The sequence below is a fragment of the Primulina huaijiensis genome, chromosome 15 (assembly GCF_012295235.1).
Source record: "Primulina huaijiensis isolate GDHJ02 chromosome 15, ASM1229523v2, whole genome shotgun sequence".
In the NCBI taxonomy this organism is placed as follows: Eukaryota; Viridiplantae; Streptophyta; class Magnoliopsida; order Lamiales; family Gesneriaceae; genus Primulina; species Primulina huaijiensis.
Window position 1 is genome coordinate 20,061,927 of NC_133320.1, and position 72,089 is coordinate 20,134,015.

General features: G+C 31.7%; 6 protein-coding genes and 1 pseudogene across 16 annotated transcripts; 6 read left to right on the forward strand and 1 right to left on the reverse strand.

The window, feature by feature from the left end:
• Positions 1-7,122: 7,122 nt before the first annotated feature.
• On the forward strand, positions 7,123-12,992 carry LOC140958985 (probable boron transporter 2). Its single transcript, XM_073416648.1, has 12 exons — positions 7,123-8,491; positions 8,916-8,998; positions 9,087-9,279; positions 9,350-9,488; positions 10,076-10,241; positions 10,416-10,582; positions 10,682-10,855; positions 10,968-11,063; positions 11,336-11,473; positions 11,577-11,896; positions 11,998-12,268; positions 12,507-12,992. Exons 1-12 carry the CDS (start codon positions 8,388-8,390, stop codon positions 12,819-12,821), a joined length of 2,166 nt encoding a protein of 721 aa, XP_073272749.1. The 5' UTR covers positions 7,123-8,387; the 3' UTR covers positions 12,822-12,992.
• Positions 12,993-22,451: 9,459 nt separating this feature from the next.
• Positions 22,452-26,609, forward strand: LOC140960302 (GDSL esterase/lipase At5g62930). The gene is made up of 6 exons (XM_073418525.1): positions 22,452-22,716; positions 22,809-22,886; positions 24,373-24,513; positions 25,082-25,158; positions 25,672-25,836; positions 26,292-26,609. The coding sequence occupies exons 1-6, from the start codon at positions 22,618-22,620 to the stop codon at positions 26,464-26,466; spliced, it is 735 nt and encodes a 244-aa protein (XP_073274626.1). The 5' UTR covers positions 22,452-22,617; the 3' UTR covers positions 26,467-26,609.
• A 1,304-nt stretch (positions 26,610-27,913) lies between these two features.
• LOC140959390 (transcription factor MYB98-like) lies at positions 27,914-30,431 on the forward strand. Its single transcript, XM_073417238.1, is given in 5 exon segments — positions 27,914-28,197; positions 28,280-28,543; positions 28,657-28,783; positions 29,344-29,424; positions 29,426-30,431. Coding segments are annotated over 5 exon segments (1,248 nt in total). The 3' UTR covers positions 29,918-30,431.
• On the reverse strand, positions 30,328-34,618 carry LOC140959822 (triose phosphate/phosphate translocator, non-green plastid, chloroplastic-like). The gene is made up of 9 exons (XM_073417842.1): positions 34,096-34,618; positions 33,089-33,211; positions 32,833-32,985; positions 32,324-32,409; positions 32,130-32,214; positions 31,887-32,006; positions 31,664-31,732; positions 30,765-30,894; positions 30,328-30,676 (listed from the first exon to the last, which is right to left on the reverse strand). Exons 1-9 carry the CDS (start codon positions 34,453-34,455, stop codon positions 30,600-30,602), a joined length of 1,203 nt encoding a protein of 400 aa, XP_073273943.1. The 5' UTR covers positions 34,456-34,618; the 3' UTR covers positions 30,328-30,599.
• Positions 34,619-46,207: 11,589 nt separating this feature from the next.
• On the forward strand, positions 46,208-51,501 carry LOC140959770 (uncharacterized). Of its 6 annotated transcripts, XR_012172062.1 has the most exons (11): positions 46,208-46,316; positions 47,316-47,449; positions 49,212-49,566; positions 49,831-49,864; positions 49,945-50,160; positions 50,258-50,347; positions 50,455-50,520; positions 50,610-50,701; positions 50,845-50,892; positions 51,034-51,348; positions 51,386-51,501. XR_012172062.1 is itself a non-coding variant. In XM_073417780.1 (10 exons), the coding sequence occupies exons 2-10, from the start codon at positions 47,362-47,364 to the stop codon at positions 51,149-51,151; spliced, it is 1,107 nt and encodes a 368-aa protein (XP_073273881.1). In that variant the 5' UTR covers positions 46,208-46,316; positions 47,316-47,361; the 3' UTR covers positions 51,152-51,468. The 6 variants fall into 6 exon arrangements, 5 of the variants coding, with proteins under 5 accessions (XP_073273881.1, XP_073273878.1, XP_073273879.1 ...); XM_073417780.1 differs by having other exon boundaries at positions 51,034-51,468; XM_073417777.1 differs by lacking the exon at positions 47,316-47,449 and having other exon boundaries at positions 51,034-51,466.
• Positions 51,502-52,666: 1,165 nt separating this feature from the next.
• LOC140958661 (M phase phosphoprotein 10-like) lies at positions 52,667-57,279 on the forward strand. 6 transcript variants are annotated; one of them, XR_012171819.1, is made up of 14 exons: positions 52,667-53,453; positions 53,616-53,680; positions 54,079-54,205; positions 54,316-54,426; positions 54,496-54,633; positions 55,224-55,292; positions 55,393-55,434; positions 55,592-55,660; positions 55,865-55,936; positions 56,021-56,074; positions 56,159-56,300; positions 56,420-56,482; positions 56,587-56,717; positions 57,169-57,279. XR_012171819.1 is itself a non-coding variant. In XM_073416187.1 (13 exons), the coding sequence occupies exons 1-13, from the start codon at positions 52,728-52,730 to the stop codon at positions 56,601-56,603; spliced, it is 1,695 nt and encodes a 564-aa protein (XP_073272288.1). In that variant the 5' UTR covers positions 52,667-52,727; the 3' UTR covers positions 56,604-57,027. The 6 variants fall into 6 exon arrangements, 4 of the variants coding, with proteins under 4 accessions (XP_073272288.1, XP_073272290.1, XP_073272291.1 ...); XM_073416187.1 differs by lacking the exon at positions 57,169-57,279 and having other exon boundaries at positions 56,587-57,027; XM_073416188.1 differs by lacking the exon at positions 57,169-57,279 and having other exon boundaries at positions 52,668-53,453; positions 54,079-54,175; positions 56,587-57,027.
• A 371-nt stretch (positions 57,280-57,650) lies between these two features.
• On the forward strand, positions 57,651-59,965 carry LOC140958663 (uncharacterized; annotated as a pseudogene).
• Positions 59,966-72,089: the final 12,124 nt, after the last annotated feature.

Here is a 72,089-nt window from a genome sequence, read left to right on the forward strand (position 1 = left end):
TGTGAGACGGGTCAACCCTACCGATATATTCACAATAAAAAGTAATATTCTTAGCATAAAAAGTAATACTTTTTAATGAATGATCCAAATAAGATATCTGTCTCACAAAATACGATCTGTGAGATTGTCTCACACAAGTTTTTGTTGAGAAGTAGAAATAAAGATGGGTAGACTAAGGGCCAAAATGAAGCCGACCCTATCTTTTTATACATTAATATACGAGCTAGGTGTCGTCAACCTGCACATATGCTTATATAAATACTGTTCTTTTCTTTTCGTTCAGAATATTTTTGAATCGTGCACGGGACGCGATGACTAAGTTAACTAAACCAGTTCTGTACGGTTTGTTCAAATCGTTTAATTTTTATTATCACTTTGATTTCTTAAATATGTGAAAAGTCTAATCTTATTTATTATTAAAAAAAGTATAGTGTACAGTTCATTACATGACATAAAATTAATTTTATTATTATTAAAAGTTTAAAATACGATTTTTCTGCTGTAAAAGTTAATCTAACTTCAGTTGCTGACCCAAATATATAATAATACATTGTTTATAAATGATAATTACTCACCACATGTAACTATAAATAAAATAATTAGTAAATGTAATTAATTTCTTAATGCATCATTAACCATATGGAAATGCTGAAAGGCGACTAATTAATATACATTGATTGACAATAATAATAATAATAATAATATAAATAGTACACTAGACAAGCAATTCATGTAGATGCAATGAATCTTAATAAATTTTAATTATGCTAAAATTTTGTATAATGTTTAATTATATAGAAATAGTTTTAACATCTAATATTATGTTTTGGTTTTACTTTTTTTCCCCATAAAAATAAGAGTGTCGGGGATGTGAATCTTTTGAGAAAATTATTATAATAGTATGTTTTGTGTGAATGAGAATCTCATGTTGAAACTATTTTTTGAAATTTTATTTATTTTGATAAAATATTTATGGATGAATAATTATATCGTAGAAATATTTTATTTCTGAGTATTCGGTCTATATATTTAATTATTTGTCCCAATTAAAATAAATTAAATTTTTTGTGAAAATTTTTGAGGTAAATTAATATCTTGTGTATTAAATTTGGTAAAATTTAAATTACATGTTATTAAAATTCAAAATAAATTGTGTTTTAATTTATGTGAAAATAGCCGGTCCAAAGAAAAACTATTTTTTGGCCGAATTACAAACACAATAAATGATTTTAATGTGCATCTATATCTATGCGGAAAATAATCGACCCAAAAAAAAATTTATTTTATTGTAGATTTTAGGTGCAATATATCTTCTTCAAATTCATTTATATCTATGTGAAAAATAGTTGACCAAAAAAAAAGCTTTTTTAGCCAGATTACATACACAATAAGTGATTAAAAGTGTGTTTATGTCCATGCATAAAATAATAGGCTCAAATGAAATTATTTTTTGTCAGATTATAACCACATAATTATATGGTCTTAAAGTGTGTTAAAGTTATGTGAAAAATAATCGACACAAAAGAATATTATTTTCTTGCCAAATTGAAGATACATAATGTGATATTAGATTGTGTAAAATTAATGCGAAAATTGATCGGTCCAAAAGAATGTCATTTTCTAGCCAAATTTTAACACAATATATAGCATTAAATATATCATAATTTTGGATTTATTCATGCATGTAATTGTCGGTCTAAAGAAAGGCATATTGTTGGCCTGATTTATTATCAATGTTTAATAACCATGATATTTAAGTCTATCACTTACAAATTATTATTTATGCTCAAATATTAAATATCAATGTTGTGTTAGGTACTTTTTATAGGCCCACCACCTGTATGCGTATATTTTTTTTATGATTTTTTGTTCTATGTATGCACATACTATAATTTATTGTTAGTTTTTGTTCTATTTTGTCATAACATCTTTTATATCTGCTCATTTGAACAATATTCCAGTACTTAATAGTTCAAAATTAAAGAAATGACAAGAGCATGTTATGATAGTGTTCGGCTGCATGAAGTTGGACTATGCACTAAGGAAAGATCACCCCATACTTTTACCAGTGCAAGCATTACTGATCAAAAAGGTTCTTTGAGAAAGTGAGAGCGATCAAATCACATGAGTATGATGATTATGAAATATTCTATTCCAGATACTATATGGGGTGCAATTCCTGAAGAAAAAGATGCCAAAAAGTTTTGTACTCAAATAGCATATCGTTTCACGGCAAACCAAAAGGTCGAAACAATTAGTATTCTGACTTAAATTATATCAATGCGGTACGAAGAGAAAGAAAACATAAAGGAGTACATGATGAAAATATCAAATCTTGTGACTCGAATAAAAACATTCAAGTTGGAGTTTTCAAAAGCATACTCGTGCATTTAGTCTTAATATCTTTGTCTGCGGAATTTAATAAATTCAAAGTAAGTTATAATACACATAAGAACAAATGGACTTTGAATGAGCTTATTGCACATTGCACTCAGGAGGAGGTGAGATTGAAACAAGATGTGATTGAAAGTACTCAATTGAAATCTAACTATCAAGGTAATTGAATCAATAAGAAAATGAAATGGATCAATAAAAAAGGAAACTCTGGGACTTCACAACATATGGAGCAACATAAACAAGATAAAATAATCACTTGTTTCTTTTGCAAAAAGACTTATGGGCATGTGAAGAATTATTGTTCCAAATACGCCAATTGACGTGCAAAGAAATGGTTGGCTAAGGAGCAGTTGCCACTGATGGTGAAATATACATCATATGAAAAATGACAATAAGACTAATTGTGTTTTGAAAACTTAATTTAAGAACTATTTTTTATTTCCTAGTATTTGAATTTGGAAAACAATTTTGTTGCACCGCATTTTAGACGAAATTTGATTTTAGTTTAATGTTTAGACAAATCAAGTTTTTCCTTTATCTATGTGGTAATGAAACTTTTTAGTTTTTTAAAATTCAAATATGATTGGTATTGGTCCTTCGATTGATATGCTTTATAAATTGAACACCATTATTTTAAATAACATCAATGATATGCATGCATGTAATTAAAAATTAAATACAAATTAATTTCATATGTTGACTTTAGTGGGAGTGAGTAAATTGAAAAGTCAATATTGAGAAGAATATATTGATGTTTATTTCTACATATCTAGTAGTATAAATTTGATCATGCAGTAATTTCGTTCAGACTTATAGAGAACACCATTTGGATATTGTGTACATCATTCGAATGTTGCGCAGATATTTAAGAAATCCGATATTGGATCATATTATACGGTATATAAAGTGAACTAAGGAATTTATGCTCACATATCGGAGCTCTAAAATTAGGAAATAGTTGGATATTTGGACCCCGAATATAATTGCAGAGTTTTATCACCGACAATGATCATTGACCTAAGAAATCATTGATGATCATTTGTGATAATAAAGCCGTTATATTATATTTAAAGAAAAATCGAAGCTTATCAAAGTCAAAATATATTGACATGAAGTTTCTAGTTGTAAGGAAATAGTTCAGAGTGGTTGTGTGTCAATTGAGCATTTTATTACAAACTTTATAATTGTGGATGCATTTGTTACGGGTCGGCCACCCAAGATGTTTATGGGTATGTGACACACATTGGAGTTGTTCATATAGATGATATGCACGGACAATGAGAGTTTGTATTCGGCTTGAGCATTGACTCATTTGAAATTATTTAGGTTTATGTGTAGATTAAAGTTTATTTGAATTACTCTGAAATAAAGTAATGACTTTCATATGGTTTAGCATCAGGTTGAAAGTTTATTATCGTGCTCTTTGAGTCATTAGAAGACCAGTTGGAAATAAAGGTTTTATTCTTGGAACACATTTATGTATTTCCATGCTATATATTCATACTCGATCTATGTTATTCATTATGCCGATACTGTGATAATTGATGGGTCTAGCGATTTGAAATGTAGTGATGATCACTTTGGTTCAATATTGGTATAATTGATTGACGATATTATTAAAGAATATTTTGGTTTAAATAGAAAAAACTCAATTCAGTTTTGCATTTATAATATCTGGATAACTTATATGGCCCAAGTGAGAGATTGTTAGAATTATTTTGTGAGCTCGAATAATTTAGTTAGTTGTACATAGACGAACTATTTAATAAATGACTCAATAAGGTAATTTAATTAATTATGAGTTTTCAAAGTATTAAATAAATTGGTATGTTCAGCCTTATGTGTAGAAACTCGTCTCAATTAAATCTTCTACGATGAGTCGAAGTATGCTAAGATTATAAAAGGTTATGGTTTTCGAGGCACATAGAATAACACATAATATATATAATACACATATTCTAGATCTCTCTCATTCTCCCATCTTAGACAAAGATAAGGTGCTCGATTATCTCTTGTCCTGAAAGATCTATAACTATAACGCTAGATCAATCAACGAATTCTAATACGTGTTACTGTTATTTATATTTTTCTGATAATTTGATATGAATTTGTGGGCTGATGTGATATATGAATTCAATCATATAATTTATAAATTTATTTTTATTAAATCTACAAGATCTCACACTTAATTAATAATCATTGAAGATACCAAAAGGAAACTTACATGCGACTCGTCCACTTGATCAATCGGATAATCTAGGAACTACATTTTTTAACTACGATGTTAAGAAGCTCAACGTAATCACTATTTAATTAGATTTACTTTCATATCAATTTTTATTTTCATTTTTTACTTTTTAAAATAATTTAGAAACAAAAATATATATATAAAAAAGTCATTAATGACTTGTAGTAAAAAAAATATATTTTCACATCGCATCCTAACTTTGTAAAACGTATCATATTTATGCATTTGTATTCATATTGGGGCAAAACTATGATTTGAATTAAATAAAATTAAAACTATTTGAATTTATATTTATTTCATAAAAATAAAATATAATATATATAGACTTTCGTTTTCCAAGCAAATTAGGAATATCACGAGAAAATTCAATCAAATAACAAATTGTTTTATCTTTTATTTAGGCGGTGTTTGAACGATAATATAAAAGGAAATTTTTTTTTTAGTTTTGCAAATGTCTTTTTGCATTTTTGGTTCTATATATTGTCGAATTTCGATATCTTTGTTTGTTTTGGGCAATTGTTTGGTTGCGCAAATGCTAACAATTTTAATTTTGATGATAATAACACTTATTATTGTGTTTTTAGCATATTTATTCAAACGTGTAGTTGCTAGCACAAGTTGGAAGCTGAAACTCAAATTTAGCTAAGTTGGAAATCAAGTGAGCTAAAGTTTTTTGATGATATCTCATAGTTCGGGGTTGCAAATATCCAGTAACCAAAATGGATGAACAGAAAACTCAAATTTTTACAATTCATATTTCCGTTCATTTGGGCAAATTCGAATGTTATCGAGACAAGCTGATAGTCACAAGATCAAGTTGAATGTTACCAAAACACAAATTAACTTGACATGAGCAGTTATGGTATTTTAGTCGTATCTCTAAGTTCGTTAATTGAAATAGAACGAATCAACATGCATTACAAATATAAGACGACGATTTACAAATCCTATTCACACGTAAAAGTCTGAATCAGAGCTTAAGAAGGAGAAAAACCATGATGAGCTTGCTGGTTCTGAACAGAATGAAATCAACAAAGCTGAAATCATCAGAATTGAATTCAACATACCCCAAATCAACAGATCTCATATCAACATACCCAAATCAGTAGACCAAATCGACAGCGATGAATCCAGCAGAGGTGAAAATCAACAGAGGTCGATAAAAAATGGTCAGCAACACGAATGTGGTTGTTTCAATGTCAGAAACCGTGCAAAACTCTTTCAAACAGTTATATTATTGTATTCTAATGTTAATATAATTATCGGAAGCTATAAATACAACATCTTGGATGTCAAACAAGATCTTTTGATGATAATTCAAAGCATGGACAAAGTATAAGAATAGAACAAGTTAGAATGAGAGCAAGCTCAAAAAGAAAATATGTAAGGATACATTTGAGAGATAAATACACTGTAAATGATTAAATCTTCACACACAAATCACTCACACAAAAGAGAGTCGAACTTCCATAAATAATTGAGTGATATTCTTTATACAAAGACGTAAAAAATCGTGTTTGTAGTCTTAGAATAAAAAATGTTAAATATTATACAGATTGTGAGGTTGTGGCCTATAATCGAGAGTGTGATAGGAGTTTCAATTATTCAATTGATAAGTCCCAAGTTGAAATGAGTTTATATAAGGTGTTGCAAAAATCAAAATCTTCTAGTGGATCCTTTCTCAGTGAAAGAATGAGTGACGTGAGAGTTGTTAATCTCCGAACATTCATAAACAAATTTGCGAATATTTAATTTATTGCATTTAATTATTATTGTTGTTTTTATATCCATTTTTGAAATATTTTATATGTATTTCAAATATCAAATTTTTGCATACAAAATGTTTGATAAATACTACAATCACACTATTTTTATATATTCAACTCGCATATATTTAAATATTTTTACAAAATATTTAAATCAGTTTTAGAAATATTATTTTGAGCGTCTTCCGCTTGATTTGAAAATCAAACTCGAATTAATTATATATATTCAATATTTTAGCTATTGTAGCTCAATGCTTGTCCCCAACCAATCCTAAGTCTTTTTTCGACATGACACTGATATGTATAGTGTCACACCAACTCTCGATAAAAAGTAAAACTGTCAAAAATAAAACGAAATAACATAGATAATCAAAATTACAAAGTGAAAACATGACATGTCTAAAATAGGAAAAATTGGTTGAAGTAACTAATATATTAAATAGAATATATATTAGTACAAGAACAAAATGACTACTAGTTATGTAAACACTAGACTATATTATTATTTTATTATTGGGACCCAGAAAAATGAAATGAGAAGGAACAAATTAAATATTATTTATTATAAATAAAAAATATATAATATTTGGGTTCCCCTTCCTGTCCGCTGCAGCTCTCTTCTGCTGCACCCTGCATGTATATTCTCTCGCTTTAGACCATGAAATACAGCTAGAACAAAGTAGCGTATTAATACACTCACACGCCATTTTCCCTTATAAAATACTACTTTTTCCATCTTCAATTATTTTCTGTTTGTTTGCTTGCTTTGGGCATCACAAAGAGTTATTTATTCCTACTCACCGCTCCACTACCTTTGCTCACTCACACCAATTATCCCTCCTCTCTCGCGGAGTTGTTTCTCTCGAAATTTTTAATAATATTTATATAAAAACAGAAGGAAAATTTATAATAATACCTGCTGCATTTCTCTCTCTTTGCCTTGATTTGCTCATTCCTAGCTTCGTTTATTCGTGTGGGTACATTGTGCGACTTTCGCTTCCTCGAAACCTCTCAAATCCCATTAAATTTAAGGTGTTCACAGCTGTGTTGTTTGATCTGTCAGTTTTATAAAAAGGGTTTTTGTTTCTGAGTAATGTAATTCTGAGGAGATACCATTTTTCAGATCTTACTCCCTCTGTTAATGCCCATTTGCTCAAAACTGGTTTAAAGAGTTTGATTCCTCTTTATGAATGATGGGCTCTCGCTAATTTTTCGGGTTTTTCTTGTTGTGCCGTTCTTCTTGGACTTGTGCTCAAGTGTTGATTCAGTCTTTTAGTAAATGGGGTCTCGCTAATTATTCCCGGAGTTCACTTTTGTCCCTTTTCAGTTTGCATAATTTGAGACTTTTGCTGTAAGAATTTGGAGGTTAGGTATAATTGTTTCTACCATGTAACTGATCTTTAAGTATTCAATATTCCCTTTTTTCATCTCATTCTGTGAGAACTTGGCAGAGAGTATTAGATGAGTAGAAAGCCGCTCCTTTAATGTAAAAAAAAAAGGTGCTGAATCCATGGATCTGAGCTTTTCCGAAGTCAACCGTTAGTTTAAGTTTCTAAAATAATGCAAGGAATCTGTTCATTTCGTTAATCTGAATTTTTGATCAGCTTTTAGTTCTTTCCTTTAGTAATGTAATTAGGCCAATATCCTTTCTCCGAAGGTTAATTCATCGCTAACCCAATTCTTTTGTTCTTTCTAGTTTCCATATAGATAAAAAAAATGTAAAGTTTCTGATTTTTACATACAGTTATGAATTTGGACCTCTTGAAAGGTCCAAAGCATCCATAGTTACTTTATAGTCATTTTTTTGAATGATCAAATAGGTATTGTATTTATACCAACACATCTTTGTATTCTTGGATGATATTGACCTCTCGAGTCCCTTCAAATTTGTGTTTTAACGTCACTTTTAAATACTCCTTTTTGTCATATAAAAAAGAGAAAAGAATTGCTCTTGTAAGAGTAAATTTGGAATCATCATGGAGGAAACGTTTGTTCCATTACGAGGAATAAAAAATGATCTTAAAGGAAGGCTTCTCTGCTATAAACAAGATTGGATTGGTGGATTGCGTGCCGGGATCAGGTACCTGTAATTAACTATAGCTCAAATATAAATCCATTTTAATGACGCTAGTTATTATCTTTAGAGATGTATAAGTAGTTCATTATATGCACTGTACTTTTTCTTGGAGTACTGATTCTTGAAGGTTTTCCGATTTGAATATTCTTTTATTCTTGCTATCAATTTGGCGGTAATATATTGCTGTGGTTAATTTAAGTATTATCTACTGAAGTGAAGGATGAAGCCGGTTGTTATCCTTTTAAGTGAAAATTATGAAATTATATAAGTAGTTTTTCTAAAAATTCAAGTTTGGACCCGTGGAGATCGGACCTTTTCTCGTCTAGGCTTGCTCTATGGAATTCCTATGTCCATCCGTGACTGAATTCTTCTTTATACAACTTGAATGTGGGTGCATGTAAGTTACTAACATATTATGGTTTTGAAGGATTTTGGCGCCAACAACATATATATTCTTTGCATCAGCAATTCCAGTTATATCTTTTGGGGAGCAACTAGAAAGAAACACCGGTAGGCTTGATTTTCGCTTCATATCATTGCTTTGCCATTCTGTAGTATAAGGTTGTTGTGATCCTTGACAACACCCCGACTTCTGCAGATGGAACCTTGACTGCAGTGCAAACACTTGCATCAACATCACTTTGTGGTGTGATTCACTCAATTTTTGGAGGACAACCACTGCTTATACTGGGCGTAGCTGAGCCAACAGTTTTGATGTACACTTTCATGTTCAATTTCGCCAAAGATCGCAAAGATTTGGGGCAGAAGCTTTTTTTAGCTTGGACGGGATGGTATTAAGTTTAAACTCTTGAATCTCAAGTATTTGTCTTTGGCTATGAAGCTAAACCTTCTCGTGTTTAGGGTCTGCGTGTGGACAGCACTTTTGCTTTTCTTGCTGGCCATCTTGGGGGCATGCTCACTGATCAATCGATTTACTCGAGTGGCTGGTGAATTATTTGGCCTTTTAATTGCAATGCTTTTCATGCAGCAGGCGATTCGTGTGAGTATTAGTGAAAGTTTCTCATCTTCCTTTTTTTGTTTACATTTTGTTTTTGAAGCGAAGCCTATTACAAATGAATATTTATTTGGTTGAACATATTCACGTTGTTCTGCAAATAAACTAATAGTTACGTTGCAACAGGTATTCTACAAGAAAGTTTCTAAATTATTAACTTCCTCAAAGGATGTTAAAATCAGAATCCCATTTTAAGTCAACCTAATGATCTGAACAATGTAGTTTACCTTTGATTTGACCAAATAGATCAGAAAATAATAATTGATGATCAATTCATTTAAAAATATTGGTCTTTTTGTGACAATTTGCTGATTTTCTCTTTTAGGCTGACTTTTGATTTATGGATTTCAGATATACATATTTAAAATCTGGCATCATTAAGTTGTGAGCTTTAGATGGTCTTTCCAACACATTTGTAGGCCCCATATCAGAGTATTCATAATTTCTCTAAAAAATAATCATTCTAAATCAATTCACTGAAAATCACTTATCAAAACCAAATCCAATGATCCTAGCTGTAGATGTCTTAACTTTTGGAAAGTTCTTAGCAGCCTTCTCGAATTCTCTTTTAGGGAGCCGTGGAAGAATTTGGAATTCCTCAAAGAGAAAATGCAAACGAAACTGCACTGTCACAATCCTGGCGCTTCGGAAATGGAATGTTTGCACTGGTACTGTCATTTGGCCTTCTTCTTACTGCGCTGAGGAGCCGTAAAGCTAGGTCCTGGCGGTATGGAGCAGGTTTGTTTAGACACTATAAATGAAATTACGAAAGAAAAAATCATTATTTTCGTTAAAAATTATTCAAGTTTTTGGTTGTGTCTTTTTTTGTGCCCATATCATAGGTAAGCACGCTATTTAGTTATTTGTTTTTCATATATTCCTAGTTTGCTAACTAGTTCAAATATTATGAAGGATGGCTGCGAGGATTTATTGCAGACTATGGTGTCCCGCTGATGGTGCTTGTGTGGACTGGTGTATCATATATACCAGTTAATGATGTTCCAAGAGGAATACCACGTCGACTTGTTAGCCCAAATCCATGGTCTGCAGGTGCCTACTCAAATTGGACAGTCATAAAGGTGCTTCAAATTAGATTTCCCATATTTTGAAAGATGAGTTTTTACACTTTGTGTGGTTTTTAATTTGAAGCATTAAAAATATTTTTGGATTGTTGACAGGATATGATGAATGTTCCTATACTTTATATTATTGGAGCATTTATTCCAGCCACAATGATCGCTGTACTTTACTACTTCGATCATAGTGTTGCATCTCAGCTTTCCCAACAAAAAGAGTTCAATCTAAAGAAGCCTTCCTCTTATCACTATGATCTTCTTCTTTTGGGTTTTTTGGTGAGTAATTTTTTCGTCCTTAACGAGTTAACACAGCTTTAATAGCAACTTCACATACTGGACTTGAGTGTACTTCATAGTACAGCCTTTTATTCTCAACGTTCTTGGTCAGGTCATATTGTGTGGTCTTATTGGCATTCCTCCCTCCAATGGCGTTATTCCACAATCCCCAATGCATACCAAAAGTTTGGCCACTCTGAAGCATCAGGTAATATATTTAACAATCGCTTTAGCGGGAGCTGCTGTCAGTATATATTTAGTACAATATGGAAGGGAAAAATGAAAAAACTTGATCTGGGGTGCAAGTGAAATTTTTAGATTTCCTACAACTGATATAGGATTCTTTGTGATATTTACAAAATATTGGTTGATTGAACAGCTTTATTATCATTTTTCTTGCCATAAAAGTTGTGGTGCTAGTAGACTTGATATCCTTAAATGTCGAATAATCGAACTTGTCTCAATTTCTTACTGAACCAGCTTTTGCGGAACAAGCTGTCTTCAACAGCTAAAGAAAGCATTAAAAAAAATGCAAATTTGTCTCAGCTGTATCAGAGCATGAAAGAAGCTTACAATGAAATGCAAACACCTCTTGTTTTTCAAACTCCACCTGCTCTGGTATGTTTTGAATAAATACTTATATCATACGTCTTTTGAGTGGCTAAAACCATCTACATATATGTAAACTTAGCACGTGTCTCTAATTCAACTCTTAAAGCAGGGACTGAGAGAGTTGAAAGATTCAACAATCCAACAAGCTTCTACAAGTGGTTACATGGATGCCCCTGTAGATGAGTCGGTTTTCGACGTGGATAAGGATATTGATGATCTTTTACCCATGGAAGTTAAAGAACAACGCCTAAGCAATCTACTTCAATCATTGTTATCTGGAGCATGTGTTGCTGCCATGCCCCTTTTAAAAAAGATTCCAACTTCAGTCCTTTGGGGTTACTTCGCCTTCATGGCTATCGAAAGTTTGCCTGGAAATCAATTTTGGGAGAGAATATTACTGCTCTTTACTGCTCCTAGTCGACGATACAAGTATAGTTTTCCTCTATAATTATTTTGTATTGTTTATTTGTATGTACCTTTCCATTCCCAGAGTAACTGAGCATTTTCTGCATATTTTTTCAACATGGCAGAGTTTTGGAAGAGTATCATGCAACCTTCGTGGAGACAGTACCATTTAAAACAATAGCCATTTTCACCTTGTTTCAGACGGTGTACTTGCTTCTTTGCTTTGGATTAACTTGGATCCCAATTGCTGGTGTCCTTTTCCCCCTGTTGATTATGCTTCTTGTCCCCGTACGACAGTATGCACTTCCCAAGTTTTTCAAAGGAGCTCATTTAACGGATTTAGATGCTGCAGAGTATGAAGAAGCCCCTGCCATAACTTATAATTTATCCTTTGAAGTAAGTTTCTATGCATATTTCTCTACACATATGTACTAAATATCCTGGGGCGGATCCAAGATTTATAGGAGAGAGTAAATTGGCAGCTTGGTGGGAGATATTTAAATTTTTTAAGAAATTACACACAAAGTTTGAGTCACAATCCCTTCCCGTCATCTTACTTTCCTTCTGGATATGCCCTTGTATATATTGATGGATTGTATGTTTGTGTTTTTAACGTTACGATGCGAATGTACAGGATCAAGGCACACATGGACGATCCCCAAATATTGATAGTGCTGAGGTATTAGATGAAATTATCACAAGAAGTCGTGGTGAGATACGGCATGCTCATAGCCCGAAAATAACGAGTTCCACTCTATCACCCCATGAGGAGATGAGATCCGTTTACAGCCCACGTTTATCTCAGATGGCTTCGCCTCGGCTGACTGAAGTAAGAACCGAAAGAAGTACAAGATCAAGTGGAAAAGGATTCGAAATAAAGCAGACTCCAAGTCCACGTCCATCCCCACTCGGTAAAAGCAGTCACAGTTCATCTTCGTCTACGACCTGAAAAAAATTCTCTTGATAGATCCATCATTATAATCCCAGAATGGTTCTCGAGAGGTCTTGTGTAGAGTACTATGTTTTTAAGGTATTTTATTGGGTCTAACTTTTCAGAACTGTTTATTTTTTATATTTCAGTGTCACTACTCTATTGAAACTTTTGATCTTTATATGCTTATTGAAAGTGTTTATTAAACCACATCATTCTGTCTGCAGCTCTCTCTTTTTTTTTCAATAAAAAAAAACCATATTTATATTAGCAGTTGATCATGTCTGAAGATACAAAAGAACACAGAAATAAAGGGAAACACAATCACTATATACAAAATCATGTCTCCGTGAAAAGGCCCTCGAAGCAACAGCGGCCGATCGCAAGCAATGCTGAATAGATAAACCATGTCATTCTTCAGTTCTTGTAATTGCACAATGGCGGACCTTTTCTATAGAGAAGAGTGAACTCTTGCCTAGCAAAGTTTTATGCCAAGAAATTTTTAAATATATTGGTAAATCTTCACTTTAAAATATTTTTTATTCCGAAATTTGTTCGTTTTTATTATCTAAAAGCAAAGTTACAAAACTACTAGCGACAGTTTTATGTTTCGAAGTTAATTTCTTTACAAAAAGCAGTTTGGAAAATAAGATTTAAATATTATAAACGTGAATCTTACATGCACACACAATTTTATATTTCATCCACACTGTATTATTTAATTTGTTTCAACTTTAATATTTATTACCTAAATCCCAATAGTTTCTTTTGAGCTCGCTCACAGAAAAATTTTAAGAAGATACGGGGGGTCGACAACCTTTTTTCTACTACGTACACCTTGTTCCATCACTGTCCATCTGATCACCCCATGCATATATTCGGGGTAGATGTCTGTAAGCCAATTGTTGGTTCAGAAATTTATTGACTCAATTGTAATAAACAATCTTTATATTAATATAATTTATAGTTTAGTGTTTCTTTTTATTTTATATACTCATACAATCAACATAGATAAAGACTTTGATCATACTTTAATACAAATGAATCGTATTTCGATCTTGATACTTATTTGCAAATAATGTTTATTCTAAATTCGTTTCTATTCTATTCAACCATCTAAAAACAAGGATAAACGCGAATTGAGCTTGAGACTAGCATCTGTGATGTTGTGTACCACGTTTTTTGGTAAGAGCATAAAGATGTCCAATCATACAAATGGGTAATCATATGATGATTATACCGAACAACACTTCCTCGAACTTTCCAAGTGGTTATCCTTCATCGAGAGAAAAAGTCCATGGTTATGATTGTATATCATTAGTCCTTACAATCTGTGACAACACTGAGGCTTTACATAATAGGATTGTGCTTTGACTCGTTTACCGACTCCACGAAGATTACGAGGTGGTGAGGTTGGGTGCAACTGCGACATGTGTAGGAGCCAGTGCATTGCAGTCGGGAATTCACCGCTCACCTATGAGTGTGGATATCCTATGTGATCTAACGAAATAATAATGCATGAAATCTCTGGCCAGAGTGTAAGATGTACATTAGGGACAAGAGTTCTCCAATCGTGCATGCAATGACACTATGTATATTTGAATAATAGGTCACATAGCTATCGAATCTAATATGCAATCCTCGATGAACTAATGGTTAGATTCAATCAAGATATATGAGATGAAGGGACCGTATTGTACGTTAATAATAATCGATTGGTTCTTGCAAGCACTATCAGTAATACAAAGGGAATCATGAGGCGATGTTACTAGACGCTCTTACTATGATTTCATATGTTTAATCAAAAAAAGGATTTCTGACATTCTCATGATTAAATTTTGATACATAAAATAGGGCAAATTAGGATAAGCTCGAATAAAGGACAATGTCATGAATCACAAAGAGTTGTGAACTCACGACTAGCTGCATCCCTGAAACATTGAGGGTCACACAAGTATTGGATCTTTTGTTCCTGTTGAGACGTAAATTCAAAGAGTCGAATTTATATAATATGATATAGTAAATTCAATGAGTTGAATTTATGATAATTAAAATTTGGAGACAATAAATTCAAGAAGGTGAATTTATGGAAAATTGAAAGTTCAAAATATTAAACTCAAAGATTGAATTTATAAAAGAATAAATTAAATATAATAGGAGTATGTATAATAGGCTTTTCGGAGTACAAGTCCAACATGCTAATTAATTAAGTTCTTAATTGACTTTGAAATATTAATTAATTATACTAGTTGGACTAGTCAAATTAATTAATTAAGCTTATTAGTGTTTTATTTAACCAAAGAGCATTAAACCTATAAATAAGGTAACTAGGTTAAGGACTCATGCTTTTAAGCCACAATTTTCAAAAACCCTAGCCTCAAGACTAGCATGGACTTTATTTAAGATTGAAGAAAGAAGTTTTCAAGAAGATTTTTAGTAGGAAATACTATAAGAGCTATCTCCGCTAATCTCAGAATAGTTGATGTCAAGTGATTTATTTACTCAACTTATATTCATAAATGTCCTATGAATGATTATTATTGTTCAAGCCATACGAGTGTCCAAAAACGTTATTTAAATGTAAATTGAAATTTTAAAACTTCTGTTGAGCTTTAGACACGAAAAAAAACCGGTTTGAGATATACATACATATATTTATATACATATATTGTTATTACATTTTCCTAGCCATTGATGTGGAGATAAATTGCATTTGAAGTTGATGTGAGCGTCCGTTTCAGCTAGACGAAACAAAGAGAAAGTCAGTACTACCTTTTCCTTTCACCGAGAGAATCTTATCTTATATGTTCTCATGCACTTTTGCTTTGCTTTGCTTTGCTTTGGTTACTATAATATACTTGCTCCCCCGTCACTTCAGGAGCGTGAAGTCGTTGATTTTGATGGATTTAGCAAACCAAGATAAAAGATTAAAATCTCATTTTTTTCGAAAATTATATATCTAAGTTGTGCTTGGATCGATAAATTTGAGATAATAAACTTCAAATTACTTGACTTAATCGGACGAACAAAATTAAAGTAACAATTCACTTATCGTGTCACCGTTTATCTTAAATTCTAAACTAAACCATCTATATACCTATTATTCGGTCCAACTATTTTCTTTTTAAAGTATTAATAGAGAGCACACATTCCTGGTCTCTCTATATGAATCTGAAACATATTTTTAATGAAGTTTTTAATATTTTTCAGAAAAAAAAACAAAAAAAGTTGTGTAATTTATAATTTCATGACTTCAATCAAAAATATATTAAATATAACTAATTGAATTTAAATTTTAATTCTTAAAAAATATAATATAAACTGTGTAGAGTGAATTAGTCAAGCCAAGATAGATTGGGGATGCAGATATTATAGGGCATAGTTTGATATATATGATAGGATAAACATGTTATATATAATATAAGGATAAATTAAAGATAAATAAGATGTATTATATTATATTTAATGTTTGGTATGATTTTAATAAGAGTGATTAAATTTATATATTAGATTGTAATGACAAAATTAACCTTATCATAATAAATTTTATAATTTCAAAGTTGTTGGTTGAGTTCATATTTCTTATCTGTTCATGCGCGGCAGTACTTGCATGATTTATTTATTTTTACCTAATTTTATATATTATATAATATGATAATTGAGCCCTTGATTTTGTGAGTCAAATCAAATATCAATTTTTAAGGTTAATCGAGTTATACTAATAATTTTATTGAGATTAATAAAAATCATTTATATAATTATATCGAGTTCATTTATATAATTATCATATTATATAATATATAAAAATAAATAAAAATATTTATTTGATGGGGCGGTGAAATGAGATAATGATACGGTTTATGATTTTTATATATTGAGGGCAATTAAGTCATTTGTAGTGTTTTTTATCATTAAATTAAAATATCATATCTCATAAAAGGGATATTTTATCGTTGTATAAAATTATTTATCACGTGCCCATGATATTATCATGAGCTTTCTAAAAAGGTACCAAACATGAGACAATGAGGATAATTTATCAATCCATCTCTCATCCAATGTACCAAATTATACCTAGATATATTGAGTGTCATATTGTTAGGTTTAAATGTGCTTTGGTTGAGAGATTTTGTGATAATTAAGCAGCCTTAAGAGAAGCTCTTGTGATATGTTGTTTCAAGATGTTGATGTTGTTTTATGATCTAATTGGTTGTGTAAATGGTAAAAAGACGACAAATCTTAATTGGTGAAACTAATATTTGGTTATTGCAACCAGAAAATATATAAGAGTAATATATGTAAGATGATTTTAGACAACATCAACAATAAGACACGTCATTTTTCGAACTCATAATGGTTGATATATGTTCTGTTGGTGTACTATTTTCTCGTACTCAAAGCGCAACGAAAGTTTTAAATTTTTTTTTACGTTCAAAATGTTTTTGGATATTGTATTGTTTTAAAACCTTTCATAGGCGTTTAGATTTGATTTATACTTGCGTATTCAAGGCATGCTCCAACTATTCTGGTATTTAGGCAGTAATAGCTCTTTTTGTAAATCTCTACGAACTTTCTTCAATCTTCTAATCAAGTTCACGATCAGAAACTTTGGCGTGTGTATTCAATCTTGTAAATTTAATTATTTTTATTGACTTTTGTAGAGTTTAAAGGTCTAGAGGTATTGAACATTGACTTTTATAAACTCTATAAAAGTTTAGATGTATTCAAATTAGATTTTTCTAGAGTCTTAAAAAGTCTAGTGGTATTCAAACTTGACTTTTTAAAAATCTATAGATATCCAATATTTCCATAGATTTACAATTATTCTAATATAATTCTTTATGTACAAACCTTAAAACTCTAGGTACAACTATAGAAACTCAAAAATTGTCTTCTACTCACTCTATAGAGATTTTTGGTAGACTTTTAATCGAATAAAATATCTTTCTTACCATATATCTCTCTTTCTTATTCAAAGACGATGCTTTTCTCCTCTCTAAAGACAAGACGAGGATTTCTCGAATTTCAGAGGTATGATTCCTTTCTTGAATCATTATTGATTTGATAAAAAAATACATACATACATAAATCTTTATCTATGCATATATATATTTATTTATATATCCATACACACACACATAGACATATATAAAATTAAATAATCATTATTTAATTATTTAATTACCTATTAATCAATTAATTCAAAACTTCTTTAGAATATTTAATGAGAATATTGTATATAGTAATCACTACTACTAATTTATTATTTAGATAATATATTCTAAATTTATTAAATAAATAATTATAAACTCATTATAACTCTGATCGAATATCAGACAATGTCGATGTGTCGATGATACAATTTTTGTTCATATAATGAAAAATGAAAATTTCGAAGGCCGAAATATTTCACTGAACCCTTTCACTATTCAATAAAACAGACAGTTCCACTCTCATCAATTAATTAACAGTTACGTTAAATTCCACGATTTTCAATAGATGAATCCACTTATAAACTCTTTGAATTCGACTTTCTCAACGAGAATACAAAATTCAATACTTGTGTTGTGTGACCTCAATGATTCAAATATACAACTAGCTTTGGATTCACAACTTCATGTGATTCATAACAACATTTGTTCTTATTTAGACTAACCCTAAATAGCTTCATTCTTTTCATCAATTTTTTGATCAAGAACGTTAGAACTCAAGTTTGATTGAACCCATCGAATCGTGGTAATAACGTCTAGTAGCATCTCCTCATGATCTCATTGGTATCACTGATAATGCCCGTCTAGTAGCATCTCCTCATGATCTCATTGGTATCACTGATAATGCCCGTCTAGTAGCATCTCCTCATGATCTCATTGGTATCACTGATAATGCCTGCCAGAGCATTAAGTAATTATTAGCATACAGTACGATCTTTTCAACTCATATATCTCGTTCGAATTTGCAACAATTGATATATCAAGAGTTGCAAATGAATTCGATAACGTTGTTACATATTTTTTTTGTAAAAATACTGACATCGTATAAGTAACTAAGGAAAGATTTTTTCTTAAAGCCCATGTTTTTCTCTGACCAGAGACTTCTTACACTCTTAATACATCTAATCATATTAGATATCTTCACCCATAAGCGAGCGATGAGTCCCCGACTACAATGCATTGACTCCTACATATTTTGAAACTACACCCAACCTCGCCACCTCATGACTCTCAATGGAGTCGATAAACAGATCAAAATGCATGCTAGCACGCAGAACCTCCACGTTGTACTGGGTCAAAATACTATTGGTGAACAATCATAACCGCAGACAATTTCGCTCGATAAGTGATAACTACTAAAAAGTCCGATGGAGGGTTGTTCAGTGCATCATCAAATGATCACTGATCTGTATGAATAAAAATCTCCATCCTCTTACAATGAAACATGACGTTTACATCACAAATACTAGTCTCAAGCTCGAATTACTTTTATCCTAATTTTAGATGGCTGAATCGGCTATGAACCAGTTTAGAATATACAATACGCTTCCTAATGAGTTTTATGATCTTATGTTGAGACACAAATATCATGATATCTATTATATATTCAAGACATTTATCTATACAGCTTGCATGAATATACAGATAATAAAAGTCATAATTCGATAAAATCATAAAATATTATTAAAAAAAATATTTTACATAAAATTTAATAAAACAATAAGTTTATTGATTCGTTTTGACACTTCATCTAAAATTTTCCGATACTACTGGCTTTAGTGCCTTTACGTATGAATGAGGTCTGAGACATTGAAAGGATGGGCGACAAGGGCAGGCATCAAATCAAATTTTAGGACACAAATTGGTGGATTCCATACACGAACACCATTGTTGTCTCTTAAAATATAAGGACCTCTGACCTAACATCTATTATTGCAAGTCCGATCCTTCGTACAAGTGTTCCCAACGTTATCTTCTCCTTTTTCTTTAATCATACCTTTTATCTTCGCATCTCTTTACAAACAAAATTTTATTACCACCTTTCATGCACTTGGTTTTCCAAAAAGTACTGGTAAAAAAATTTAGGGACAAAAATTTCGAATGGTCGACCTAAGAATTTCGATTTGAAAAAGTGAAAATTTAATATGGAGAAAATTTTAAATGATTATGAATATATATATATATATAACACTATAATTTTAAATAATTCTATAACAAGTGGCTATAATTTCTTTCTTTTTATTTACAAATGGGAGAAGGCTCGAACGTGAGCCGGTATAAGACAAGTTGCTTTTGTTTTTTTTTTTTTTTGGACAGTAGTGGCTAATTTCGATACATGCAAAACTGTCCAAAAGCTAGAATCCTAACGAGTTTTGTTTTATTAATTAAATGGTGATATACTCGAGTACATATTACATTGTAGGAAAGGCGTTTTCTTCACGTCACATTTCTACTATATAATCTAATTAATAATGGTGTTTCCATGTTTCACCTTTAAAGTTTAAAAGAAAATCTGTTTTTTACTTATATAAACCCTAATAAATAATATCTAGGTACTTGAAGTTAAAGTGTCGGTGTCATCATTTTCAGTGTCAATGCCAGCACTTGATGAAAAGAACTGAAAATGGATTTTTTTTTACAAGTTAACAGATTAAGACCGTGAATTGGTCGTAACTTGATAAAAAATAAACGAAAATAGCAGTATGTGTATCCTAACTTTAGAATCCTATAAATAGTAATTGAGCAACTAATACATGAACTTCTTTTTAGATTTTCTTAGGTTGCCTTGTAAAAATAGTAAAAGTTAATCTAGTTAATTTTAAATTTGAATCTCTTCCAATAAAAGATATGTTAGATGAGCTAAGCGATGGTGAATCACGTGTGATCCATCCTTTCAAACTTATAATATGAATCATTAATTAGTTGGTGGAGATGTGCATGTTTACCAGAATCATGAAATAACCCAAATATTATTTGAGCAAAACAATAATATAAAAAAGGGGTGTTGTATTGTAGGGATTAATTTAATCAAATGTCACATGGCACACATGTACTCGAACTAAGATATATTTCAATATTAGGGTTGGTTTACTCAACGACAAAAACTTGTGTGAGACGATCTCACGGGTCGTATTTTGTGAGACAGATCTCTTATTTGGGTCATTCATGAAAAAATATTATTTTTTATGTTAAGGGTATTATTTTTTATTGTAAATATCGGTAGGATTGACCCGTCTCACAGANCTCAACATGAGTTGTTAAAAGATTATCTGTCATTACAGTTTTGACTTAGTAGCTTTAGATCATAGTATTTGGTTCGTGAGATAAGATAACAGATAATCTATAATAAGGAGATCAAAGATCTCACATACACGCATTGTGTATGTAACGTAATAAATGAACGATATATGTTGTTTCTGATATTTATAAAATTTTAAGGCATAAAAACCAAATCAAGTCAATTCGATTTTCAGACTACACCACTGTCAAAAAATTTTCCCATGTGTCTGGATTAGAAAATTTGTATGTAACATGAATTAAAAAATAAATTTGAGTACGAAATCTTGTTTGTAAAATGAGAAATTGGGCAACATTCAAAAAGAAAAAAGAAAGAAGAAAATTTGAGAAATGGGCATATTGGAGAAGAATAGATAGAGATTTTGATGGTGCAATTTGAAAAAGTGGAAAGATAATTTTTTTTAAAAAAAGAAAAACCATTAATTTTTTAAAAAGATCTTACAATTTTATATTGGGCTTACATTTTGACAGAATCTTTTTTTCCTCGTTTAAGTCCTAAATTGGCAATCGGCCCATAGTATTGCATTGTAAATGGGCTAAATGAAGATTGAAAGTCCCATGTAACACACTTATATTCATAGATCTCACGGATTTTGTTTTGTGTGACAAATATTTTTACATGATAATTAATAAAAATATTAATAATATAACAGTACTGCTCTTAATATAGAGTATATAAAATCTAATATGTGTAATTAGTTATTGTATCGTACGAGGCAAATCTCGTCTCAATCTCAGTTTGACCGAGTTCGTTTCAGTCGAGTTTGAGTTGTTCGAGTAATTTTTTGACGAGTTCAAGCTTTGACGATTCAGACTAAGTACAAATTTAAACAGAATTTTCTTAAATATATATACACACACTATTTTTTTTAATTTAAAGTATTTTTTGATAAATAATACTAAGTTCGAATAAAGCTCGAGCTAAAAAAAAATCTTAAAAAAAAAAAACTCATTGTTGTATATTATAAGTCATCAACTATTTGCAATAACATGTTAAAGAAAGATTCGATATTAATGTTTTACATTTATTTTCTTGATAAATTTTGGATTAATTTAAATATTCCACAATGTAGTTTTTTCGGTTGTTCTAACAATCTAGTTAATCAGCTACGCAAATTATTCTTATGAAATATAAAATTTAAAAGGTTTTTCTAACATCCAATCATTTGCTACAACATGAAGTACTAAATATTGTTTTTTTTTTATATATATAAAAAGCAGAACCAAATGACCAAAAGAATCAATAAATGTATGTAACTATGAGTAAGGATCAAAACGGGTTAGTAAAATGAGTGAGTTCGTTTTTTGGTGTGTTCGAAATAAATCATAGGACGGACCAACACGACAAGATTAACCAATTTTATATGTAAATTGATGGTTTGAAACAGATTATCAGCTCACAAATCCACCGTTAGTTTATATGCTGAGGAGCGAGTCTCGGCCCAATTTGACGTGAGTGCAAAATAAGATTTTTATGTTGTTAGCAACTGAAGAGAGGGCACTGACTATTGGCGGAGACAAACAGAATGAGGCCACAGGTAGTGTTGTTTGGAGACTCGCTGACACAGCGATCTTTTGAATCAGGGGGTTGGGGTGCAGCTCTTGCTAACATTTATTCAAGAAAGGTGATTTCTTTCTCTGAATCTTCAATGATTTTCATTTGGGCGATCTATTTGTGTATATTTTTATTTGGGTATGCAAATAAATCTATTTGCAGGTTGATGTAGTTCTTCGTGGGTATGGTGGATATAACACTAGGTGGGCTCTGTTCTTGTTGCATCACCTTTTCCCTTTGGTAATCGACATTCTTGACGTTTAACTAATGTTCATCTCGTGTTTGTTTTTCTTGCTTGTGTTGATGCCGGTTCTTGTTTGAATGAGTGTTCTTTGCTGGCATTTGTTTCTTACCGTTGTTTATATTGTGATTTGTTCCGTTCGAAGGAATTTGGTTCAAGTGTTCTTCTCCAATAAAGTTTGATTGTACCTTTTCTTTTAGTACTATTTGCGGGATCCTATAAGTAATAAGTTGATGTGGATTGATTGCACTTTCTCTTTGCCCCATAATATAATGCATTGGAATGTGCAAAGATTAAGATGACTCTCGAACAAGAAATTATCTTATTTAATCTCACACCGATTTCATGATCAGCTGCGCACTTGTAAATTTGAGCGTTCCCATCCTGACGAACTATCCTTTTGATTTCTACTTTCCTCTTGAACTTCTATCCTGATCTTCTCGATTTTGTTGATTTCGATATAGCAAAACTATTGAGACATTGTCAACAATACACTGAATTCTGATAGGTGAATTGAAGCCATCCAAACTAGGCCCATTTGCTGAACTAATTTTTGTGTTTTGAATTCGTTTTTAGTACTTATAAGTTATATCCGGACATTCAAAATCATTAGGACGTCATCGTCCAAGGTAAGATTTCCTTCTATGAGGAGTTCCATTTGCGACGACATGATAAAGGGAATACTTAAATTATGGTCAAATTAGGTTATCAGTCACTGGCTTTCTTATTATGTTAGGCTATACATTCAAGATGTGTTCCATACCTTTTAGTATTAAGTGCATGTAACATGCACTTTAATCCAGCTTCTCAAAGGTGATTGAATGCAGTCTAGAATGAGCGCCGCGGATGTTGGCTTCTCAAGAGGTCGGAAACATTACAAATGTCTCACATCGAATATGAAAACTAATAAAGAGTAGCTTATAAACTCATAAGATAATACCACCCATCAGGCAAGCCTTTTGGGATGGTACGCTTCTTGAGTTTATAAACTAACATATTATTTAATTTCTACTGATTAGAAGAAAACTGTTTTGATGATTAGTAGTTAACTAATTTTATACTTTTGCTTAAGTAGGCCTTCCATTATGATATTATTTTCATATCACACTCTGTTAACGCTACCATAAATAAGCAAAATGCAATAACAAACTATTAACTTATCTCAACTGTCTTCAACCGATTCATCTGGGAAACAAGAAGTGTGATCTTGTGCTCTTTAGTTTTTGAGAGTTTTCATTGAGAACCTTGCCTGTGGGCTGTGGCTATATCTGCAAGTGGTGCTGGCCCATTGAATTGGATTTTTTCATTTTTGTTTGCTCAGATTAGATTATGAGACACCCCAGAGGAAATAAGTAACTTCGTCGGTTCCCTCATGATCATGTCAAATGTGTGATGCTGTTGATATGCTAAAACTCAGTTGGGGGCCCATTTTTTTTATCTTCTAATTTTTAATGAATTTTTCTGATGCTTTAACATCTTATGCAGGGATCTGCAACACCTCCTATGGCTGTTACCATATTTTTCGGGGCTAATGATGCTGCCCTATTAGAAGGCACTGGTGAAAAGCAGCATGTGCCCATGGAAGAGTACAAGGAAAATCTTAGAAAAATGGTTCAACACATTAAGGTTTTATTCTCAACTTTCATCTGTGCTCAATATTCTTTACTTATGCAGAGAGAACATCCTAATTGGAACCTTTGCAGGTGATTGCGAGCAAAATAATACCATAGATGTCCTATTATTCATCCAAAGGGAGCACAAGTTTCTCCAAATATTTTTTAAGATAATTATCATTGTTGAGAAATATCTTTGAATAAGTTTTATTCAATTGAAAGGACTTGTCTTGTATAACTTTTCCCTTGCTTAATTAGCAAAGTAAAATTTTTTTGACACTTCACATTTCTTTCATCATTTTTTTCAATAATTTTCTTGAAACTGATTAATATTTTACTCTGTAAAATATGTTGTCTATTCTGGTAATTCAGAGAAAAGCTAAATCCTTGGTGATCTTTAATTTGTATAGTAAACTGTTTACAGGGATAACTGATCATGTAGAAATTCACATTATATGCTTTTAACCTGGTGTACATAATTAAAGATTGATGATAAAAGAATTCAAGCTATAAGTTTTAGTTGTCCAAACACATACTATATCAGCCCTACCATCACGATTCGGTTTTAATGATAACTGCAGATTTGGTCTCCCAGGACACTTGTTGTGCTCGTATCTCCACCTCCCATTTATTTAGAAGGGCGTAGAGAGTTTGCAAGGTATCAAATATTTTTATTTAGCATCTTCCCACAGTCCTTTTCAGCTGCGTGAAAATTGTGAATGGTAAGATTTGCAGGTATCCCTTGAGCGGATTATTTTTCTTGATGTTTGTTACAGAGGCTAGAAAGTGGAATCTATGAATTATGGTACTTATAACGCAACATTCACTGTTTATTAATCCAACCTCATAAATTCAAATTTCCAAGAACGAGTTTTAACTTCTCACTGGCTTGGGCCCAGCGGTCCAGGATGGATCACTTCGTTTTTGTTGAAGTAGTCTGATTTTACTTTGCCTTTAAGTTTTGTTTCATGAAATTGTGTAAATAGAATCTCGAGGCATGATTTGGACCTTAAACTTCCTCTTTATCATAAGAGCTATAGTCCTTGCATTGTGTTTCTTCTGTTATTTACTACATTAGCCACGTGCTTGGAACACCTCAAATTCAGATGACTTGCTCGGGCTTTTAGGGGGAAATGGCCATTTTCTTTATTATGTTCTATAACTTGAGCAGGTCTCTGTACGGTGACAAGGCATCAAACATGCCTGATAGGACGAATGAAGTGACAGGAGCATATGCTGAACAATGTGTTGGTTTAGCCGAAGAACTTGGTATCCCTTCGATTAATTTATGGTCCAAGATGCAGGAAACCGAGGGTTGGCAGAAAAAATTCTTAAGGTTTGTTCATCTAAGTCCTGTATAACATGAGTTTGATACTAGGACACATACTAGTAAAATCGAGCCCAAACGTTACTCGCTTAAATTGAGCTCTTGTAGTGCTGGATTCCTGCGCGACTACCTGTCTAATTACTTGAGGACTTGAATTTGTTATATTCGAACTCCAGTCCCGGGAATATTTGGGTGATTGATCTCAAAAGGCTTGAAACTTTTTGAATAGCTTGAATTGGCTCAACTGTTACTTGATGCTTCTTGAATCTTTTCTGAATTAATCAATGTGTTAAATAATTTATAACGTAATATAATCATGTACCATTTGAGCATCTCGGCGATCACTTGATTTTTAATTACATGTGCTCGATTTGGACCAAGATGCTCATGTCTTGGCTTGGTGCACTTACAATGATGATCTCAGATCAAAACATTGTGGAAGTAACACCCCTGTTTTTTTACAGTGACGGCTTACACCTTACGCCTGAAGGAAACACTATTGTTTTCCAGGAAGTTAATAAAGTTTTCGACGAGGCTGGATTCTCGGCCCTGTCGTATGATTTCCCCCCTCATGCAGAGATTGACGGAGAGAATCCTGAAAAAACTTTCCTGACCAACGCTATGGGGTGCAATATGTAGTTCATTTGTTAAAGCCTTAAAGCCAACTTCTTTTCAGCAAATGCCTTGGATTTGTCTTGTCCTGTGATTTATTCATGCTGAGATTATACATTTGGTATATAATTAACTTTTTTTTTATTTTTGATTTATAATTTTCTTTGTTATTATTGTTTTTTTTTCTTCCAAATTTACTTTCAGATAGAGTTTGGATATGGATATTGTAGCTTGAAAAACACTAAATAAGTCTAGTTTTTTTTAAAAACATTTTTATTAAAAAAAACAGTAATGGTTTTAACATTTGTATAAATATTGGAAATTGTTTTTTGTTTTTATTTTAAATAGAAGTAAAAGCAAAAATCCAAAAAAAAAATAAAATTCTAGCTTTTATAAAAATGCATTTAGTCTATTGACTTATCTGATCAAACTGACTCCACAAATATACAACATAGATGATCTAAAGTTAAAAAAACTGAAATATCATATAGAAATTTCCTGATTAAAGGGGCTAGATTTTAAATTTATTTTGAAATTTTAAAATTCTATAATTTCCAACTTTTTTTGGGTCGGTCTCCATGACAATTATTTGTGTAAAAAAATGTTATTTTATAAGTGTTTTTTCTCTTATTCCAATATAATCAGATCATGATAGTTTTTATATATATATATATATTTTTATGTAATTTGACATACATATTTATAATCAAATAGCTAACATTTGACCATATAATATAGAGATAAATATTTCAATTATAGCATATAACACTCTTGCAAAAATTATGGTAATATGACAAAATTAATAAATCTTAAACCAATTTCGGAATTAATACAATTTGAATATCAATTAAGAAATTCTGAATTTAATGTCATTAGCAAGCAAAGATAATTTCTACGGTTACCACCTTTAATTCGTCAGCATTTCTTTGCTTCTAATTAATGTTCGGGGGAATCACTAATCACCACATTCAAAATTCAACAATTTTTAGTATCTAATTTTTAACATGTATTTACATGTTTCAAGAATATTGTCCAATCATACATTTGGGCGATGTTCCCCTTCGAATATAATTTTTTTTTATTGAAAAAGAATTATACGTATAAGAGAAGTTAAATAATAAAGTTATTAGGTACACAAAAACTAGAAAGACCTTGTATTTATACCACTAATTAATTGATTTAATTATAAGTTTTAAAGAACATTTTCTTAATGAACAATTTCCTTACAAATTATATTGATTNTTTTGTGTTCATATGTCGGTTAAAATTAGGTGAGCAATATGTTGAAATAAATCAAAATATATAAATTTATTTGACTAAAGTCAACCCCAACCGTAAGATCAACCAACAAATCAATGGTCAAGATGAATTTATGACAACATTAAATGCCACTTTATTCCTAAATAAATACATAAATTCGATGGAATTCCGACAAAGATTTGGCATTCTTCTTCATCCCTTCAAGTGCTCGTCAATGGAGTCCGTATCAACGTTTGGAAATGACCATGATGCCCCTTTACCAATTTGTTCATCGAACAATATTATTGACTTGAAACTTGAAATGTCAGGCCAAGATTTTTGCATGGAGAATTTCCCGTCCTCAGCATCAAAGAGTTACCTCCAAGATTTCAACCATCTCGATCATTTTTCTGTGAATTTGTCGCCGTTTGAACCAGATATTGGGATCCGCATGGATGATGGTTGCAATAATTTTGATCCCTTTGATCCCTTTTTCCACGATTCTTCTTCTGATTTCGAGTTATACAAGAATGATCACGAAAACTGTAGAACTAGTACCGTTGCAGCGACCGGATTGTTCCTGAATTTTTTGAATAAGAAGTTATACACCAACGGAGGTCGAAACATCCATAATCTGTCAAGATCATAAGCCATTGTCCTTTGTTTTTCATGATGATCAGAATTCACGTATTTCAGCTGGCAATGCAACTGTAAGTGACAAAAAACATGCTATTAAAAGAAGCAAAAAAGTGCAAACTCGGGATAGTGACATCAATGAGAGTGAACCAGCATCGGCTAAAAACTCGGGTAGAGGCCGGAAGAAGGCCAAATCAGCCAAGGGGCAATGGACCATTGAAGAAGACGTGTAAGAAATGAAGAAACGAATAAGCAAAATCGATCCCAGAAACTTACAGAAACATGATATATACTATATAATTCTTTTGTAAGGTCTGACTTTTTTGTTACGTGATTGTGCAGAATTTTGATACAATTGGTGGAGAAATATGGAGTTAGGAAATGGTCACAAATAGCGCAAATGCTGAAGGGGAGAATAGGGAAGCAATGCAGAGAGAGGTGGCATAACCACTTGAGGCCTGATATCAAAGTTGGATTCAATTATTCCTCATTCTTTTAAATTTACTTTTTTTTAAAAAAAAAAAAGAATTCTATATATATTAATCAGGCTATGATATATAATCTAAAATTCAAAAAATTCAATTCTACATTCCAGAGTTTACATCATCATATCATTTGAAACGAAAGAAAGATCTATTATATCATCAATGTATAAATTAAAACAGTCGTTTCTCTTTTAATGAAAAATAAGAATAATATTTATGTTGTTACACTTTTTCTTTTTTATGTATTTTAGAGAATCAAAATTGGCTCCCCAATTTCTTAATAAGTGATAAGAATTCATGAATATTGAGATTCATCTATATGCTTTTTGCGCTTGTTTTCTCGTAAATTTTGCTCTTGTAGTCTTTAGGCAAAGGTATGCATGCAGTCTCTATGTATATGTGGTGTACAAAGCTTTTTTTTTTTAATTTTATTTTAAGATTTTACGCAAATAAATGGATTTGTATTATCGCTTTACTCTAAATATAAAATCAAATTATACATTAATAGAATAATTAATATATTTTTGCGATTGCTTACATCCAGAAGGACATATGGACAGAGGAGGAAGACAGAATTTTAATTGAGGCCCATGCAGATATAGGTAATAAATGGGCAGAAATCACCAAAAAAACTACCCGGGAGGACTGAGAATTCGATCAAGAATCATTGGAATGCAACTAAAAGAAGACAGTTTTCGAGACGAAAATGCAGAACAAAACGGCCAAATCCAAGTTCCCTCCTCCAAAACTATATCAAAAGCCTTAATTTCGTGAAAGGGAGTAGTAGCAGATCAAGAAACACTGCACAAACTGATCATAAGGAAGGCCTGAATGTTTCTTCATCACGGAAGTTGGAAACAGAGTTATGCCCAGTTGATCAGATGGTGCGCGGATATGATTTTGACGAGATCCCAGAGTTCAGTTTTGATGATGATCATGACTTAATTGATGACAGAGGTATAGAATCGTTCATCGGTGATATAACGAGCGGTCATCTCTCAGAAATTGATGATGATCTGTGTTTTGAGGTGGAGTTGCTATTTGATCTGCACAGTGGAGTGGAGGAGGAGGTTGGTTTTTTTGACAAGGATGTAGAGTTGATGGATTTTATCTCTTGAAAGCCAAAATTTCCTAGGAAAAACAATCTTGCGAGAATCCACAATAATTCAGCGTATAGCATTTGAGAACCTGAAATTGAATTGACCAAGTTAGATTATAGAACTTGGTTTTAATGGGACTACGTTCGTTTTTCCTATTTCCAAAATTTGAATTAGCGAATCCTTTGGCGTACCTCGGTTTTTGCACGTATTTATATGGGTTTTATTTCCTTATGTATATAAAATCGCATGGGAGTTGAAGACAGACTCAAACCAGGTTAGAAAAAGTACATTATAGAAGGGAGTTGAGCCCGACCTTCATATCAAACAGTTCAGATTGTCACCGAATCTTATTACCGTCAACTTACGAAACTCACCTGGAATCTGAAGAAAAAATCATGCAGGATTCAACAGTATCAATAATCTGAAAATCATTTGTATGCAAATATATTTTCGGATGTGGGTAAGAAGTAGCGAACTTTTTCGACCATTATTGTCTAGTAATTTAAGTTATATCAACAATCACAACTATCATCATGGATTTCCAGTAAAGAATCAAGTCAGACACATAAATGGGGAAAAAACATAAACCGAATAGAGGAAAATGCAATGTACTAACACACGAGTAAGAGATCACACTAATTGCATCTAAATCTAAACCCCCAACATTACCAGGACATCAAAATTTGGTAACATGAGGCCTTCAGGCAGTTTTTGCCTTTGGCTTAATTCCCTTCACTCTCGAGTATAGGAACACTCCAGCAAGTGCTATTCCGGTACCTGCACCCAAAAAATATGAAGGGTTGAGATTTATTTTGGATTCATCATCTTCTAGGATTACAAAGAATTATGAAAAATCAAGCTGTACCAATGGAATTAAGAGGTGAAACAGCTGTGTGGAAGAAGAGAACAGAGCTCACAATCACCACCACACGCTTGACACAGTTCCCCACAGAGTGGGTTACTGGAGATACACGTTGCAATATCATGTAAGAAACCTGCACAACCAAATCTTATCAGCATTTTCCTCTTATCAACCAATCATTTATCTTTAAATTTAGTATAATGACATCATAAATTAGGAGTAAAGGAGATCTTAAGCTCTAGAAATGAAAAACATGCAGAATTATGACATCTTTTCGAGATAACGTATTTATCCACCATGTGAATTTTGAAAATATTACTTTGACTGTTAACAAAAGATGGTAACTCGCCCCATATTCTCATATTCTAGTATGCAAATCAATCCATTCAAACTAATCCGCATACTTTATTCTATTACTTTCAGCTCATAAAAAAACAGAATGATCCATGCACGCAATCGTAATTGTGATGAAAAAAATATTGTATGGGCCATAACCAAGAAGAAAAAAAATCACTGGACAAGCAAAGAATTTAACTGCACGTTTAGTTTGTGTTCCATATGTTCAGTAGAAATATTTTTTGATGTCGCAACTCTCAGGCTGAACTTGTTAACACTTTGAACTATGGCTATAATTTCTTAATTAAATACTGAGCAGATTTGTTCGCAATATCCGTACCAAAATTTTTATGGTTCCTTCAATTCAAAGTTGCAATTTTTTATGTGAAGCGAGTTTATTAAAGAAACTAAATGCTGGCTTGAAGGTTACTAGAATGCAACTCTGCACGCACGTGCCTGAAAATTTTATTGAGTGTTTAATTTGCAAGGGTACCCTGCTAAGCAAATTGTCCACATGTAACTAAGCAATGGGTTTACACAATGAAAGAAAACTCTCCAGTGCTAACCTGCTGATATGCATGGAAGCACAGAGCTGCCAGAATCGACCTAATGCATATTTCTCTGACATCCAACCCCTGTTGACAAACAAAATAAGTAAAAAAGAAATCTCCAATAGAAACTATTCAAGCCATACAAAGCTATAAACCAAAAGAAGGAAGATGCTCTTTTAGAAAAAGAGGCAGAATGAAATATGTTAAAAAGCTTCTACTTCTTACTAAATTCACTTACAGCTGCCTGAATGTAAGAAGGCGTAAACTTGATTCCTTCCATGAAGATAGTAGGAAGCACCATCAAAAAGAATGACATAATAGTAATGACTGAAAAAAGAGAAATGTTGTCCAAGGATTCCTGCATCAAGACAAATTGAAGCTAAAGCACCATTTCACAAAATTTATAAGTAGAATAAGCTAATTATTTCTTCTACTGTCTAACTATCATGTAGACAAAGTAGTATTTGATTTCCAAATATACCTCTTTCTTAACCATAAACTTTTTGCTAAGAACATTGCGAGACTGGTTTGTCAAGTTTGAGGCCATTGCACTCCAAAAGCCAGCCCTTCAAAGCAAACATGGCAAAAACTCCATAAGATGATCCTGATAAAATTTTGATACCGAAGTGATTCATGAAAGCAATTGATCGACGGCATTGAATCATGGTTCTTTACCAGTTAAAAGACACCTCAGTCATTGATGCCAAACCAACTCCACCAACAACTGGTATAAGTGAGAAAATTACCCATACAGTAGGAATCTGTAAAAAGAGGTGCCAATTAAGGAAACATTCAGTTAAACTGTAATCATTCTTACATTCGAAAAGATATGAGTTTTCAGTCAATGGATTAACATGTATACTTAGCAAGTACAAGACAGGTTACGAGGAGAAAAGTTTGGAAAAAAGATATTTTTCTCTTCTGCCAGGTTACCAAGCTATTTAATGAATCACAAAAATTGTGCTGCAAGTGACCAAAAAATGTCTTCTTCACAATGCAATATTAAGTATCAAGTGTAAAGTACAGATTTCTTTTAAGACATGTAGAAGCTGGGTGATTGATGCTTGCTTAAACAGACAACCGCTTTACATGTCATAAAGTTGCAAATTTTTGAATCACCATACAAAAAGCTTGTAACCACCAAAATAAATAAATAAAAATTAAACAATAACTGAATCTTGCACCTCCCCCAGAAACATTGCAGAGAGAATAACTGAGAAGAATGGCTCCATAGCTTTAATTGTGTGAGTGAATGAGACAGCTACTTTTCCTAGACTCATGTTAGTGAAGACATTTCCCAGTGTATGTGCCACTGCGAGAGGAAGAATGGCAGCAAGCTGCAATTGATTGGTAGATACAATATTATAATCCATCTCTGCTATCACTGTACTTAATGAGGAAAACGCAGAACATGTATTCTTGAACGGTTCATTTAAGTACCTGAGCACCACTGATTTTAGGGCGCTTGTAAATATTCAAGGTCCACATCAAAATGACAATTACAGTCCCAACAGCAAATTGAAATAGAGAAACCGTCACTGGGTAAGGATAAACTTTGAGAACCTGATATAAACAAGCTTCATCATAATATATATCAATGCTTAATGATTATCACGTATTGCACGGTGGATAAGGTAAAACTGGCAATTTAAACATGCAATTATTAAAAAAACAATGATGATTCCGCACAAATTCCACGCCACAAGATAATCTGATGATAGCTTTTTCCAATTTCGCTTTCATCTGTGTATCTTCTCATGAGTGGCACATCAAAATTTGAAACAATAAGAACCTCAGTCCCAAGTAAAGCAGCTGATATATAACAATGCAACGGGAAAACAGCAACAAGAACTTCAATTTCAAAAAGAGCAGCTGATATTTAATATGCAAGGGAAAAGAAGCGAGTTAGTTATTTTGTCTCCTACGTTTTCAATCCAGCGAGAAGATGAAACGGAATTTCATGTTCTAGTGCCTTTTCTTTCATTTGATAGGATTCGGCACTCTCAAACTCTACTTTAGAAAACTTTAAGCATGATTATTCAAGAAAGAATAGACATGAATAAAATGTTTGCAGAACACATTTTACAGAAAATATTCGGTAGCAATATTCCCTTTTTCATCAGATATTCAGCTAATAGTTTCAAAAGTGCTATTGACATGCTTCCGATACTTCAACAACATCATGGATCCAAACAGCGAGTGGATATACGATGAGAACATAAAGTTATTAACTAAAATCGTGCAACTTTTTCAACACAAACAGAAATTTTATGCATACAACCACTAAATCAGAATTTCAATAACTAAATCCCTCCGCATATTAGAAAAAGGCATCCCACAAAGCAAATTCCAAAAATATATCGCAGACAGTTATCACGGCGACCTACAAATTGCATAACGCCACCCGATCTAAAGAAACTGAAAAGAAGATGGAAACAACTAACTACCTGCTTGTTGTAGATATTGAAGTAGATGTTAAACAAGTACCAAAATCCGAACAAAATCCCGAGAACCAAAATATCCTCGCTCTTTGATTTCGTTCTTTCAGCTGCTTCCCCACTTTCCGCAGTAGCCCGAACCGGAACAACATCTGATCGAGTCACTAGATTCTGACTGGAAACCCACCCACTTCGACTCAGAGAGCAGGAGATATGCGCTGAAGGACCAGACGAAAACAGAGATGCGGATAAGCTCCTGAGACGGCGGCGTTCAGAGTGCAGAGCGAGATGCATGGGATTAAATCCATTGTGGCGGGAATCGTTGGAGAGAGAAATGGCGGGGGAAAAGGAAATCGCGGCGCTTTGCATGTTCCCGGATCAAGTCAGGATTTGGTGGAGGAAGGAGTTAATGTGCATACGGCGGGGGCTGGGTGGGTAGGTGGTGGTGGCTACGCCGGAAGCTCCGTCGATCGAAGAGGCTAGCGAGGTGTGCAGACCAGAGTATTCAACTTTTTTCACACCAGTATATTCTATTCTGATTTCAGGGGGGGTTTTGAGATTCTTTTTATTCGTGACCTGTAACGACATGAATTTGTCCTAATAAATCGACTACATTCGTCGTCGTTTTCAATTAATTGATTGGACTTAATTACTTTTTTTATTACATTCGAAATTTGATACAAACCCAAATTTGTTTAGACAAACGAGTCGGTATTGTTTTTGTCTTAAAAAAATAATATTAGAATTACAATATTACTTCTAATAAATAATATTATTCATATTTTATTAATTATTAAAAAAACAAAATAATAATTTATCATATTATCTCAAATTTATTCAATCAACCCAAACAGACTATTATTTATCGATCAAACCAAATATTATATCACTATATATTTTTTTTTATTTTATTAATATATTGGATTAATTATTTATATATTATTATCTTTTCTTTAACTTCAAATATTGTCTAAATATATATTTATTGCGTTATTGTAGTCACTATCTTGTTGGAAAGACCTGGTTTAATCTCATATGTTTGGTATTTTTTCTTGTTTGATCTCAAATGTTTTGGTGTTCCTAGTTTAATACTAAACATTTACAAATCTTGATCGAGTTGATACTTCCATGAATTTAATTATTAAAATTAACGGTAGACATGATATATGATAGTCATGCTCATAAAATCCCCAAAATACAAATCGGATGCCCTAATTTCCGGTCCACTTCAAGAAAGGGCGAGTTTTTTCTTTCTTGTTGCCGTCACAGTTAGATGTTTTGCTCAACTTTGGGAATGAAATCGACGTTGTTGCACACAACTAATCTCTAGCAAGTAACTCTGGTTTCCTCTCTCTCACAATAACCACATTTTCTTCATCTCGAATTCTGACATTTCTGTAGAACATTAGATTTGGTTTTTTTTAAAGCGCTTTTTCTGGATATTTGTTGTTATTTAGCTGGATTTTTTTTGGGTACATTTATTATGTTTTTCACCTTGTCATTGAGATTTTTTTAGAATTTGGGTTTCGATTTTGTCAATTTTGATTTGTTTTATAATTTCGATTTTTATAAAAAAAAAAAATAAAATTAAGGAGTGACTTAAATAAAGGTTTGTGATAGCTTATGTTGATTAAAATTCTCCATTTTTCAGGTAGAATATAATTTTGGATTCCATGATATTGTCAGTCTGTTGAAAATTAATATTTAAAATGTGTATGTTGAATATTTGAATGTTGAAAATAAGAGTTGTAAATATTGAAAATTAGTGTGTGATGATGTAGGTAATGATGATTTTATTTTTGGACTATTTGTAAAGATTTTCTATAAATAGATCTCTCATTTGTGAAGAAAATCACAATTGAGTTGAGAGAAAAATATTATAAAGTGTGTAGTGTGATAATTTTGAGAGTTTGAGATTTTTACTTTTTACCGTAAATTTTTACTTTTTCACAACACGTTATCAGCACGAAGCTCTAAAAGTCCTCCATATTTTTCCAAGCTCCGAACAGAAGAAAAAGGTAACAAAAGTAATAATATTTATTTTACTGTTATTTATTTATTGTTTATATATGTAATATATAATATAATGTTATTGTTAGAAATAATAAAAATAATTTTTTCAAAAACTTGTTATAAATCCTGGGAGGATGTTAAGACGACATCCCACACTCCCGGTAAGGGATACGACAAGTATAAAAGCCTATAAGGTTTTTTAAACAAAATAACTTATGACACCTAATTATAATAATGTGATATGATATACATAATTATTTAAATATGACTAATATTATATACACCATATTATTACCATAAAATTATACAAATACATACATTTATTTTCTTATACACCAACGGTAATAAACGGTAACAAAACGGCTAGTTTTTGCTCTATAAATACAATCTCACAAATACATTCAATCACTCCAACTTTCTCTTCTTCTCTAAAAATTATTCTTCATCAAATTTTCGAAGAAAAAAAGAAGATGGCTTTCACGAGGTTATTTTTAATTATTTTGGTTATCATACTCACCAGTCTTGTATTTATCGGAGAATATCCTCCTCGTGTGTTTTCTTTATTTTTACGAATACTTGTACTTGTTGTTTATCCATTACTTTGTATTGCAATATTCATTAACTAATAAAATGCATCGTAATTTTTAGTACCACCATGGCAAACTTGGCAAAGCTCGAATTCATCGCTCTTGATATTACTGGGAAAAACTATATGCCATGGACTCTTGATGTAGAAATGCATCTTGAGTCATTGGGTCTAAGCGAGACCATTAAAGAAAATGGTATATCTTCATCACAAGAAAAAGCAAAAGCTATAATATTTTTACGACGACACCTTGATGAAGGTTTAAAATGTGAATATCTCATCGAAAAAGATCCCATGGCTCTGTGGAAAGGATTAAAAGAGAGATTTGAACATATAAGGGAAGTTATACTTCCGACCGCCCGTGATGAATGGAATATGTTAAGATTCCAAGACTTTAAAAAAGTCAGTGATTACAATTCAGCGATGTATAGAATAATCTCGCAGTTAAAATTTTGTGGACATGAGGTTACAGAATCGGAAATGCTTGAAAAAACATTTTCCACGTTTCACGCATCAAATATAACACTACAGCAACAATATAGAGTGCGTGGATTTGCGAGATATTCTGAACTCATCGCCTGTCTTCTTGTGGCGGAAAAGAACAACGAGCTATTAATGAGAAATCATCAGTCCCGACCCACTGGATCAACAGCATTTCCAGAAGTAAATGCTGTAAGTAAAAATGAATTTAAACCTGGAAACCAAAATCAAATTCAAAGACAAGGTTTTGGTCGAGGTCGAGGTCGAGGTCGAGGTCGTGGACGTGGACGTGGACGAGGAAGTGGTCGTGGTCGTGGACGCGGCCGTGGTTTTGAAAATAATCGAGATAGTTATTTCTATAACTCATCTCAAAATAACGTCCCAAACCATCCACAGAAAAGGCATCAAGAAAACATGAGTGTTAATGAAAATCACTCGAAAAGATTTGAAAGTTCTTGTTTCAGATGCGGTACTCCAGGACATTGGTCTCGTATTTGTCGAGCCCCTGAGCATCTTTGCAAACTTTATAAAGAATCGATAAAGGGGAAAGAAAAGGAGACCAACTTCACTGAGCGAAGTGACCGTTTGAGTGATTCAACTCATTTTGATGCTGCTGATTTTATGAATGATTTCTCTGGAAATGATCAATATGTTGGTGGGATAGAAATGAACAATATTGATGCTGCAGATTTTCTCAATGATTTCTCTGAAAATGAACAATATAGTGGTAGAATATAAATGTACAATAATTTATTTTTCATGTATTTATATGATAATGTTTTATTGTACAATTATGATATGTGTTATATTTAAATATGTATTGTCATTAATTTTTTTTCATTGCATATTTTTTGAAGTTCAAATATGGAAAATGCTATGAGCAAAGCTGAAGTTTGCATACCCGATAGTGGTACAACGCACACTATCCTCCGAGATAAAAGATATTTCTTGGAACTAAAACCAACAAAAACAACGGTGAATACAATATCAGGTCCTGTAGACTTGATTAAAGGATGTGGTAAAGCACAATTTTTGTTACCTAATGGTACAAAATTTTTGATCAATGATGCTTTATATTCACCACAATCGAAAAGAAATTTGTTGAGTTTTAATGATATATATTCCCATGGGTATGATACTCAAACAATGAATGAAGGGAATGAGAAATATATGTGTCTTACCACATATAAATCAGGAAAGAAATATGTGATTGAAAAACTACCAATGCTCCCTACTGGATTGCATTATACACATATACGTCCCATTGAATCAAACATGGTAATTGATAATTCTTCAATATTAACCAATTGGCATGATCGATTAGGACATCCTGGTTCAACAATGATGCGAAGAATTATAGAAAATACACATGGTCATCCATTGAAAGACCAGAAGATCTTTCAGAATAATAAGTTTCAATGTAAAGCATGTTCTCTTGGAAAACTTATTATAAGACCATCACCAGCCAAAATCCAAACTGAATCACCAATGTTTCTTGAACGTATTCAGGGTGATATTTGTGGACCAATCCATCCACCATGTGGACCATTCAGATACTTTATGGTATTGATTGATGCCTCCAGCAGATGGTCACATGTATGTTTATTGTCAACTCGAAATGTTGCATTTGCAAGATTACTTGCTCAAATAATAAAATTGAGGAATCAATTTCCCGATTATACAATCAAGAAAATTAGACTTGATAATGCTGGTGAATTTACTTCCCAGACTTTCAATGATTATTGTATGTCTATGGGAATCATTGTTGAGCATCCTGTTGCTCATGTACATACTCAAAATGGATTGGCTGAATCATTGATTAAACGTCTGCAAATGATTGCTAGACCAATGATTATGAAAACAAAGCTCCCTATTTCTATATGGGGACATGCAATTTTACATGCTGCTTCATTAATTCGCATCAGACCAAGTGCATATCATAAATACTCCCCATTGCAGCTTGCATTTGGTAAAGAACCAGACATTTCTCATCTGAGAATTTTTGGATGTATGGTGTATGTGCCTATTGCACCACCTCAACGAAAGAAAATGGGACCTCAAAGAAAGATTGGAATTTATATTGGTTATGATAGTCCATCGATCATTCGATATCTTGAACCACAGACAGGCGACGTGTTCACAGCACGTTTTGCTGATTGTCATTTTAATGAGGAAATCTTCCCAATGTTAGGGGGAGAACAGAAACATACCGAAAAAGAAATTACATGGTATGTATCATCATTGTTACATCTGGATCCAAGAACAAAACAATGTGAAAAAGATGTACAGCAAATTGTGCACTTGCAAAGAATAGCAAATCAAATACCAGATGCATTTGCAGACACAAAAGGGGTAACTAAATCATATATACATGCTGCAAATGCCCCTGCTCGAATTGAAATTCCGAAGAAACAAATTGAAGATAGTCATGATGTCATTAAACGCCTGAAGCGTGGAAGGCCAGTTGGTTCCAAGGATAAAAATCCTCGAAAAAGAAAATTCATAGAGAAACACAATGATCACAAAATAGAGAATGATGTTCCTGAAGAAACACATAATGATCACAAAATAGAGAATGATGTTCCTGAAGAAACACATGATGATGAAAATGTTTTGTCAGAACCACAAACTGACGAGAATCATGAAATCTCTATCAATTATATTAATACTGGAAAAATATGGAACCGAAAAGATATAGAAGAAATTGATGATATATTTTCTTATAATGTGGCAATCGACATCATAAATGATAATGAAGATCATGAACCAAAATCTTTTGGTGAATGTAAAAATCGGCAGGATTGGATAAAATGGAAAGATGCCATCCAGGTTGAATTGGATTCGCTAAATAAACGTAATGTTTTTGGACCTATAGTCCTTACACCTGAAGGTGTAAAACCTGTTGGATACAAATGGGTTTTTATTCGAAAGCGAAATGAGAAAAATGAAATAGTAAGATATAAAGCTCGACTTGTTGCACAAGGTTTTTCTCAAAGGCCTGGAATTGATTATGAAGAAACGTATTCTCCTGTGATGGATGCAATTACGTTTCGGTATTTGATTAGCTTGGCAGTATCTGAAAATTTAGAAATGCGTCTTATGGATGTTGTTACAGCCTACTTATATGGATCACTTGATAGTAATATATATATGAAAATCCCTGAAGGATTTAAGATGCCTGAAGCACAAAGTTCAAAACCCAGAGAATGTTATTCTGTGAAATTACTAAGATCATTATATGGGTTGAAGCAATCCGGCAGAATGTGGTATAATAGGCTAAGTGATCACTTGATGAAAAAGGGATATGTAAATAATTCAATATGCCCTTGTGTTTTCATTAAGAAAACAACATCCGGATGCGTAATTATTGCTGTATATGTTGATGATTTAAACATCATTGGAACAAATAAGGAAATTCAAGAAGTTGTGTCATACTTGAAAGAAGAATTTGAAATGAAGGATCTTGGAAAAACCAAGTATTGTCTGGGTTTACAAATTGAACAAAAAGAATGTGGAATATTTGTTCACCAGACAAATTATACAGAAAAGATCCTTAAACGTTTTAATATGGACAAATCAAATCCTTTAAGTACTCCAATGGTTGTTAGATCATTAAACATAGAAAAGGATCCATTCCGTCCATGTGAAGATGATGAAGATATTCTTGGTCCAGAAGTACCATATCTAAGTGCTATCGGTGCCCTTATGTATCTTACAAATTGTACAAGGCCTGATATATCTTTTGCCGTAAATTTATTGGCAAGATTTAGCACATATCCAACAAAGAGACATTGGAACGGAATTAAACATATATTCCGTTATCTACGAGGAACGACAGACTTGGGACTTTTGTATTCAAAAGATGCTAATCCAAGTATAATTGGTTATGCCGATGCTGGATACTTATCTGATCCACACAAAGCACGTTCTCAAACTGGATATGTATTTACTCGTGGAGGCACTGCAATTTCTTGGCGTTCACAGAAACAAACACTTGTAACAACTTCATCAAATCATGCCGAGATTATTGCACTACATGAAGCAAGCCGTGAATGTGTGTGGTTAAAATCAATGACTCAACATATCCAAATCTCATGCGGATTATCATTCGACGAGAAGCCTGTGATACTATATGAAGATAATGCTGCATGTGTTGCTCAAATGAAAGAAGGATACATAAAAAGCGACAGAACTAAACATATTCCTCCTAAGTTCTTCGCATTCACCAAAGAGCTTGAGAAGAATAAATGTATTGATGTTCGTCACATTCAATCAAGTGAAAACTCATCAGATCTCTTCACAAAGGCACTTCCTACGAAAATATTTAAAAAACACATATATAATATTGGGATGCGCAATCTACGAAATTTGTGAAGAATTGTTCGTGTCAACATGAGGGGGAGTTTACGTGACTGCACTCTTTTTCCCTTACTATGGTTTTTATCCCAATGGGTTTTTCCTAGTAAGGTTTTTAATGAGGCAGTACAAAAACACGTAATGAAGACATCATCGTATCATGATCATCATCACAAGGGAGAGTGTTGAAAATTAATATTTAAAATGTGTATGTTGAATATTTGAATGTTGAAAATAAGAGTTGTAAATATTGAAAATTAGTGTGTGATGATTTTATTTTTGGATTATTTGTAAAGATTTTCTATAAATAGATATCTCATTTGTGAAGAAAATCACAATTGAGTTGAGAGAAAAATATTATAAAGTTTGTAGTGTGATAATTTTGAGAGTTTTAGATTTTTATTTTTTACCGTAAATTTTTATTTTTTCACAACACAGCCTTCTTTATTTGAGCAATAAATTAACCACATATATTATGTTTCAAACGATTTCTAGTTGTTTCATTTTATGCTTTAACATAGAGGAAAACATATGTTAATTTTGATGGGCACGAACCGGGTGTTTGTAAATGTTGGGACGAAGCACATACTAAAGTAAACAAATGCAGTAGCGTTACCTACGGTTCTCTCGGGAGCATGGTCTAGACAATAAAAGATTTTAACTCATATATAGATAAACAACCAACAATTGTGTCTTTTACATCAAGTACAAGTTGCGCAACTTGCATGTAGTTCAACACAAAATCTTAATATATCCGAATGATTTTGTGTTAGAATTATAAAAAGAGAACTGCAAGCAATCATTAAAGATTGGCAAGCCGAGTAGATAAAACAACTAGAGTCATTTTGAGATTTTGATCGAAACTGATACATGTTATGTTTATCGTTAGTTTTAACTATTAAATTGACTAAAGAACCAACTCGGATAAAATTTGTACATTTAAAAACTAAAGGAACTCCAAAACATTTGCGGCCAAATCGAGAAGGGGGGCAAACATCTAACACTAAACCGTATAAGACCGAGTGTTTGTCGTTTTACCAAAAGCTATAGCTGGTGGTAGCGACACAACTCAAATATTTTAAATCGTATACCAACTCAAGCACCACGTTTTATTGTTTTACCCATCAAAGACAATTATTGCACCCAATAATCACTCTATCAGCAGCTGTACTGCTTGCAATTAATAGGAATTGAACTCATGACATTGACTATCATACAATTGTAAAACCGAACACTTGTCTCTTTACCAAAAGCTGTAGTTGGTGGTAAAGGTACAACTCAAATATTTTAAACCGTACAGCAGCTTAAGCACCACGTTTCGATTGCTCTACCCTGCAAGGACAATTATTGCATTCAACGAATTGGGTCTTTCTCGAGTTAATTTTAACCATTATATTAACGTAAGGATTAACTCAAACAAATTTTTGAAACGTTTAGAACTTAGAAACGGATCAAACATATTGGACTGAACCGGGTCTTTCCCTACTATCATGGCATAATTTAGAGGGCAAAAGGTTTTGATAGTAATATAATTATTTAGTAATTCATATAATTTACTTTAAAGCTTATTGTGAGGAATAATTGTTATAACAAAATTATTGTTTCGAGATTCTATATAATTTCATTTAAGTGAGATCGATAGACTTTGTCCATCATTTAATTATTTTGATATTTCGCTTAATTTTATTTGAATGAAAAAAATATCATTAACTTCAAATCATAAATATCTCTCTCATTTTGCACATAATTAATGAACTCTTAATGTCGATTTGACACCCCCAATTGCATCTATATCTAAAGAATGTACGTAGACGATAAATTTACATCTATTTTTAATGAAAGAACACTTAATATGTAAAATATGGACCATTTTTTATTGGAGCAAGTGAAAATGGCTAATGAATTTTAAGCTAGGTAATTGTAATTTATTTGGTTGGGATAAGGAACCAATAGTTGAACTAATATTGTTTTTCCAATTTTTTTTTTCTAATTATTTTTGTATTATTTGTAGGATCGGACATTAATATATTTGATTGATTTACATGAGTTGCAAGATAATGCAGTTATTAAGAGATTAATTGTTGAGAAGCAATATTTTCTTAGTTAGGAAAGCTATCAAATTAAACACGAGGTTTAAGTTGTACGATTTAAAATATTTTAGTTATACCATTAACACCGCCATCTGCTATATATAACTTTTAGTAAGATAGAAAATTTATCCAAAATATAAATAGTCGAATTACCTATTCATTATTCTGAGGTGAAACATATAATACCAAAAGTTGTGGTATTTTATGGACCTAACATATGTCACATATCTCGCGACATAATATTAAAAGATCCAAACCTCGTACTTTCGGAAGAAGAGCATTAAGCTTATCATATAACGACGGTCGAGGTGCCTACGTACAAACCAAAGCATAGTTTCCATCTGAGGAGCTCCCGTGAAAGCATTATAGATTTACGATTATGTTTTACTCAACATAAACATTTATTGCACATCAATCATATATGTTTTATATAACTTCAGTTAAAAGTATAAATTTACTTCAAAAAAATATTATAATTTTATCAAAGTAGAATAGCTAAAGCTGCATGATTAATCTGTTCCATAAAAAAACAAGAAGAAAAAAAAATAAAATAAAATAAACAACCGCAGAGGTGCTTATCGCATGTGAAACTGCTTTACCATGTTTGTTCTAAGTTTCTTGTTTTCATGATACGTATTATTATTTTTTTCTCTTAGTTTCTTAACTAATTAAGAGAGAAGAAAATCAATCCAATGTTTAAATATCTCACTTAATTCTATGTAATTCATATTTTTTTTTATAAAAAACAGTTTTAACCAAATTAAAATAACATTCTATTATCTATTTAGAGAGCATTTTCAATCACTAAAAAAAAAATTTATTCTTGCCTTTTTACTTTTAAAACATCAATTTGATGTGTTTTTTAATTCCAGATTATGCCGGTTTTTAATTAATTGGAATCCAAAGATGGTTCTAAAAAATGATTATAATAAAAAATTAGTTTTAGAATCACTTATTTATCAAACAACATCTACTTATGATTTACAAGTTTTCACTTCTTTTTTCAAACATTACACACTTCACTATAAACACTCCTGTAACATTTCGCACACACACTAACATATATACAAGGGTTGGAGCCCACCCTAGCCCTACATATATACAGTGGCGGAGCCACCTTTGGGCTGGGGGATCCAGCCTCACTTAATTTTTTTTTTTTTAAAGTTAGTATTTTAAATTTTAATTTTTTTCCCATCTCATATTAAAAATATAACAAATTTTTTATGAGTTTTATTTTTTTAATTTTTTTGTCTCATGTTTAAAAATTAAAAATAAAACAACTCCCACAAATCATAATTCATTGATGTGTATTAGTTGGTTTATTGTCGTATGTTCTGAAATTATGCAACTTTGAGATAAAAATTCAATGAATCTAAAATTATATTAAATATTTAGTTGTGATTATTCGAGTTGCAATAATATTTTCTTATGATGTATATGAATTTCGGAGTTTGGTTTTTTTACCCTAAAAATTTATTGTTGCATATTTTTGGAATATAATCAATTAGTTGAAATGTTTGATGATTATTGATATGTAATTATTATTGAGCTTGTTTTGTGATTTTTTATTTATAATAACCGAAAATTGAATAAGTATGAAATTTGAAAAATAATTCTTTGTTGTAAAATTTTGAGAATATTGAATTTTTCTAGTTAAGTAACTCAAGGGATGAAGAAAATAAAAAACTGTCAAGTTATTTTTAAATCAAAAGAGCATATATCAACAAATAAAGGACAAACATCAATTACAGTCTATGAGTGAACAAAATATCGGTTTCAACCAAAATAACAGACCAAAATGAATTAATTTGAAAATTCTGTTCGGTGCTGAGGTGCAATAATTGTCCCTACTAGGTAAAGCGATCGAACCATGACACTTGGACTGCTGTGCGGTTTAAAATATTTGAGTTGCACAATTACCACCAGTTATAACTTTTGATAAAACGTCAAACGTTTGATCCTACATTCGGTTTATTCGAAAGTTCGGTTTAAATTTTTTAAAATACAGGTTAGTTCGGTTTGATTTCAGTTTTTAATCTAAAATTTCGGTTAACCTAACAAACTAAATTTTTATAAATAAAATTCATATTATTATATTTTCTAATAAATTTTATAAGGATATAAATATTACAATTTCTGATAAAACTTATTAGACAATAGTACTATACTTAAAAATATATTTTTAATAAATAAAATTTAAATTTATTTAACAATTTTTATATTGCACTTTTTTACTTAAAACTCGATTATTTAAAAAAAAGTATAAAATTTCGGTTAATTGTGTTACTGACTAAAATAATCGATTTTTTGGATTTTGTTAGTAAAGTTCGGTCGGTTCGGTTTGTCGAAAAAAATTCGGTTAATTTGATTTTAGAAAATTCGGTTCGATTTTAACTGAACCTATTACTGTTTAACACATTATGGAGCCAGTCCCAGGTAGTTATGGGTAAGTGTTGATGGAGGGAACAAGAGCAGTGCCACGAAGATTTTACCTTTTTCATGGGAACGAATTACATGAGAGTTGTTAAATAGCTTTGTTCACATTATTTTTGCTTGCAAAATGCCATCTATATATGCATGTGTTTTCGTATCACGATTTTTTTCCACCATTCTAGAGATATTTAGTTCCTTCATCTCATCTTCTCCAAATTTTATAGCGAAAAAATCGCAATCGTCGTGAGCTTCTAACATGCTTCGAATCGAAGGTGTGTCCTCTCATCTTTCTTGTTTATACATATTTGTGATGTTGAATCTTTACATCCCAAATGTGGTTTTTTTCCTATGTAAATCCATTTGCTTGTTATATATGGCTTACCTTTTTAATATTCGAAATCTGTTTACATTGCTGGGACTTTGTTGGGAATGTAATTTGTTTTAGAGAATTTTATCGAACACTGAATAATAATTTGGAATTCAACAATTTACAGTAATATTGGAAAATCGGTATATGCTTATGTGCATTTATTCAACTACCAAAATCTATAACAATTTACAATTAATTTACAATTAATATTGGAAAACCAATTAATACTTATTATGAATAGATTTAATAATAGAATAAAATTGCAAAATAAAAATAAATACAAGTAATTAATTTTTTTTTGACAAACTTAAGTATGGAGCAATTAGATACGATTAGACCATCAAAATTCAATGGTTCTTTGCTCTTGTGCCACAATATGTCAGATTAATATACTTTTCACTTCTTTTATTTATACATTGAAAATTTATTAAAAGAGACCAAATGAAATTATTTAATTCTTTTCAAGATAATTAATTCTACATGGGTAAAAAATCAAATTTTAAGAGAAAAATTTATAAAATATTTTAAAATAAGAAACATGAGATAGACAATGCTTATAAGTTTGCTCATGTTATCCACTCCAATGTATTTTGGCTTTAATAGATATCTCACGAGACAGTCTCACGGATCTATATCCATAAGATGAGTCGATCCGTTCTATATTTGGAATGAAAAGTAATATATTTGAAATAAAAAAATAATATTATTTCATGGATCAGGTTAAATAAGAAATCGATATCACAAAATTGATTTATGAGATGATCTCGCAAGAATTTTTGTGTCTTGGCTATGTGAGAAGTTGGTGCGAAGGAATATTGGGAGTCCATATGCACAAATTTGTACAGCTTGTTAGATAGGCCACGCGCTTATACATATACATACATAATAAGGCTTTGCTTAGGGGTCACGTCTTGACAAAATGCACACTGCGCGTTGCCCTCTACCACATGCAATCAGAACCAAACCTAAGATTACGGGAAATTCTTCGTGGGACGACGGGCCCATTCATTCCATGCCAAGAAGATACGGATGTTAGTAAAAAGAAGTTTCAAAAACTATTGTTAGACATATGAATCAATTTTGTGAGACATATTTTTTATTTGAGTCATTACTGTAAAAATATTATTTTTTTATCGTAAATATATGCATGATTGATCTATATCAGAAATAAATATCCGTGAAATCGTGTCACAAAACACCTACTCAAAAGAAGTCAGGTTGGCTAAACAACTAAGCTCCATTTTTAGAAAAACATATTTTACTAAACAAAAAAAAAGGTGAAATTTTGGCTGTTAATTCGACTCGTGAGTTTTGAATTTATTTAGCTTAAAGATACATTTGCTCGTCGTTTTGTTCTTCTGTTTCTTGGTTCGCGGAAATGTTTCATTTCTATCTCTCACTGAGCTTTGCTATCCCATTTTACAAAAGGTGCTGGTTATATATTTGACCAAAGACTGGTCCAAAAGCAAATGTTTTCTCACTTTTTACTCCTTTCTAATTTTATTTCTCTGGCTTGTTGCCGTTGTTGTCTCGTTTCATTTTATTTTGCTACTCCGATAAATAATTTTGTGCTCTTGTATTCAATATTTATTTCGAATATCAACTTATAATTCTTACTGTAGGTAAATAAAACCTNAAAATTGGCGGGATGTGTCTCTGCTTGAGAACCAAAGGCAGGGTGCTTCAGTTTAAAAATCCATGCTAATTACCTTTCACAAATGCTTTGTTCCCTCCCAAGAAGCATAAATTAATTTGCTTTAAAACAGAATCAAATAACACAAAGTAACCTGTAAAGAAACATAAACAAAGGCTGCTTATTTCTGTACAACAAAAGAAGACTATGGATTTTGTGTTATTTGATTCTGACTGAGGCTGCTTATGTTTCTTTAGTATCGACTTTAAACTAAATGTTTAAATTCTTTTCTGATTGAGATAGATGATTGTTATGATTAGTTATCGAACCCGAAGAAATCGGATATTTTAAAAGTTATTAATCGATTTGAATTTTTTTTTATTTGATAAAAGATGAAAGTGACATATAGTATATGTACCTGTTGTTGGGCAAGAATAAAAATAAAAAAATGTGGAAGCTTGTGATCAAAGCAGACACCCCTTTATGATCATCTCTCTTCTCTTTATTTTGTTCCTAAGTTTTTCACTACAAAACATTGAAGCAAAGCACATCTTCTTAAACATCCCCACGTAATGTTGGTTCCTTCTGTAAGTATTCCATCTTTTCTTAGCTTACAATTAAGAACCTTGCATTCTTTTCCAATCTCTCGTTCACACTTACACACGCACACACACATATTGAATATTTTGTAATTTTCTGTACAGAAATTGCCATGAAAGTTTGGAATCTCTTCTTACTTCAGAAGTTAACGTAGGCCAATTTTCTGGACTTGATTTTTCTTGAATCTGTCATAAAACTACATTTCTTGATTCCCATACTAGACTTGGTGTGGTTTCTTTTAATCTTCTTGAAACATTGCCGTGGTTAGGATTTGATTCTTGCTCTTCGACTTTGAGCTTTGCAATTTTTCTGTCTTATGATTCTCATTTTTTCGTTCTTCCGTTTGGAAATTTTCACCAATTGTGGAATTCCATTCCATTCAGATTAATAGAGGGATAGAAAAAAAAGGGTTAATCTTTAGGTGGTCTTCAATTCTTTCACACCATTTGAACATCTGTTCCATTATACTCAACAACCCAAGTGATAATTTTCCCATTTGAGGGAATTCTTTATAGAGAAATTAGAAACACGAAAGGTAAATGAGTTTCTTAACATTTATAACAGGATCCACAAAAAGTACATGGCAACCAGCCATGACTATCGATACAACCACAGCAGCATACTGGCTAAATTGGAGGGTCACACTCTGTTCAATATGGCTTTTAATGTCTATTGTTTTTGCATCAATTCTTATCTCGAAATCCGAAGGTCGTCGCAAAACAGAAGAAACAAATGCACATAACCAACAAAAAGATTCACCTGGGGTGTTGTATGAAGATGAAGTTTGGAAGCCTTGTCTTACAAGTATTCATCCAGGCTGGCTACTTGGATTCAGAATTTTGGCCTTCTTAGTGCTTCTGTTAATGCTGATACTGAATGTTGCTGTCGATGGAGGGGACATTTTTTACTTCTATACTCAGTAAGTTTGTTCTATTTCTTGGTTAATTTGATTCTTGTCTAATAAAGTAGCTTATGGAAGTCGTCTTGATATTATTCGGGGATGGAACCTGAAAATTCGAATAAGGGACTGACAATAGTTGTAGTATATATAAAAACTTCGGGGGGAGAAACTTGAATTTTTCGACAAAATTGAGGGAATGGGGAAGCAGCTACCGCCTGTTCCTTCATTAACGGATTTACCTTTTCTATCGTATTAACGTTTCACAAAATGTTTCCTTAACAGGTGGACGTTTACTCTTATTACCATTTACTTTGGGGTAAGTGTTCTCCTACAAACAATTCAAGAACCAATGCTTGTGTTTCTCCAATTCCTAATCATAATGACATGGTGTTGTAGCTCGGTTCATTACTTTCGATTCACGGATGTTATCGATACAAATATGAAATCAACAGTGGTGATCGCTTTGATACTGAGCATGGATCGTACAGAACCTCCACAAATGCACATAATTCCAATATCTTGAATGCTACAAAAGGCATGGAACTCAACGAAGAGCATCGTCACCGTAAAATCGCAGGTTTTTGGGGTTATCTATTTCAAATAATTTTTCAGGTAAATCTTGAAAGACACTGCTGCTATGTATATATACTTGAACATTCTTTGTATGAATGAAATGTTTATAATATTTCTCCCATTTCTGTGTTTGAAGATGAATGCAGGAGCTGTGATTCTGACAGATGTTGTGTTTTGGTTCATAATCGTTCCGTTTCTTACAATTAAAGATTACAATTTGAACTTTGTAAGAATTTATTCGATACAAGTATTCCATATCTAAATCTATCTTATACTGGAAGTAAATGGTCTTTTTCTTCCTCTTATCTGAACAACATTAAATTTTTTTTTCAGTTGATTATAAACATGCACTCTATCAATGCTGTTTTTCTGATTGGTGACACTGCTTTGAATTGTTTGGTAAGTGAGAAATATGTTTTATTTATATCATAACAAAGGCAAACCCAAAAATCTAATTGATAATTTCATTATTGTCTGTATATTTTCAGCGATTTCCCTGGTTCCGAATCGGGTACTTTTTTCTCTGGACATCAGTCTTCGTCATCTTCCAATGGATTGTCCATGCTTGCATCTCAATTTGGTAAACTTTATATATTTATATACCATCCATTTTTATTTTTATTTTTGAGTAAATATACACCAACCATTTATTTGAATGAAAAAAGGTTTTAGATATGCATCATGCATGAATTTATAACAGGAAAGTTTTTTCTCCTGAAACAGGTGGCCTTATCCTTTTCTTGATCTGTCATCTCCATTCTCTCCATTATGGTATGTGGCACTTGCCTCACTCTAATCAAATCCAGTAAACTTAAGTAAATGAGCAGAAAATGTAATTTTATAGACAAAATTTTCAAAATAAACATGCGAATGACCAACCGTAAAACCGGCCTCTCATATATTGATTTGCAGGTATTCAACTGTGGCGCTGATGCACGTACCGTGCTACGGCATTTTCGTATTGATAATGAAAGGAAAACACTTTTTGCTGTCAAAATGGTTTCCCCATTCTTATAGGTGCATGCAGTGATCCATGCTGATAAATTCAAACTCAAGTACATAGTCAATTTATCAGATATATATATAGGTACAAGTTTTGCACTCGGAAGTGTACAAAATTTGTCGACATTGAGCTAAAGAAATGAGTGCAAATCAAAGATTTATGTACATTTGGAGGGCAGCTGGGATGTGTAGCATATAAAAGAATTACTGCTGTATGAAATAATAGTTTGAGTCTATACCTGTGTAACTGTACTTGGTGAAGGAGTTTTACTATTGCCAAGGTAGAGTTTTCTCTAGTTTGAATGCCTCTGTTTACTTCCTCCAAACTGAAATATTAAATATTTGGATGGCAAAATATAAGTTTAATTAAAAAATATATCTGTTCCATCGCCATTGTCTGTTGAATCCCACTATTGAGAGAAAAAAATCCACAATTTATTTCACCATTTTAATCCATTTACATAAAAGTTTTGCTTGAGGTAAGTATTGAATGTTTAAAATAATTTAGATCATTCTCAATATAATAAACCATTAAAAATAAAAGTAGGTAACTCGTGTGACGGTCTTACAGATCTATTTACATAATATTTTTATCATAAAGAATAATATTTTTCATGAATTGGATCGAATTGAAGATTTGTTTCATAAAATTTATATGTGATATCATCTTACTAGAATTTTTGTGTAACGCCAATTATAAATAGTTAGAAGATGTACCAACAAAACATTTCAATATCAACAATCTATACTATATTATTAAATTTTTGAGATCTTTAGAGTAACTAAATTTTGATGTCATGGTCTGTTTTAATAGTTATATATATTAATAAAGTGTTAAAATTTTAATGTAAGTCACATTTAGCTTAGTTGATATAATCTTTGTTTCCTGAGCATCAAGTTGTAAATTCAATTCTTATTTTGATTTTTTTCTCTTTCTTTTTATTTATTTTTAATTAGTATATCAAAATTACAGTGTAGTCTCACACTATTTCGTATAATTATATTTTGATCTTCATTTAAATATAAACAAAATGAACTACAAAAAATATTGTAAAAGCACGTAACGTGTGATGTGTGTGTCGGTGCATTAGTAACAAATTAATGTTCTGTCTATATTTTTTTATTTTAAAATTTCCATAAATGTTCAAAATACTTTTGTTCCAAATATAAATTACCTTGTCTTCTTAATGCTCATTTATTGTCATCCATTGATCAGTTAGTAATGGTTGATAATTGATTATATATCGGTTTGGTTTTTATAAAAATAACTCGAAACAAACTAATTTTTATCGGTTTTGTAAAACTGCAACCCAAATTAAACTATTTACAATTAAAATCAAAATTAATTTCAGTTCGATTCGATTTGGATGATTGGTTTTTAACTATAATTGTTCAATTAAAATGTTAATTATTTTTAAAAATATTATAAAATTTCTAAACTAGTAAACATATATTAAACTATTTTCACAGTATAATAGATAATAATAACTTTACAAATTTCGCATAACAAAATATAAATTCATAAAATAAAAACTTCCTAGGTTTAGTTTAGGGTTAAAAATTAAAACTTTGTGGCTTTCGTCTTTCCAATATCAACAACCACCATGCCAGCCGAGAAGGGTGGCGGTTTGGAGGCGCTTCACCGGCTGAAGTCAATTGATCCGCCTCTCTATCTTGCAGCATCTCCGGAGCTTTCCAGGACTGTTCGATTAGCCTCGCACTATCTCTTTTCCTCTCTCAATCCCTTTACTCCTAAATCTCCATTTACTCATCTATTGACCCAAGGATTCGACGCGGAGCAGATTTGGCAGCAAATTGATCTTCAATCTCAGCCCTTGATTTCCTCCCTCCGCCACCAAGTCAGAAAATTAGAGAAGAATCCACTAGAAATTGAAAAACAATTCAATTTGGTTAAACGTAGTGAAAAGCAAGAGGATAATGTGAGAAAGGGTACGGGTAATAAGGCAAGTGAAGATGTAGAAAGTGAAAGACAGGATTTTGATGCTGACGATGATGAAGAGGAGGAGGAAGATGGTTATGAGAATGAGAATGACAATGACGACGACGACGACGACGACGACGACGACGATGACGGGGATGGAAATATGGAGAACGAAGAGATAAACAATGTGAATGGGGTGGAGGATATATTTTTGAAGATTAACGAATTGGAGGAGTACTTGGAGGAAGATGAGGCTAGAGAGTACGGCTTAAAGAAGGAGAAAAAGGGTAACAAGAGGAAGAGAGTTGAATTGATGGATGCAGATGAGGATGAAGTAGATGAAGAGGTTGACGGAGGGGAGGATGCGGATGGAGGAGATGGTGAAGAGGTAGGCGTTGTAGTAGGATGTATCTGGGAAATTTATGAGGATATTACTGATCGCTAAACGAGCTTTTGTTGCCTACTAATAATGTTATGTGAGTATGTGACACGATTATACAGAAAGGGTCTTTGAGCTGATGTTTTTCTTTGTGTATGTGTTTTATCTCAGCTTGAACTTTTGGAGCTTGCCGATGATGATGACGTCGACGATGAGAACAAGATGGAAAATGCAAGGTGTGACTATCTTTTTCTCCAGATTCTTGTACCTGCACGCTCTCTTTTCTCCTGGAATTTATGTGTGTACGTCAAGGATGAATAATGATACAAATCAATAACATGAAAAAAGAAAGCATTATAAAGGAATTAGATGGCTACTAATTGATTGTGATTTAAAACTTTTATGTAAGAACTTCTAGTTGTTTGACGGCATGCATTTGTGCGCAATGTGTAGTCATACTACGTAGCATGTAGACAAAGATTATTTTCACAGTTTTTCCTTAAAAATTTGAATTTATGAGCTGCTCAACTGTTGAATTACAGTTGGTGAATAATTGGCCTGGAGGCTTGTTTAACTTATTCTTGTGTATATGGGAGAACTTGAAGGTGACATATCTCTCTGTTTGTTGACTTAGATATGAGGACTTTTTTGGTGGTAAAGGAACTGGTCAGAAGAAAAGTTCTACACGCCATGGTGCTTTACAGGGCTCGGATATGGGTGATGAAGATCGAGTAATCTGCGTTCTCTTAAGTTTTTTCTTTGTGTATGTGCATGTTCAAGATAGAAAAAGAAATGACTGATGTTCTGCAAACATCAATTTCTATCAATTGATGTTCTCATTCTTTTTTTTCCCTGTTCTGATGTGTTGCAGAAGAAACAAAATCTTTCTACCCATGAAAAAGAGCAAGATAATCTCCGTGCGAAGATTGAAAACATGGAGAAAGCAAACTTAGAACCCAATACCTGGACAATGCAGGGAGAGGTAACAAAATCTATTTCTAAAGAACTTTAGCTTATTGTTTTGGTTTGGTTTATGAGTTCTGTGAGCCAGATCACTGCATCTAAAAGACCAAAAAATAGTGCGTTGGAAGTTGATCTAGATTTTGAGCACAATGTGAGACCTGCACCTATAATCACAGAAGAGTTCACTGCATCTCTTGAAGAAATGATTCAGAAGCGTGTTCTTGAGGTAAATTCAATTTTATTTAGTGTCCTAAATTTCATGTTCTAATATGAATTTGGGGGTGCTGAGAGCGGCAGGTTTTTCCTTGTTTTTTTATCTCTCCTTGTATTAGCCCTGGTCAGTAAGATCTCTGTTGTTGAGAAGTCGTCATGGTAAGGGGATCATACCTTCAGAAACCTAAAAGGCTTCTAACATTCACATATCCAACCTCCCAATAACATTTAGTCTGGAATCGAATGTATGTTCAGTTGAGGAGAGGCACGTGGGTTTTCTTTTACTTGTCTACTTACAGGATGAAATGAGTGGTTACGTTTTTGTGTCGTCAACACCACCTCATTAATATCCTTTTTTGAGCTGGACTGGGATGGTGTTGTCTGCAACATCCTCTCATGTATTTACTTGTTCTTCATTTTCATATCTTTCGGCGAGATGTTTACCCATTCAATTTTGACAAAATGTTATAAATAGCACTTTATATGTCACACTTATATTTGCTGTGATTTCTGAATAATAAGAGTTAATTTTGATCATGCTCTCTATTTCTGTTGTTTTGTCTTTTCATACTGAATGGACATTATTTCTGGTACAATGTATAGGCCCGATTTGACGATGTGCAGAAGCCTCCTGATTTACTTCAAAATGCACCTAGGGAAAAAAGGGAACTGGTAATTGCCGACCCTTTTGTTATTATTGTTATCATTAAAGTTAATTTTATCCGAACTATACGAAATTTACATTTTAAAAAAATCAATTTTACACTTGCAGGATGAGAATAAGAGCACAAAGGGACTTGCTGAAGTTTATGAGGCGAGTGTTTTCATTTGCAAACTTGGCAACTTATCATTTACTTTTTGCATGATTCAATGTTGGAGAGATGTATTCTGATCTGTTCACTGTATGATTCCTTTTTTTAATCCATATTTTACCAGAGTTTCTAAACAATCTTGCTCTTACTTTTATGTAGGATGAATATGCTCAGAAGACAGGTCTAGTGTCAGCGGCACTGTCGTTTTCGGATGAACGAAAGAAAGAAGTGTGTCTTTAATTTCTCCTATCTTGTTACCCTTTGTTGCTCACTAATTTTTTTCACATTCATTGTATAACACAGTATTACAACTTGCTGCACCTTTGACTTGATGTAGTGGCTTCAAACTGTGTCATTTTCCTTTTTGCTGCAGTATATGGATAAGTATTTCGCCTTCTTTCATCAAAGACTTGTACCTTTCCATGGTCTCAGGCAACTACACTATTCAAGAAACTGTGCTTGAAGTTGGATGCTTTATCCCATTTCAATTTCACTCCCAAACCGGTACTCCTCGAGCACTCTACACCAAAATTTTTCCCATGTTCAAGCCTCTTTTTGAACGTTGTTGTATTTAAATAATATGAACAGGTTATCGAGGATATGTCAATACAAGTAAATGTGCCTGCCCTTGCAATGGAAGAGGTGAATATTCTGTATTCAGATTTTCTGTGTTTGCATTAATAGAAATATCCAGCAAATCACTTAGTAACATGTTTTGTGTTGCAGATTGCTCCACTGGCAGTCTCCGATGCAGCTATGCTTGCTCCAGAAGAAGTGTTAACTGGCAAAGGGGACGTTAAAGACGAAACAGAACTATCAAAGGCAGATAGGAAGAGGAGAAGAGCAAATAAAAAAAGAAGATTTAAAGGTTAAAACAGCGACGCGATTATCTCACTTGAGTTGATAGTGGACTTTATTCAGTACACATAGTCCAATCTAATCCCTTTAATTCGGAAAAAAAAATTGACCGTGTTCAATCTATAACAGCTAGATCAGCAAAACAGATGACCATGAAGGTACAGCAAAGCACATCTGTGAATCGAGATGATGGTATTTTCCTAATTATCATGATTAATTTTTACATATGTGTATGTATGATTCTTGTGGAGCCTGTGATTAATACTCATTGTCACTGCTGCTTCATTCAATGACAGGCAACGAAGATAAGTAAATGAGCTGTAGGATTTGTTGAAGGAGTGATTCGAAACCCTCCACATGCTATGGTTGCCTTAGACTTGAATATCATTCACCAGAGCATAGATAAACGATGAAAAATTGTGGGCAAGTAGAACAGAGCTTGAGATTTTGGTGACTCAAGGAGTGTGATGAAGGATGCAGGCGGTATATGCTGTGTTCTCCGATGGCGATATTTGTCTTATACTCGGCCACCATCCGCTTTACATGTTTATACTCTTGCTGCCATTTATGAATTTGGATGGGTAAATTCTTTTTATTTTTATTAACATTCCCTGAGAAATTTACCGTGATACATTTAGTTTGAGAAGTTAATACTCTGGGATGAAAATACGCTCAGTGAAATTCTTAATGACGACGTCAAGTAATATAAAATAATATTTTCGCTATTTTTTTTAATTCTATTTTTCTTAACTTTAGTTTGTATTCGATGAAATCTATGGTTCTTTATTTTGAATGTCGACAAACTTTCAAAAGAACTCAACTCGAGTTCAAACAATAACCCATTTGGAGCTCGAAGAGAACGCGAGTACTAACCGGAGCTAACCTTCTGCTCTAATATACCTTTTAAATTTAAAATAACATCCAGAACAATCTCAATTCGATTGATATAAACTACTCATTTGCTCATCGTCCATTCAATGCAAAAGCCATTAAGACTTGGGTTTGTTACTTTAAATCAATGAAGTCTGAATCTGTACCCGCAGATATTGGTGACAGGTCTTTTTCGAGTTATGCTGAAATTGTCAGCAGGCACTTCAAATCGTTTACTTCACCTTAATAAATACACAATGCCGTCCCCGTACTGGAACTAAACCTGTTGAATTCTTATTTAAAGAAAAAACACACACACGTTGACCTCTGAAATAGAGAGAATCATGATCATTTGGTATCCTTCTCATGCCAAAATCTTGTAATATTAAGGGTCACAATTGGATTAATCCTTTGCATTTGTATGATGAGCCAAGTCTTCAAAACATCGGTATAATAAATCTTAAATCAAAGAAATCAAGAATATCTGTGCATGGATAGGGACAAGCTGTTCGAGGACATACAAAATGTTCTCGATGAATCAAGCCTGGTGATTGGTCTTTATATCTGTGGAGCTTCTGCAATCTGCGCACTTGCAATGGCAGCAGATGTCGTCAACGGCCTCCGAAGCAAAAAGTTTTGGTTCCCATGTAGGTATTTCTCTCTTAATGCTGCTTCATTGACATTGTTAGCCGTGGCGATGAAGCTCCCTATGGATCTTACTACCGATATGTTCACCAACACGGATTGGCAAGGAAAGATCAGTAGCTTAATCTTTATGTCGACCGTTGTAGTGCACTTTATGCCATCTTTGGGGTCCATGAATGATAAAGAGATTCTAACAAATGTCATCGCTTTAGGGATTTTAGTGATCACCATCAATGCTAATGTGTGGATGCAACTTATAGCGCTGGAGAGTTATGAGAATCGTCAATCAAGAACTGTTTTGCTAGCTGCCACGATTTTCTTGCTTGTTTCGCTTCTTGCACTAGTTTCTTCAGCTATAATGGTACCGACCACAAAACGGTTTGTCGAGTCAAAGTACCAGGAAATGCATAAAGTAGCTCTGAGGGAAGAGATATCGGTGAGGGCTGGAGAGACCCATGATGAACACAGAGGGCACGTGAAGAAATACTGGGTGATGGTAGAAACTGGCAGTCCCCAGTTCGTGGCGGCGCATTCTGTAGTGTCCATTGCTTCAAGTGCAATATGTTTTCCGGCTGCCATAATATTGATGAAAATGACTTTTTGGGATTTTTTCTTGAAAGCCATAAGAGGAAACTACCGGGACTCTACAATTTCATATGGAGGTTCCGTACGATCGACATATATTTTCCAGTTCTCTGGAATGTGTGTTGGCACATTGTCTGCTGCGGTGAAATGGTTTTTTTTTCTCCACGCGAAGTGCTCAAAGAATACAGACAGAAGCTTCATTAAGAAATTGGAGATTGAAGCCTTTTGGATCCAGAAGCTGGTGGACTGGAGAGGTAGCTTGTCATCTTTACATATCCGACACTACTGGTGTGGAAAATGTCTACATGCTGCAAAAGTTGGGATTCTGGATTTCTGTATTGGTGTTCAGTTTTTTATCGTTCTATCCAGCAAAATAATTGTCTTTATTTCTGTAGAACTTCTGAGTATACTTTTATGGTGCTTAAAACACACAAAAAAATCAAAGACGCAGCATCCATCCCATGCCACTGCTTCAAATGATCACATGGAATCAGAATCAGGTCACGGCGCATCTGCAACCGAGCAGATAAGATTATTCAAACCGGTACAAGGAAGAAACCTAAGAACCTGATAGAACTCCTAAAAAAAAGTGTCAACTTCAGGGGAGTAGGAAAATTCGACCAATTTCAAAATCTACATTCTCTAGAACCACCGAGTTGCTGGACTCTATCTGTGGTGACTCTGACAAGCATCGCCATTGGACTTCCCAACATTGAAAACCACAAAACTGAGCAGCTATTGAGAAGTGTGAGCGAAGGTGTGGCCCTCGCAAAACTTGTAGAGAAAACCCTGAATACAAATGAATTTGTGAATATCAGAAATGCTGCAGATGTTACTTGGGTAGGAGTCATACTTTACAGAAAGTGGCAAGACGTGAATCTACAAAGAAAATCCTGCGAATACAAAAACAACAAGGAGATACTAAACGAGCTCTCCAACAAAGCTGAAAGGATTTTGAGTGTGTTCAACGCACACGTGAATGAATTCGACTTGGAAAATTCTCTTAACTGGCCAGTTGCGGTCGTAGCTGCTCATTCAATGTACAGAATCAGCCATACTATTTTGCTTTCCTTTGAAGGAGAAAATGAGCAACCAGATGAGGTATTGTTCGAGCAATTATCCTCCATGATCGCAGATGTACTGGCAGCATGTCTCACCAATTTACCACGTGCTATAACAGCCAAGTATCACCGCAACGCCATTGAGAAAAGGGAGAAGAGCATGCACAAAGCACTTCTCCTTCTTGGCCAAACAGAAGATATTGTTGAATTTCTCCAGCAATTTGAACGGCCTTCTCTGGATCCTGAGAAAGCTGTGTATATTGACGAGTGGCGAAATCTATTATTTCCACGACATGGTGAACATTCAGCCCCCTCGGTTTCAACTTCAAGGAATGAAACAGGGACAACTCCAACGGCAAACTAAGAAATTTTAATTTTATATTCCAGTCTTGAGTCCATGCTGCGCAGCTAATTCACTACCAACTTCCTTACCGCGGTAAACGATTCACATCATAATCATGAAGATAAGCTCACGAATTGCAAAACAACTCTGTAGCAGCACGTATGTATCTGTGGCCCTATGGAATGATAAATAAATATTTGCACCAAACTTCCTGTCTTCTTCCCTGCAACATTGTCTTCTAAATTCTGTCACCAATAGGTGAACATATATTGAATCAAACAAGAAAAAACAAACCTCATGAATTGGATCAGTTTTTAGTCACTCATAATTTAGATGGATTTTAAAATCATCCATTGAAGTTAAAAAAATCAAACTGAAAAAGACCACCACCCGCGGCCTGTCCAAGTGAAAATCTGCTGTCTTATGGATATAGAAACCTCAAATTGAATTGATAAATTCCAAGGAGAAAGCTTGCTAAAATAACAAAGATACGTTATATTTTTTTATACAATGTCCAAAAATAAACATCCCCGAGAACAAAAAAAATAGATGTCCCTTCATTACTTTTTTGCATTTTCAATGTGATGTCAAACATATCTGCTGGAGTTTCTGTGAATGGTCATTAAATACGTTTACTGTATTTTAATTTTTCAGCAACAGGGGGAAATATCGTTCATTTGATGTTGATTTAAACCAAAATGTTTTTGATAATGAAAAAGAAAACAATTTATGATGCCATGAAAAAATAAGTTTAAAATTTGTTAGCAGAAACAGCTCAAAANAAAATTTCTTAGAAGAGATGTTTGGAAGGAAATTTGTAAATTCTGTGCGCTTTAACCTTCACATATAAGAATATATATATTTTTCTTATTGCATGAGATTATATATAATGAAAGAATCAAGATTCCAGGAAATACCATGTACGTAAACTACACAAAATCAATTAGTAAATTAACAATGTGAAGATTTGTACGTTCGATCCAAAACTCCAAATAATAATGCAAATCAAGATCGCATGCACATGCATCGATTGCTTCGAAACAAAACGAATATCGACAATTCGACACGAACAAAGGAAACAACATCAAACGTAAGTGTTGGAAAATCTTGTAACCGCTGAACTGATTATATATAATCAAACAAGGATCGGAAGATTACCTTCTTGAAGCGTGTTTGATCAAACCTTCAACGTTGGTTTTCTTTAAGAGACTATCATGAGTTGCAGTCAATTTGTACCCGATATTCACTAAAAATCTTATTTGAATTATGATCAATAATAGGATTTCCATTTCCTTTTTCCCACGCCCACGATTGACTTTGGTTAATTCAAACAACGTTAGACAAGTAAATATCGGATACAGATTGACCACAAACGACGGCCTGAATCTTTCTATTCCGGTGGCTTACAGACTTACGAAGTAAGCGGAGCCTCGTCGCCACCAACACGGGCTGGCCGTAGCACAAGGGAAGCGAAGGAAGAAGCCAAAACTTTGAAAATAAACAAGAAAGGTTCGCAAGAATTTCGTATAGAAAGCATCTGATAATTTCGAGAATTGATTATGGCTTCGGGATTGTTAAATTATGAAACGCTTAAATTAATAATAACTCAATACTCCAAATTAAAGTTTTAATTATTCAAAATTATACTACCAATATTTTACTAAAAATACAATCACGTCTTAAATTTAATTTATAATAGTAAAAGATGTACACGTGCTGCATGTGTTATTATTATTTTAATTTGATCAAATAGTACTAAACAATTAACACGAAATTATTTTCAATTTAGAAGAGTTGTTCGATTTAAAAGAGAAGTTTTGTTTAGAATTTTTTCTATGTAAAATATGGGGTGACTTGAAGAGATTTTAGTAGGGTAAGAAAGGTAATTATGTAATTAAATATTTTGGTGTCCTCTAAAATAGTTACTCTAAGGGTCTCACACTTAATAATATATTATATATATTTTAATTTAACTATACATAACCTTTACTTTAAAAATTCATTGGATTTTAAATTATTTGACTTGTTTGGAAGGAAAAATTGAAGTGAATTACAACCAAAAATATTATGCAAATTTAAATTTTCAATAGTAAACGCATATATAAAATGTGATTTAATCTTATTTATCTTCTGATTATAGTTGACCATGAAAAGTCATGTTATATCAAGAAACATAGAAAGCTATATAATCTACTAAAGATTCTAAAGGATTAGGAGACTGGAGCTTTCTAGATCTCATAAACTTAATATTTGTGTCGTGTAAAATTTTTTAGAACATTATATTAGCATAAAAGTTAGTATGATATAATATTCTAGAACGTATCAAGAGTGGCACATGTAGAGATAGAATAAAGCATATATTATTAAAATTAAAATTAATCTAATAAAAAAGAAAAATTAAAATAATACGACCCCGATATTTCAAAATGTGAAGAAAAAAATTTGTCGTTTTCTTTTATTTTTGTTTATGTATATTTTAATGTACGTCACATGAGCCACGTAAGATAGTATCACTGTAATATAAGTACTATCTGACGGATTTAGTAGTTTAGAGCAAAAAAAGACCAAAACAAAAAAAAAAACAAGTTATTTGATGAGAACAAAACTTTGACAAGTTACAAGACTAAAACCCAAAATAGATCAATACTATCCGACGAATTTAGTGGTTTCGAGCAAAAAAAAAAAAAAAAAAAAAAAAAAATAAAAAAAAATAAAAAAAAAAAAAAAAAAAAGAAAAAACAAGTTATTTGATAAAAACCAAATTTTGACAAGTTATCTTATTAAAACACAAAATAAATCAATGTATAATACTGAAATTATAATTTTCTCACGTTTGAAATTATTCTTTAAAATTTGAAGTACATGATTTGAGCCAATAAATGATACTATAATAACAATAATTTTATATTTTGAAAAGTGATTAACTGCACTCTTTTTTTCTTATTATGGTTTTTATCTCAATGAGTTTTTCCTAGTAGATTTTTAACGAGGTAATATAAAAACACGTAACGAAGACAATCATTGTATCATGATCATCATCACAAGGGGGAGTGTTGAAAATAAGAATTGAAAATATTGAAAATTAATGTGTGATGACGTATGTAGTGATATAATTATTTTTGGATTATTTTCAAAGAAATTCTATAAATAGGTCTCTCAATTTGTGAAGAAAAAACACAATTGACTAGAGAAAATTTTATAAAGTGTGTAATTTAATATTTTTTTGTGAGTTAGAGATTTTTACTTTTTACCGTAAATTTTTATTTTTAACATTTAGAACATTATATTAGCATAAAAGTTATTATGTTATAATATTCTAGAACCTATCAAGGGTGGCACATGTTGAGAGAGAATAAAGCATATATTACTAAAATTAAAATTAATTTGATAAAAAAAAAGAAAATAATACGACCTTGATATTTCAAAATGTGAAGAAAAAAAATTGTTGCTTTCTTTTATTTTTGTTTCTATATATTTTAATGTATGTCACAAGAGCTACGTAAGAGAGTATCGGTGTCATATAAGTATTATCCGGCAGATTTAGTGATTAAGAGCAAAAAAAGACCAAAACAAAAAAAAGTTATTGACGAAAATCAAACTTTGACAAGTTATAAAACTAAAACCCAAAATAGATCAATATTGTCCGACGAATTTAATGGTTTCGAGCAAAAAAAGAAAAAAAAACAAGTTATTTGGTGAAAACCAAATTTTGACGAGTTACCTTATTAAAACACAAAATATATCAATTTATAATACTGAAATTGTAATTTTCCCAGGTTTGAAATTATTCTTTAAAATTTGAAGTACATGATTTGAGCCAATAAATGATAATATAATAACAATACTTTTAGGCCCCATTTAGTATGTGTGATGTGATAAATAAATGATTAGTAATTAGATTGATTATAAAATGAAATATATGGATAAATAATACAGTGAAATAGAATATATGATATTTGGTGTAATTTTAACATTATAGATTAATTTTGTGTATTAGCATGAAATGACTAACGTATCCCCATTATATACATTGTAATTACCTAACCTAAATATAATAAATAAATAATAATAGTAATAAAAAATAAATAAGTAGGTAATTTTAAAAAATATTAAAATTTTATTTTTTATTAATTTGTAAACTTTATTTTTATTATATATTTATTATTCTCATTAATTATAATGATATTAATAATTTAATTCCTATTATTTCTTTCTATTTTATAATTAATATAATTGTATATATTATTATTAATTTAACTCTTACTAACCATTATTTTATTAATCAATAATTTAATTCCTATAATTTCTTTTTATAATTAAGAAATAAGGGGAGAAAAACGTAATTTGTTGAGTTTTGATAGGATATCACACTTGATTTGTTAGATTAATAATCAAATAGTTATCCACAAAATTGGATCTTAAATCGGATCAAAATGATTATTAAAATATTTTAAAATTTTAACCAAACATTGGATAAATGTTTGATTATTCATCTATCTTTGTTTAATTCATTCAACCAAACACATCTTTATATTTTGAAAAGTGATTAACAAAGAACTATTTCCCATACAAAATTATACTTTTATGTAAACCAACATATACCAAACAAATATTAATTTGAGTATATTATATTCAGTGAATCTCAAAACAAAAATTCCAATAAAATTTTGTTATATATATATATATATATATATATATCTTTGGAAGCCATCTCCGTTTCTTTTCATCTTTTTCTTTTCATCTTCTTGAACATCAAGAGAGGAGAGAGGAAGAGCCTTTCTTGTTTTTTCTCATCAATCGGTTTTCTTCAATCTTTTATTTTTCCTTCTAAAAACCCTCGTTTCTCCCAGTTAGAACACAAAGATTTTGTGCGTACTCCACAATTTTGATGAAAGAAGATATCGGACGAAGATTATGCAAGAAGAAAGGGAGTTCTGTACAAGGATTTCAAATACTTTACAACAGGATTTCGAATACTTTACAAGATTTTGTGGAAATATGATCTGCACCAGGACCATCATCTACCTTGATGATGGTCCTGGTGCAAATCGTATTTGCCGTCGTAAATACCGGCTACAGATTGGCTACAAACGACACCATGAATCTAACTATTCTGGTGGCTTACAGATTCATGTTCGGTGCCGCTTTCATTGCTCCTATCGCATTTTTTGCCGAAAGATTTGTATGATATGTTTTGTCTTTTAGAATTTTCAGATTTTTGAATGTCTACGTAATCGGGAAAGTAGTTTAGGATTTTAATTTGTGATACATATTCGGTTGTGAATCAAATCTTTAGATAATTCCCATTTATCTAAAATTGCACGGGATTTTCTTTTGAATCTTTATGCATGCATACTTTTTCTTTAGCTTGGATTCTGTACTATAATTCCATAGACAGTTTTGGTATTTTTTCTTCAAGAAAATTAAAATTTCAAAGGACGGGGTAAATCAGCTTCCAGTTATCGCACCACACCAACCATGAAACACGGAGATATCGAGGGACGTGCAAAGATTGGCCTTCGGAGAAGATTCAGACTGCCTCACCGGAAAATGAGAGGCATCGGAGTTGACGGCCGTGCGTGAAGCAGATGACGCCACTGGTCGGTATAAAAATATCGAACGAACAAATATGGAATTGCAGTGTTTTTAAATAATTAAATCTAATTAATTAAATTAAGTAATGAAATTTAATCTCTTATTATACTTTTTATTGCATTATTTATTTATTTTATTCACTTTTATTATAATTTCCACACAACATTAACCATCTTATCTAATCTTATTATATACTAGCCACCGAAGCACACGCGTTGCGTGTGTCATGAATATATGAGGCTAATATATTAAACATTCATGATATTATAACACAATGACGCCAAAACATTTTGTACTGGAATCATGAAAGTCAATGTATTCCAAAAACTTAAATAAATATGTCAAACTCAATTTTTTACTTACATGATATAGGTTTTGATCATAAAAAATCATTATTACTGTTGAAGCCGTAACATCATGTCATGTGAAATAATATAATTATAAACTTCAATGTAAAAGAAGTAAACAAATAATCAAAATATTGTCCAAAAAATATCAGAATATCATCAAACTAAAATTTATTGAATATAAAAACCTCAAATTTGTCTTCTACATTCAAATAATAAATTGAAAAAAAAAATAATTAAAGCTGTATTTATCTTTAGGCATTTTATGCATAAGCTAAACCCTATATGTTGTAGCGTAATAAGAAAATATTCATTTTATTGAATTATACTCAAGTACAACTTAAAAAGACAAAATAAATAGAGCAATCTATTAGAGCGTGCTATAAAAAATTGATATGACATAACAAAATATAAACTACTGCAAGGATTTCGCTAAATGTCACCACATTGCTAATTTGTTATTTTTAATAATTCAGCACTAATAAAAAATGAAACTAAATCCTTAAATGATTAAGAGACATTTCAAATATCCAATATTGCATTACACATGTAATATGTGTGTCTTGGTCGCTATTTTATATATAGTTTTCGAATCATATTTTATTATCTTATAAATTTCATTTTTAAATTTTGGTCATATAAAAGTATAAATAATTCTATTGATGTAAGTTTAAATAATGATGCAGATTTTGAGGATACAAACAATTTTTTTTAACTAATAAAATCCAAATTAAATTAAAAATAATATGCATGTTGTGATTAAAATTGGAATATTTGGAATAATATTTGTAAATTGAAAGGTGTTGGAAAATAAATAAAATAGTATTGGTTGAAATATTATATAAAATTTCAAATAGTAAATTTAATCGAGTATGAACTATTTTTGAATCACAATCATAGGGATCAAGCATAAAAAAATATTTTATTCAAAAAACAAATGCAATTTAATATGATGAATGTATGATTGAACCAATAAAAATAAAAATTTGAGATTTTCTTACCTGGTATTGCAATGTAGGAGAACAATTCAATAAACGTAGATGGGTTCAGGTTTTTCTTAGTTATTGGAATAAAATTTAATGTACCAACAAATGAAAAGAAATACATATAGCAATATGCGAAAGAGTAAAAAGAAGTGAATAGATATGAGACAATAAAATCTAAATTGTAGTTAATATTTAAAATTTAAAATAATGTGGATGATTACAAAGATATAATCGCGGGGAAAAAGGTAAATGGATATAGCAACTAAATATGAGTAGGAAGAGTGAGGAAAAAATCCGACAAAATATTCTATATATTGCAATTCAGACTTTACAATCTGAAAAATTAAAATATAAATTGCACTAATGATATAACATTTAAACTAATTGAGAAAGAATCCTAAGAGATAGGACCAAATATAAATAATATTCTCTAAACTGCATTTTTAAATAATTGATTTTTTTAAATAATTGAAAAAATAATAACGAATTTTAAAAATTTTCTTGTGATGATAAAGCAAGTATTATGCAGTGAAATGTTGAAGCAAATTAATAAATATAACAATTGTATAAAAAAGTAAGTAATTAAATATAAGAAATAAAAGTTGTGGTTAAGAAATCATATTGCATTTATTAAAATTTCTTCTTTTGCACATTTCACCATCGCTTAAATATGTATTTTTTGCGGGGAAAAAATTTAATAACAAACATTTTTTATATGATGGATAATAAAATGAAAGTGAAGTAGTTTTGCAGAAAAATTGAAAATACTACACAAAGTAAATTTGGGTCAACTTACCTTTGTTACAAGAGTGAGTCTCATGTGAGACCGTCTCACAGATATTAATCTGTGAGACGGATCAACCCTACCCATATTCACAATAAAAAGTAATACTCTTAGCATAAAAAGTAATAATTTTCATGGATGATCCAAATAAAAGATCCGTCTCGCAAATACGACACGTAAGACTGTCTCACATAAGTTTTTGCCTTGTTACAATGCAGGCTCTTGGCAAGAGAAACCATTATATCACAATTCAACGACTTCTCAGTGAATCCAAATAAACTATAACAAACTCTAAAGTGATACATAAGTTTTGAGTTAATGAACCAACTATATGAAATCAAGAAGTTGAATGCAAGATCATCTTTTTAGAACATCTCTATGAATTCAAGACATCTTAATGCATTACAATTCAAAATCGGCACATAAACAAAACATTAACACACCAATCAATAAATGATTACAAAAATTTGAGGAAGAAAAATGAATGTAGATTTAAAAATTTATTTACCTGTAAGCAACGTACAACGACAAAAGAATTGTAAGATAACAGAGCATCAGATTCAAAATTGGGAATCGCACTGCTCTTCCTGAGAACTGCACACTCGATCCTTGAATTTAAAGAAGATGATTTTCAGTTGAGAAGAATAAAAGGGAATAAAATGTAATATAACAACAAATGAAAATATATATATAGCATGCAATTTGAGAAAGAGTAAAAAGAGATGAAGAGATATGAGACAATTAAATCTAAATTGCAGTTAATATTTAAAATTTAAAATAATGTTGATGATTACAAAGATATAATGGTGGGGAAAATGGTAAATGAATATAGCAACTAAATAAGAATAGGAAGAGAGAGGAAAAAGTCGGACAAAATATTCTCTAGATTGCAATTTGGACTTTATAATCCGAAAAAATAAAATATAAATTGCACTATTGATTTAACATTTGGTGTAGTGAAGGATGCATTGGATATAGGGAAAAGGCATCTAAATTTGATTTTTATGTGTTGTATGAAGTAATTCTTATTCCTAGTGAACTATGGTTGTTTGAGAAAAATTCCTAAAAGATAGGAACAAATATAAATAATATTCTCTAAACTGATTTTTTTAAATAATTGAAAAAATAAAAACGAATTTTAAACATTTTATTGTTTTGTTGAAATTTTTTATATTAAAACCATTCACGAAACCAATAAAACATGAATAATATTAGATTTTTTGTAATCAAGAAGTATATTTTCTTGTGATGATAAATAAAGAGTAAAAAAGTAACTCCTCGTATAAATATATTCCAAAATCTAAGTTAGAAATCTTTATAAACACTAACCAATAAAAAAACCCAAAAAAATAAAAATAAAAAGGACAGAAAATTACATGAATTATATGTTAAACTCCATTATCTACAGCTTTGCATACAAAATAAAAGTTAAAAAACTGAAAAATGATGAAGAACCACATATGCACAAACCAAACCAGTGAGCAAACATTTTTGTGACATGTTTTCAAAAGAAAAGGTCGGGTAAATATCCACATGGACACGTGTTAATTAACTCAAATATATGTATTAGATTGTCAAACATCGGTAATTCATATTCACATCCTGAGATTCAGACAGACAGTAACAACTAACACATGCTTTTTACTGAGAAATTTCATCGAGTGGTTAGAGTACATGGTTAACTAACAGGGAAAAAGCATAGTAAAAGGATTAGGATATTACCTTGATAGATATGGTCTTGAATGCGAGGACATCAACAGATCTAGATAACTATATCGAAAGATTAAGATAAAATATGAAGAATAAAATACAAATCAATGTCCAATAAAATACTAACAATGAACTACATCCTTGATTGGTTATTATTATAAAATAGCGACCGATGCACACGCATTGCATGTATAATACATTGCATACATGTAATATATGTATATATATATTTTTTTTAAAATACTTGTTTTAATCATGATATTATGTGAAATCATGTAAATTTAATAATAACACAATAAATATTATATATTGCATACATGAACACCAATTTTTTTTTTGAGCATTATACGTACATAAAAAAAAAAAACCATAATATGGACATCATTTTGAGTATCTCAAAATCAATGAGAAAATTGCAACATCAATTCACATATCCAATACCTGAAAAATACCTTTGCTACAATTAATAGCACAATGAAACACAAATTATCTTCCAGAACCTAACACATACTATATGACTATTAAAACAATTGATTTGGGTATGTCCAAGAAGCAACCAACAATAGGGCTCGAAGAATGTCACCGTGAAGCCTCTTAATGTATATGTTCAAGCAGGATATCACATGTCACCATAACCGCTGATCAGTACATTAATGACATGTCCACACCTAAAATTTATCAAGAGATCATAAACTGTCAAAATCATAATAAAGTAACTATTTTTTCTAATACTTTCTTGAAGCTCACCTAATTGAAGAAAGCGTTATCCATGAACATCTGGCAAAGAAAAGAAAGAGGTCATTGTTAGCCAATAGAATACTGTAGAATTGTAGAAACTGTATGTACCCAAATGAAGCATCTCATTAGCACAAAACACCTTTTTGTCAATATAAAACACATAAAACCAATTGAATAAGGAAGCATAAAGAATTAAAAATAAGGAAATTTTAATTGAGTGGGAATTTGTTTATTGTTTTAGAGAACAAATTTTCCGGGTAACTATCTTCCTATGCTTTTATCCATGTGTAGCTGTATAATGAAGGAACTCCGGCCCCTTCTTCTCTTTGCGGTAGCAAATAATCCATAGCCTTGAAAATTGAATAATAGAGAGTTTGTGATAATTTTCTTTTATTTATAGCTTATTCAGTAAAATAGATTGCAAAGGAAATTAAGGGAATGAGAACATGAGCGTAATGAAGATAAAATGTATACACCAATTCGTGACTCAAGGAAAACCATAAATACCTCGGTGAATAAGAAAAATCATACGCTTCTTCAGGATCATTTGCTTCAAAACCCTGAAAATAAATTAAATCAAGGCAAAATTTAAAAAAAATGGAATTAAAATTTTGTATTTTAGGGTTGTTGAGTGTGGCAAACGATATTCGTGGGTTGTATGATTGTTGGTTTTCTTCTTGAAGAGAGATTTGAAGATCATGTTGAGACGTGAAGAGATGAATAAAATTTTAAGAAAAGTAATTGTGAAAGAAAAGGGTAAAATCGGATGAAAAGATGGTGTCCTCACACCAACGGTTTTTACTTTTATATATACTAGTAACTCTGCACACGGGGTGCGTGTGTGTACAATTTTTTATAATTATCGAGAGGTTAAAGTGAAATTTGAAAAATTATCGAGGAATTAAAGTGCTATTTAAATTGTTGAAATTTAAAAAAAATAAAAAAAAAAAAAAAAAAAAAGTGTAATATTAATATCATATAAGGGTAAAATTGAAAAAAAAAATTTGTGTCCTCTCTAGGTAGTTATTATCATGCCCTCACACTTAATATAATAGTATATATATGTTGGGAAGCCATCTCCGTTTCATTCCACGGCTCTCTTCTTCATTCCACTTCAACAGAAAATAATCTTTGAAAATACATTTTTTAAAAAACCAAACATACCATCTGAATTTCAAAAGAATGGGCAAGGGGGTCACTATAATTCTCCTATACGTATGAATATAATAATTTCTTTTTATATAATGTGGATCAGCTATTCATTAAATAATATTGCATGTGACAAATCAAATGGATTAAATAACCTGCAATTATTGTAAAATTTTGATTTATAAACACGTCAGCGATAAATGCAAGTAGCTAGTCCCACATGTTTCAAAAGCTTATTCACAGCAGTTGAAGAAACAACTCAGATCGATGAGAAGTTCGGATTATTATATTTCTTCATTTGAACATAGAAACAAATAGATCCAAGTTTTTTCTAAAATGGTAAAAGGTGTTGAAAATAAGAGTAGGAAATATTGAAAATTAGTGTGTGATGATGTATGTAATGATGTAATTATTTTTGGATTATTTTCAAAGAAATTCTATAAATATGTCTCTCAATTTGTGAAGAAAAACACAATTGAGTGGAGAAAATTTTATAAAGTATGTAATTTAATATATTTTGCGAGTTTAAGATTTTTAATTTTTACCATAAATTTTTATTTTTAACACGTTATCAGCACGATACTCGAAGGTTCTCCATATTTTTCCAAACTCCATAACACAAGAAAAATGTAATAATATTCAAAAGTAACAATATTTATTTTACTGTTTATTTATTTTTATTGTGTATATATTTAATATATAATATTATGCTATTATATAAAAGGAGTCTATGATAACTCATTATAATAATGTGATGTGATTATATTATTACACTGTTTATATATTTTTATTGTGTTACTATTTATTTATTGTGTGTGTATATATATATATATATATTTGAATAATACCATGTNTATTTGTATAAACAGTCATAAACGTGTAGCTTTTGCCCTATAAATACGATTTCACAAATACAATCAATCACTCTAAAATTATTCTTCCTCTCTAAAAAATTTTGTTCATCAATTTTTCGAAGTAGAAGAAGA

Bases quoted from the DNA above. Each gene is read 5' to 3' on its own strand.
- LOC140958985 (XM_073416648.1), top strand. From the start codon at position 8,388: ATGGAGGAAACGTTTGTTCCATTACGAGGAATAAAAAATGATCTTAAA. The intron at 10,583-10,681 runs GTGCTTCAAATT...GATTGTTGACAG, and splicing joins CAAATTGGACAGTCATAAAG to GATATGATGAATGTTCCTAT. The intron at 11,897-11,997 runs GTATAGTTTTCC...TCAACATGGCAG, and splicing joins GCTCCTAGTCGACGATACAA to AGTTTTGGAAGAGTATCATG.
- LOC140960302 (XM_073418525.1), top strand. From the start codon at position 22,618: ATGAGGCCACAGGTAGTGTTGTTTGGAGACTCGCTGACACAGCGATCT. The intron at 22,717-22,808 runs GTGATTTCTTTC...ATCTATTTGCAG, and splicing joins CTAACATTTATTCAAGAAAG to GTTGATGTAGTTCTTCGTGG. The intron at 25,837-26,291 runs GTTTGTTCATCT...GTTTTTTTACAG, and splicing joins TGGCAGAAAAAATTCTTAAG to TGACGGCTTACACCTTACGC.
- LOC140959822 (XM_073417842.1), bottom strand. From the start codon at position 34,455: ATGCAAAGCGCCGCGATTTCCTTTTCCCCCGCCATTTCTCTCTCCAAC. The intron at 33,212-34,095 runs GTAGTTAGTTGT...TGTTTATATCAG, and splicing joins TCAATATCTACAACAAGCAG to GTTCTCAAAGTTTATCCTTA. The intron at 30,895-31,663 runs GTTAGCACTGGA...TTGGTTGTGCAG, and splicing joins GCTTCCATGCATATCAGCAG to GTTTCTTACATGATATTGCA.
- LOC140959770 (XM_073417780.1), top strand. From the start codon at position 47,362: ATGCAATCAGAACCAAACCTAAGATTACGGGAAATTCTTCGTGGGACG. The intron at 50,161-50,257 runs GTAAATCTTGAA...CTGTGTTTGAAG, and splicing joins TATTTCAAATAATTTTTCAG to ATGAATGCAGGAGCTGTGAT. The intron at 50,348-50,454 runs GTAAGAATTTAT...TTTTTTTTTCAG, and splicing joins AAGATTACAATTTGAACTTT to TTGATTATAAACATGCACTC.
- LOC140958661 (XM_073416187.1), top strand. From the start codon at position 52,728: ATGCCAGCCGAGAAGGGTGGCGGTTTGGAGGCGCTTCACCGGCTGAAG. The intron at 55,293-55,392 runs GTAATTGCCGAC...TTACACTTGCAG, and splicing joins CTAGGGAAAAAAGGGAACTG to GATGAGAATAAGAGCACAAA. The intron at 56,075-56,158 runs GTGAATATTCTG...TTTGTGTTGCAG, and splicing joins CTGCCCTTGCAATGGAAGAG to ATTGCTCCACTGGCAGTCTC.